This window comes from Nylanderia fulva, unplaced genomic scaffold, assembly GCF_048542155.1.
Source record: "Nylanderia fulva isolate GAGA-0341 unplaced genomic scaffold, ASM4854215v1 Scaffold692, whole genome shotgun sequence".
Taxonomy (NCBI): domain Eukaryota; kingdom Metazoa; phylum Arthropoda; class Insecta; order Hymenoptera; family Formicidae; genus Nylanderia; species Nylanderia fulva.
In genome coordinates, this window is record NW_028190799.1 from 1 (window position 1) to 53685 (window position 53685).

The 53685-nt window shown below is 37.2% G+C and overlaps 3 protein-coding genes and 3 pseudogenes across 3 annotated transcripts; 5 read left to right on the plus strand and 1 right to left on the minus strand.

Moving 5' to 3' along the window:
- The first annotated feature begins 293 nt into the window (after nt 1–293).
- On the plus strand, nt 294–1877 carry LOC146720439 (uncharacterized; annotated as a pseudogene).
- A 1113-nt stretch (nt 1878–2990) lies between these two features.
- Nucleotides 2991–8253, plus strand: LOC114935177 (4-vinylanisole receptor-like). Its single transcript, XM_085488411.1, has 8 exons — nt 2991–3102; nt 3522–3666; nt 3945–4287; nt 6007–6249; nt 6407–6520; nt 6605–6760; nt 8014–8113; nt 8222–8253. The coding sequence occupies exons 1-8, from the start codon at nt 2991–2993 to the stop codon at nt 8251–8253; spliced, it is 1245 nt and encodes a 414-aa protein (XP_085344537.1).
- A 959-nt stretch (nt 8254–9212) lies between these two features.
- LOC114941960 (uncharacterized) lies at nt 9213–14507 on the minus strand. The gene has a single exon (XM_085488412.1). It carries the CDS (start codon nt 14505–14507, stop codon nt 9213–9215), a length of 5295 nt encoding a protein of 1764 aa, XP_085344538.1.
- Nucleotides 14508–16904: 2397 nt separating this feature from the next.
- Nucleotides 16905–20681, plus strand: LOC146720440 (4-vinylanisole receptor-like; annotated as a pseudogene).
- Nucleotides 20682–22115: 1434 nt separating this feature from the next.
- On the plus strand, nt 22116–29760 carry LOC114932271 (uncharacterized; annotated as a pseudogene).
- Nucleotides 29761–30871: 1111 nt separating this feature from the next.
- Nucleotides 30872–34642, plus strand: LOC146720441 (4-vinylanisole receptor-like; the record flags this gene model as incomplete). Its single annotated transcript, XM_085488413.1, has 5 exons — nt 30872–31128; nt 31827–32169; nt 33889–34131; nt 34289–34402; nt 34487–34642. Coding segments are annotated over exons 1-5 (1113 nt in total), but the record flags the coding sequence as incomplete, so codon positions are not given.
- Between the last annotated feature and the right edge of the window lie 19043 nt (nt 34643–53685).

A 53685-nucleotide genomic window follows, 5' to 3' on the forward strand; every position in this document is an offset into this window, starting at 1 on the left:
TTGCGTTAGTTTTAATATAATGACTGTAGTTTTATAATTTATACATGTAATAAATGGTAGTTGACTGAACATCTCGAATATTCAGCTCGATAAGTTGGCCTTATATTTATCACTTTGTTTTCATTAAGCAAAATCAGATGTGGCATTATATATCTTGTCTTTCGCACATAATTTGTTGTGTGTATATTTACTTATTATTTGTAAAAGGATATCAGTTGTGTGTATATATTTATTACAAGATGTTAAATAGCAGTACTGAATAGCGCATCGAGACGAATCCAATTCGATCGTAGAACGTTCTCCGATATATTGCAAATGATGGCCGTGGACTGGCAGAATTGCGACTTGATCGAATGCTGTTTGCGCATTACGATGAATAGAGCCAGACTCTCGCATCGTGTTTCCAACTGGCTCATCGACCTTCAATTGGGTGCCGTAGTTTTGTACAGTTGCGGCATTCTTACCGGCAACGCCGGTGACGTTGAGAAGATGAATGTGTCCGCACGCGAGCACATCCTGAAGATGAAGCTATCCTTCGTGATGAACACGTTTCCCGTCTACGCGCTCGTTATAATCTTCGAGTTCTGTCATCTGTCGATTTGTCCTGCAGGATATCTTATCGTCAACTCAAATATCGTCACTCTGGTGAGTTTGTTTGCGACACTAGTCGAACTCTTTCAAATAAGATAATCGCGATTTGTTGCATTGTTCACTTATGGATCTTAGATAGTGCACATTGGCGGTTAAATCGGTGTCTTTTGCGATTGGTTGATGAAAGCCTTCTCCAAAAATATGATACTCACCGTGGACGGGATAACATTAAAAATGCTGATCATGAAGCACCAGCGGATTATTGCGTTCACGCAAAAAATCGAAAATTTTTACACATATATCGCGTTGATTTGTGTCGGATACTATTATTATATGCTGCATAGGATTTATTATTATCACCGTGAGTAAACATTTGGAAAAAATTCATCATCATCTGCTTGAAAGACAGAATCTTTTCCGGAAATTTGTTCATTTGACACCATTTTTTTCCTCGCATTTTAGTCAACCAAAAACGCAATTGATTCATCGAATATTATAATCGATGTTGCACATCTGCATAAAAATATATATAGATACAATGGATATTAAATTGCTCCGATATTGCAGTTGATTGGTACGCCTGGTGGTTTTTCCGTCCTGGTCAGATCCATATTATACTACTTCGTGATGAATCTCGAAGCATTTATATATTGCTTCGCCGGTGAATACTTGAGTACCAAGGTTAGCTTAGAATCGCAGCGGTGTTCACAAAAATCCGCAATCCATCTCTTGTTTCTTTTCTAGAGCAGAATAATCGGAGATGCGGCCTATAATTCTCTTTGGTACGATGTCATGCCTAAACAGAGTCGGACTGTACATCTCGTGATCCTGAGATCACAGAAACATTTGAGTATAACGATTGGAAAAGTCATGGATCTCTCCTTAGAACGTTTTACCAGCGTAAGTTTCTCCATTTCTTTATCTTCCTTTTTTTTCTTCATTTTGTATCATTAATTTTTGGCTTTTGTACTAAATTCTTTTCACGTCTTTAAATTATATAATAAAAAATTTTAATTTGAAATCATATAAAACGAAACTGTGCTATTTGTCAAATACTAAAATATAATATAATATATTAGAAAGAAAAGAATTTAATTTTTTAATGTAAACATTGTGTTATGATTTTGTTAAAATGACCATTTTATTAGTGCTTAAAATTACATACTCATAATATATTATATTAGTAACAATTAATATTATAGATAATGAAGGCATCGGCATCATATATATCTATATTAATGGCAATGTATGGAGCAATAAGTTTTATGTCGATCGGAATATTGTGATAGTATCATTCTTCATGGTATAATATTTGATGGAAGTTGTAACACAACAATATATGATACATTAATACAATAAAATTTAGCAAAAATAGTATTTAATTTATTATTATTATTATTATTATTATTACATTAATTTACATACAATTGTGTGCACTTATTTTTAATGTAATATAATATAATTTACTTCACACACGTACATTAATTTTTTATTTTTGTGCAAAAAATATTGTAGTAATAAATACATGAAGCACGCACCAACGTAAAACGTTTACATAACGAAAACTATTTCTTACATTATTATACGTTGCTTCAGAGATTCTCGTAATATTTAAACAACGTTATATAAATATCTTTGAAAAAAAGTTAAATATCAATCAAGAATATTTATCAATTCTTTGTAAAAATCTTTGAAAAAAATTAATACGTAAATTCTCCTTTGTCTTGTGATATTCTTTAGTGTTTGTATTACACTTGTTTTTGCGAAACACACGTATTTGGCGTTGAAATAAAACTTTTCACTTTATTTGTCTCCTTTGTCTTTCTTTTCAGTTTTCACATTTTCTACACGATTATTGTGCACAAACTTATATCCCTGCGTTTCATCCGAAAGTACGCGACTAACATTTTCCAGTACTCATTATAACATACACGTGAAGTATTTCCTTCGACATTCAGACAACAAAATCTTGAAAAGGAAAACTTCCGTGTTTTTTTCTTTTCCTCGAAAAATTCTCTCATTTCTAGAATTACAAACTTTTTTCACGGTCACTGACCACAGTTTAACGTCAGGTGTAGACTTGCATGCGATACTATCCGCTGCTGCTTGAATTTTTAAAGAACACGACGCACTTTTATTAAGTTAGAACTAGAGATCGGCCCGGAACCCTGGAAACTTTTTTTTATCGACACACGAAATATTTAATGGTAATCGCTCGAGAGAGAGTATTATCGTCCGATGCATACTGCCTTCCGAGTTTTCAATCTGTAAAAAGATTCAGTATCGTGCATATTACACACGTTTCTCATAATGTAAAATTATGGTCTTGGAAGAAGAATCGGTGTATCAGGATTAAAAAAAATTTAATTGAAACAAGTGATATATAATAAAACAGAAACATGAAAATAGACAACACGCTTAGTAAATCGATGGAAATTGTTCTTCGAATTTTTGGCATTTGGCCGAATTCGTCGTACATTCTGTTAAGCAGATTATTTTGGATAATTGCAATCATAACGGAACAAGTTTTCGAATATCGATGGATCGTTACACATTTCTATTCTGCCGAGTCTTTCGAAGTGATGAAAAATTTAAGTGAAACAATGGCCTACACGATATTCTTATTAAACTCGGTACTTTTTGGGTTAAACAGCGGTGAGATATATAATATAATATATGTGATGGTAAATATAATATTGACCAAAAAATTTTTTTTTTAATTTGTTAGATTGTCCTTTTTCTAATATATTAATATTTTGTAAATTTGATTTTAACTTTTATCGCTTAAAATTTTTTAACAAAGTAAACTATTTAGTAAATTATAAATAATATAATAAAGCTAAATATGTAAAGAAAATAGAATTGATTATTAAAAAGAGAATTAAGTGAATCTTTTCTTTGTCATTGCTTTATACGTCGAAAACCATCCGTCATGATGGAACAAGTTCTTGAATATCGATGGGTCGTTACACATTTCTATTCTGTAGAGTCTTTCGAAGTGATGAAAATTTTAAGTGAAACAATGACATACACGATAATGTTAATTAAACTCATTACTTTTTGGGTTAAACAGCGGTGAGCTATAATAATATATGTGATGATACTATCAACCAAAAAAAATTTTTTTTCAATTGTTAAATTGCCATTCTTCTAATATATTAATATTTTGTAAATTTGATTTTAACTTTCGTTGCTTAAAATTTTGCATCAATGTAAACTATTTAGTAAATTATAAATAATATAATAAAGTTAAATATGTAAAGAAAATAGATTAATATAATTGATTATTAGAAAAAAATTTAAATTAAGTGAATTTTTTTGTCATTGCTTTATACATCGAAAACCATCCGTAGAACATTTATCAAAATATTAACGATGATGGCAACCGATTTTGAAAACCGTATTATCGATGAAGTTAGTATGATCACGACGACATACTATGCAAATCTATCTCGACGTTTGAATAATGGGACAATTGTTATTTATACGGTGGCTATATTGCTTAACTGTAGCAACATTTTCGCGAATGACGAGAAAGCTTCCAATACTTCCACGAAACCGCTCATTTTGGCAATGGATTTACCATTTGATTTTAATCAAACATTGGTATATTGGCTTATCATAATTATTCAATTTTTTCACTTAATATTGTCTACCTATGCGCATGGCATGTTAAATACCTTACTAATAAATTTGGTGAGTTTCATTGTTGTCATAATAAATTTATTATTATATTTTTTTATATTATAATATTTATTTTTATATTATAATATATATATATATATATATATATGTATGTTAATAGTATATTTTTAACTGTGATCAATTAATAGTAATATATAAAATGATTTATAAATGCACGGCGATATTTCAAAATATAAATTTCTTACATTAAAATAAATAAGAGATATTTAAACATATGTAAGTAGAAGTAAACATATGTAAGTGTACGATAATTTCTAAGTTATGCAAGATTTAAAAAAATATTCAATTTTATTGCAATTAAACAATTTCTTTTTAGATTGATAGGAACAAGATAAATATACTATGGCCGCTAAAATCTCCTAATTTTAATTTATTAGATATTTATTTTTAAAATTATTTAAAATATAGTATATAACGACACTAGTAAATGTTCATGGCGTGCAAGAAAAAATACGAAATAGATTCACAACAATTTGTCTGATATATTCCGCGAATGATCAAATATTAATATCATGTAACTTATGTTGTGAAGCAAATTATTTAAATATTTCTTGTTTAATCTTTTAACTTAGAAACAGTGGTATGTATAACAAAATACAATGTATTATAATCAAATAATATTTCTAACTTATGTGTTATTATATGTATTTACTTCTTATATTGAAATATTGAAATATTGCCGAGCATATTTAAATCCTGTGTATTTTTCTCCCGACTGCTGCCAACCGTAGGTTGGCGAAAAGAGAGGAAGTATGCGTTTCATCGAGCCCGGATCGGTCGTGACCTTAATTCTCGATAACTACTGCATAGTTTTATATCAACTTTGGAACATAAGTTTCTTATTAATCAAGGAAGGTTTAAAGCGTATTATTATCGTTATTTATTCTATTAATAAAAAGTGAAAAATGAGTATTATTTCGTCAATACGGTCTCTCATTGGCTGCTGTGTGAACCTAAGAGGAAAAATGATTCACCAATGAGATTCGTTGTAGTATCCGGATAGGGAATGTTGGTGACATTGGTATATACATCTCGAAGTAATAATGACGGGACTGATAGGATAGGTTAGCTGTCACCTGTTGCGTGTTATTGTCAACAACAATATTAAGTGAAGTGTATTATTATGGATATATCTCAAGAAGATATAAATAAAGGAGTAAGTTTCTTCTTTTATATTTATTGTTTTTTTCTTTATTTAGAATATTGTTAATTATTATTTATTTATTGTTTCTTTATTTATATGTAGGAAGAAGATACTCGCTTGGAGATATCTGAAGAAGAAAACATTATTAATAATAGAAAACGAGTAAGTCTTGTTATTAATAATTAATAAAAATATATAATATAATTAATAATATAATTAATCTGTTGTAGTCATAACATGGCTATATGAATTTATATTTGTCTGCGTAGCCACTTATTTGCTATTAAATTTGCTACGTAGCCACATTGCTATAAATATCCACATATATAATTGTATAAATGTATATAGTTATTTTTTCTCTTATTTTTTATCCTGTATATACATAAGTATAAGAATAATTTGTTGATAAATTTTGTTTAATATACATATATCCATTCAGAAATTTGCTTTTCAAAAATTTCAAAAGATATTGTATAAACATATTTTGCTAATTTAATTCCATTATTAAAATATTTTTTAGCGATTTCCAAGTGTTGCAATTAAAAAAAAACTATATTATATTTTAGATACTGCACGCAGGCGGTCAAATCGATATTCTTCGCAAGTGGTTGACGGAAATGTTTCCAACGGAAGAAAAATTATCCGAGAAAAGCGGTTTAAATCCCTTGATGATACAGAAAGTGATCAAGAAACATCAACAAGTCATCACCTTTTCAGAAAAGATCGAAGAAATGTACACAAATATCGCGCTGGTGCTGTTTGTGTCAGATACTTTAATTATCTGTTGTTTGGGTTATACACTCGTTATGGTAAGTAGCGTCTCAACTTTTTGCGGCAGCACAATTTTTGCGAAGAAAAAGAGCGCTTGTAAAAATAAATTTAGAGAGTAAACAGTGTTAATTATTTTAAATTATTCATCTTTCTATTGCTTTTTTATTGCCATTAAGTCTTTTCTTAATATTCCAGTTAATTGGAACGCCTGATGGTATAAAAATTATAATGAGAATAATTTTATTTTACGTCGTTTCAAATATGGAGGCGTTTACGTTTTGTTTCGCTGGAGAATATCTTACTAATAAGGTTAAATTTTGAAATAAATATTACGTTTAGACATTGGATATATTATTTGTCTTTGAAAATCTTATAATTTTTCGTTTAAAATAGACCAGCAGCATCGGAGATGCTGTGTATAATTCTTGCTGGTACGATGCAAATTCTAGAGACAGTCGATTTGTTGTGTTTATGATAATGAGATCACAGAAGCAATTAACTATTACAATTGGGAAAGTGTTGGATTTGTCTATGGAACGGTTCTGTAGTGTAAGTTTATTCTACATTACATATTTATATTATTAAAGGTATGTAATACATACTTTTTATAACACCAGCTTTCATTCTTTTATAGAACGATAAAAAAAGTTATTTTTTTATAAGATATAAATATTTTTTTATTTTTTATGATTAATTAATTTTTTGTAATACATACAGTGTTTCCCAAAATCTCAAAAATTGCAACGCATGCATAAAAATTATTTTTGCAATATATACGTCCACCACACTGCATGTTTCGCACAAGATTGATTCCTATCACTGACCGTAGACTCTGCGCGACGGTGTCACTAACTCCGGGCCCAACGAAAACATCTCTTTCTTTCTAGTTTTTGCATTAGACGTATGTACATTCAACACGTCCATCACGTTGCGCGTCGTTGCGCTCAACTAATTCTCGTTCGAGACTCATTGTCACATAATCAGTCTTGCGCAAGCCGTGCAGCGTAGCGGGCGTACGGAATCTAGCGGGAGTGTGAATATTTTGATCGAAAGATTCTTGTAGAAAATTATATTTTTTTGTTTTTCATTGTCTGTTAAAGATTTTGTTGCGAACGCGCGGCTTGAACCGTGGTCCGACGCGAAGCTGCGGCGAACGAGCATGCTCGGCCTTTTTAGGGCCGCGTCTCGCGCGCCGCCTCTCAAATCCTTCACCCGTTTTTTTTTTTTTTTTATTGGAAAGAAATCATAGGAATCTCATGAGAGATGTGATGGATGGACAATAGGATAATTGTTGAGTGGACTGTATCTTAATAGGGTGATCGCGCACCCATGTGTGCGCTGAGATTGATGATTTACGTAGGAAGCCGAATTGAAAAGAAGTCTTGAAGTTGATGAACAAAAACAGATCAATTTATTATTTCACATGTCAGAAAGTCACCTGGACTTGACACAAACAAATCAAAGAAAAAAAGAACAAAAACTCGATATGAGAATCGAAAGCGTTTGCTGTACACGTTTCGAAGCTCGCGATCACAAAAGAAAAAACTGTTTGTTCGATATCGACACCAATGTTTTTTGTCGCAAGAGAAAACAATGTCTTATTTGAAAGTCACGATCGCGAATCGTACAACAACAAATTTGTCCTCTTGTGGACGACCGTTATAATTTATCGAACACGCGCACATATGATTTGACGCGACTTAATAATTGTCTTCAATTATGTGACATTCAATCCTCCAGCAGGATCCGAATATTCGTAATGTTCGATCACGTGCATTTATATGCAATTAACTATCACACAGAATCCTCCAGAAGGATTCGAATATTCGCAGGAGTCGATCACGTGTACGCAGCGTGCACAATACGACGGCGAGTTCGTCGCGACGGCGTACTACGACAATTGTGAGAGAGAGCGCGGGAGAGAGAGAGAGAGAGAGAGAGAGAGAGAGAGAGAGAACGAGCGAGAGAGAGAATGCACGACATGCATTCACCGATACGCGAATATCGCAGTGAATCCTCCAGCAGGATCCGAATACTCGTAATGTTCGATCACGTGCACGTAGCATGCACGAGACAATGGCGAATTCGTCGCGAGAACGTGTATGTTGCGTCGCGAACGAGATCCGATTACCCGTTAACTCTTCACTCTCGATATGTCACACAATACCGCGCAAATCTGTTCGTATTTGTCGCGATAATACATTCACGCACTTATTACACGGTAACGCGAATTCTTTGGTCTGACTTGCGACCAACGCCGGCTCTCTCTCCGCGACGACTGTCCCCGACGGAATGCTACCCTCATCGATCACGCTATCGACCGCCTGATCGCGAGGGGTACACGCGGAACGCGCTAATTGGCCGAAAATTTGCTTCCGCGGCGCTTCCCGCGGTGCGTGCCGCGAGGTGCTGCCGTGTTAGGCCCGCGGCAATTGCTTTCACTTAAATTCTCGACTGTTCGTGAATTTTCGTTCGATCGAGCGCGGCAAATTTTTCTGAATCCTAAACATACCGCCCGCCTCGAAATTTGAATTTCGAAACTACTCGATCTCGCGGTATACGTTACACAAGGATGCATCGTTCACTCCCGTGTGAGTGAGGTTTGCTAAATGAAAACTAATTGCGTGTGATTGTTCGTCACGATTGATCCCATGCAATATATAAGATACTGAGATGTAACTTCTGATTACGCTCAGATCGCACTAAAGTGAAATTGTAGACCTGAAACGGCTGACAATATTGACTTAAAGTTGACTTCTAAAGATCACTGTTGTTATCGCGGACGGATTTTAACATTTAACGCAGATCGCGTAAACAACAGTGTCCGCTATTCGTACTAATTCGCACGACCTTAAACTTAGGATTGCAAGCGCCGCCCGCCTTGGCGACTTTACTTGCACGCTTTGACTTAACTAATGAACATAAACTTGACTTACTGGCTACATAAATTATAACGTAATTAGGATTAGAATCGTATAATTAACTTACACTAGAATTATCGCTAATTGCTTGACACTCGAGGTTGATCCTCGATGGAATCGTCAGAATCAACGTCGATTGGAAGCACACATAACTTAGTTATGGGACGCTTATATTCCGAGTTCGCTGTTTTGACGGAAACTACTCGAATTAATCCGTCAGAGCCTGGTTGACAGTGGATTACGCGTCCGAGTTCCCATTTGCAAGGAGGAAGAAGAGGATTTTGAATCAGAACCATGGAACCGATATGGATAAGTGACTTTGCCTTTCGCCACTTAGTTCGCTGTTGAAGCGTGTTAATATAGTCGGCGTGCCAATGCTTCCAAAAACGCTCCGTGATCTGTCGCAACAACTGCCACCGTGACAGTCTGTTTTCATTGATTTGCAGAACAGAAGGTTCTGGATTGATTGTGATTGCCGATCCAATCAAAAAGTGACCCGGAGTGAGCACTTCAAAATCGTCAATCGAATCAGTCAATGGGCACAGGGGCCTTGAATTTAAGCATGCTTCAACTTTACAAAGCACGGTAGTAAGTTCCTCGAAAGTGAGGGTGTGATTTCCTAATATCCTACGAAGGTGGTATTTAACGCTTTTGACCCCTGCCTCCCACAATCCACCGAAGTGTGGAGCATGGGGAGGGATAAAACTCCATGTGATGTTATCTGACACGATAAAGTTGAGAAAGTTAACATCGCTTTGAGCGTCTCGATACGCTTGCGACAACTCCTTGTCTGCTCCTGCGAACGTAGTACCATTGTCCGAGTACATGACCTCTGGTAATCCACGTCGCGCACAAAATCTTTGAAAAGCGTTAAGAAAGGCAGCAGTCGAGTAATCACTAACCAGTTCGAGATGAATAGCGCGTGTGGCTAAACAAATAAAGAGTGCTATATAGGCCTTTCGCGAGGTAATTCCTCGGCCGGCTGAAGCACGTGTAAAGACTGGTCCGGCGTAGTCGACACCGCTATGTAGAAACGCTCGAGAGGGCGCCGAAACACGACTTGTAGGTAGATGGCCCATCAGCTGACTAGCTACTTGAGCCTTTTCTCTTGTACACGGAACACATTTATAAATAACCGACTTTACTAGACTTCTTGCTCTCAAAATCCAAAACTCTTGTCTAAGTTTTGAAAGAGTGGATTGAAGACCGGCATGGAGAGATACAACATGCGTATAACGGATGATCATGGTAGTGATCGTATGGTTGGCTAATAAGATTGGATGCTTGGACTGGAAAGATAATGACGAGTGTTCTAATCGCCCCCCAACGCGAATTAGACCGTCAGAATCCAGGAACGGATTTAATGAGAGAATTGGACTGTGAGTAGGCAACGGTTTGTTTGACTTTAAATTATGGAGCTCGTTTTCGAATAGTTCTAACTGAATGAAGTTCAGCCAGAAGTTTCGTGCTTCGTTGAATTCAACTGTAGTAAGAGCGTGATATTGAGACTTGTTGTTCGATCCTATTGTGTGTTTCTTTCTACACTTCCTTATGAAACGGTAAATGTAGGCGGTAATACGTATCAATTTTGGCCACCATGAATATCGAGTAGTGAGATTCCACGGTTCATTAGCGTTCACTTGATGCACTTGACACGGTTTTTCTTCTAACTGTGTTTCGTCTATCGGCGTTATTGTGAATGTGGGCCAATCATCCTGTTTAAGACTCAACCATGAAGGTCCGCGCCACCAAATGTCGAAGGCGCTTAATTCTGTGCCAAGTAAACCGCGAGATGCACAGTCAGCGGGATTTTCATGTGTACTGACATGATGCCAAATGCCATCAGATACTCGTGTTTGAATCTCTGTTACGCGATGCGAGACGAAAGTTTTCCAATGAGATGGGTGCTTGTTTAACCAAGCAAGCACAATACTCGAATCTGTCCAACAATGGACTGGCATTTTCGTGAAATGAAGAGATTTTCTGATGAATTCAATTAGGCGCGCTAATAAGACCGCAGCTGACAATTCTAATCGAGGAATTGTCAGCGGTTTGATAGGCGCGACTTTGGATCGCCCAGCGAGGAGCGAAACAGTTGTATGACCGGATAATGTTGTGACTCTCAAAAAAACTACTGCGGCGTAAGCTACTTGGGAAGCATCCGCGAAACCGTGTAACTCGATGCTCTTGGTATCTGAATCGCATCCAATCCAGCGACTAAGTTTTATGCTTTTGATGTAAGGAAGTGATTTATAAATCACGCTCCATTGTAAAAGGAGATCTTCTGATAGATTGTCGTCCCAGCCTACTTTGTGTCGCCATAATTTCTGCATAAAAACTTTCGCTTTGAGAACCACGGGTGTGACCCATCCAAGTGGATCGAATATTCTGGCTATGGTAGAGAGAATCGTTCGTTTTGTAGAAGGGAGAGTCTGTGGTAATTCAATTTGAAACTGGAAACAATCGTGCGTCGGATTCCAAAAAATACCGAGAACCTTCAGATTGTTGTCAGTCTCGAATAATTTAAGCTGTGCGAGCCCGTGATGATCCGATGAAATATCTGAGAGCAACTCCGGTTTGTTACTCGCCCATTTGCGAAGATCGAATCCACCGCGTTTCAACAATTTGCAAACTTGATCTCGAGTCTGTTTAAGGAGAGGCATATCTTCGGCCCCAAACAGCACGTCGTCCACATAGACGTTCTCGCTTAAAACCGCAGATGCTAGTGGAAACGAGCTTCCTTCATCATCGTTTAACTGATTAATGACTCGAAGAGCTAAAAACGGTGCGGAAGCCGTACCGTATGTTACCGTAAGGAGTTGATGTTCTTGAATATTCGAATTTTCATCTATCCATAGGATGCGTTGATAATCTCTATCTCGCGAGTCGACCAATATTTGTCTATACATTTTCGTTATGTCTGCGGAGTAAACGTATTTGTGCTGTCGCCAACGTAATAAAACCGATTGCAGATCTAACTGTAGTTTAGGCCCAGTAAACATGTGAGAATTGAGCGAGGTACCGTTAGAGGTTGTGCATGAGGCGTCAAATACGACTCTCAACCGAGTTGTCGAACTAGTCTCTCGAATGACCGGATGATGAGGGATGTACACGACTTGTGAATTTACTGAATCCACCGGTGCGATTACTTTCATATGATTCAACTGTGCGTATTCGCTCATGAATTCAGCATACTCCTGCTTAATCGCAGGTTGATTATTAATTCTCCGAAGTAACGACGAAAGCCGACGCGCGGCTATTTCGCGAGATTCACCGATTTCGATGGGTGGGCCGTTTCGAAACGGCAGACGCACGATATATCTCCCATCCGATGTTCTCGAATGCGTTTGTTTGAAATGTTCTTCGCATTGTTCGTCATCTGGGGACATTTCAATTGATTGAGGTGTTTCTTCTGCCTCCCAGAATTTAGACAATTGATTTTCGAGAGAACAACAATGAGCGACAACACTGTAACGTTGATTTAACTGAGCTGATTGCACGACGCGACTCGCATCCTCAACAGGCGGAATTACGAGAGTTGAAGTTACCACATGAGAGGGTTGTGTCACGTGATTCGGGATAGAGGTTGTTCCGGATAGGATCCATCCGAAATGCGATTCAATTGCACCTGGTTGACCGAGCGGTCCGTTACGTACGTGAACGAGTACGTGATTATATAAATCGGATCCTATTATGAGATCAATCGGTGTTGATCCGGTAGGATCATCGTCAGCCAATTCCAGATTGGAAATATGTTTCCAATCTTGCGATTGCGAAGCGTTTCTGGGAGCATACCTCGTTAATGCCTTCATAATATAGGCAACCGTTGTGAACCTTGGTTTCGATTTTTTGCGAGGAGTGATGTGAATCAGAGCCGCAGATCGGCATGTACCGGTGTCAGCGCAGCTTATTCCCGACGTTGAAGTAAGCGTTCGTATACGCTTGAGACGTAATATTTGAGCAACGCGCTCCGTCACAAACGTGAGCTCTGATCCACCGTCAATCAAGGCTCTGACAACCAATGAGCGTCCAGAAGGCGCCTGCAAATTCACCTTTGCAGTAGATAAGACAACAGGAGTCGGCGCAGTTGTCATTGTAACTGATGAGAGTGCCGTAACGTTAGGCACGTTGTCGATGACGTCATTCGCGTTTGACGTATTGTTCGCATTTGTAACTTGTTGCAATGAGTCCGAATCGAGATGAATCATAGAATGATGTCGTTTATTACATGTTCGACATGTGAAATTACTTTGACAATTGATCGACATGTGTTTATCACTCAAACAATTAAAACATCGTCGAAATTTCTTAACCAATTCGCGTCGCTGAATCGGACTCTTTGCTACAAATTGCGGACATTTTGAGAGAATGTGCGATTGCTTGCACATTGAACACACTATATTAAATGACGCAGTCGCTGTTGCGCTAGTCACTTTCGCATGTGACTTGGTCTTGTCGTTATCGCGAGGGTGAAGTTCCTCTAACGCGAGAGCACGCGACGAAATAAATTTTAATACTTCTTTGTATGTTGGCGGATTTTCGATATCGCTCGTTTTTAACTTCCACGCACGGCGCGTGGCGGGATCGAACTTCTGAGAGAGAAAATAAACTAACATGTCGCTGACTATATCGTCCGGCGAACGATTAAGACGTTGCAATGTTGAGATCGCTTGTTCGGCTTTATCGCGTAAGGCGTGAAGCTCGACAGCTGACTCACGAGTCATTTTCGGAAGATTATACAAATTCGAAATGTGAGTCTCAATTAATCGGCGCTTATTTTCAAAACGCGCTGTTAATGCTTTCCACGCAACCGAGAAGTTATCCGCGGTGACTTTAATACCTGATATCGCATCGCGAGCTGAGCCTGTTAAACTTGACACTAAAAAATGCATGCGACTGAAGTTCGATAATTCGCGATTGTCTATAATAAGCGATTGAAACCGATCGCGAAAAGTCTCCCACTCCTCAATCTTACCGGTGAACGGCGGCAATTTGATGGGAGGAAGATGTTTGACCGATAATGACGCAGAGTCTGTATGCGCGAACGAAGCGTTGAAAGAGGTTTCACGACTTACGACTGGAACCAGCTCCTCCAAGCACTCGTTCATGTAGTCCATAGCTGCCTGATAGAGGTCCTCGTGGAAGGCGAAGGTCTCCTTTTTGAAGTAGTGAATTGAAACTTGCTTCTCGTCAGGAACAAGCTGCAGCAGTGTCGCGTGATTGCGTACACATTGTGTCCACGTGTCTTGTAAGCTCGTCATTCGCGAGCGAATTTTGGCGGCCGTCAGATTTGACCGACCGATCTTCTTAAAATTGTCGAGAGCTCGAGCAACTGAATAGCAAGCAGTTTGTTGATTTGCGAGAGCTTCTTCCATTTTGACACTGAATTTAATCAACTGAGGTTTCAACGACACTGAATTTAATCAAATTAGTCTTTTACGAATCGAGCTGTCACTCTCTTTGAATGCACTGATAGCGTTTGATGATGTCCGATTTTGAATGTACTTGCAATGTCACTGTGTTTTTTACTTGAGTTTTTTCACTTTTCAATTCGTCACCAATCTCAAATCCGGCTCGAAGGACCAAATGTTGCGAACGCGCGGCTTGAACCGTGGTCCGACGCGAAGCTGCGGCGAACGAGCATGCTCGGCCTTTTTAGGGCCGCGTCTCGCGCGCCGCCTCTCAAATCCTTCACCCGTTTTTTTTTTTTTATTGGAAAGAAATCATAGGAATCTCATGAGAGATGTGATGGATGGACAATAGGATAATTGTTGAGTGGACTGTATCTTAATAGGGTGATCGCGCACCCATGTGTGCGCTGAGATTGATGATTTACGTAGGAAGCCGAATTGAAAAGAAGTCTTGAAGTTGATGAACAAAAACAGATCAATTTATTATTTCACATGTCAGAAAGTCACCTGGACTTGACACAAACAAATCAAAGAAAAAAAGAACAAAAACTCGATATGAGAATCGAAAGCGTTTGCTGTACACGTTTCGAAGCTCGCGATCACAAAAGAAAAAACTGTTTGTTCGATATCGACACCAATGTTTTTTGTCGCAAGAGAAAACAATGTCTTATTTGAAAGTCACGATCGCGAATCGTACAACAACAAATTTGTCCTCTTGTGGACGACCGTTATAATTTATCGAACACGCGCACATATGATTTGACGCGACTTAATAATTGTCTTCAATTATGTGACATTCAATCCTCCAGCAGGATCCGAATATTCGTAATGTTCGATCACGTGCATTTATATGCAATTAACTATCACACAGAATCCTCCAGAAGGATTCGAATATTCGCAGGAGTCGATCACGTGTACGCAGCGTGCACAATACGACGGCGAGTTCGTCGCGACGGCGTACTACGACAATTGTGAGAGAGAGCGCGGGAGAGAGAGAGAGAGAGAGAGAGAGAGAGAGAGAGAACGAGCGAGAGAGAGAATGCACGACATGCATTCACCGATACGCGAATATCGCAGTGAATCCTCCAGCAGGATCCGAATACTCGTAATGTTCGATCACGTGCACGTAGCATGCACGAGACAATGGCGAATTCGTCGCGAGAACGTGTATGTTGCGTCGCGAACGAGATCCGATTACCCGTTAACTCTTCACTCTCGATATGTCACACAATACCGCGCAAATCTGTTCGTATTTGTCGCGATAATACATTCACGCACTTATTACACGGTAACGCGAATTCTTTGGTCTGACTTGCGACCAACGCCGGCTCTCTCTCCGCGACGACTGTCCCCGACGGAATGCTACCCTCATCGATCACGCTATCGACCGCCTGATCGCGAGGGGTACACGCGGAACGCGCTAATTGGCCGAAAATTTGCTTCCGCGGCGCTTCCCGCGGTGCGTGCCGCGAGGTGCTGCCGTGTTAGGCCCGCGGCAATTGCTTTCACTTAAATTCTCGACTGTTCGTGAATTTTCGTTCGATCGAGCGCGGCAAATTTTTCTGAATCCTAAACAGATTTAAATATTGAATTTTTATGCATTGCATAATTTATTAATATATTTTTATGCACGCATTGCAATAATAATTATTATTCATGCGTTACAATTTTGAGATTTTATATTATCAAAGAATAATATAACTGTTTCGTGCGCATATATATATTTAGTTAGATTAAACGAAATGAGAAAATGAACATATGTATATACAGTGATTACGTAAAAAATTATTATGCACATACATATATCTTATATTTTATAAATATAATTTTCTATATTGTTTTTTTTTTCTTAACTAATAAACTAATTAACTAATAAATTAATTATCACATCACAATAAATTAATAATCATATCACATAAAATATATTTATTTTTTAAAATATTGTAACGGTTCACCTTTCCCGACGCCGCGGATCGGCTCGCCGGTTCCAGGATTCGGGAGGAAGGGGGAGATTCAGACTCGCTTATTCCTTATTAACAATACTTTGGTTTATTCAAAAAGAAACAAGTAAACAAAATGATTGTTGGCATAAAGCCTAAATAGAGAAACTTATTGACTACTCGGTATAAACGAAATGTTTGTTGGCATAAAGCCCTAAATAGAGAAACTTATTGACTACTCGGTATAAACAAAATAAGGAGGCGTATAGCCTGTAGCGGTGTCCGGAAAAGATTTACAAATACCACAGGTCATGATGGAACAAGTTACTTGAACTATGATGGGTGTTTACACATTCTATTAGTAGAGTCTTTCGAAGGGATGAAAAATTGTAAGTGAAACAAATGACAAGGTGAAACCCCAATGACATACACGATAATGTTAATTAAACTCATTACTTTTTGGGTTAAACAGCGGTGAGCTATAATAATATATGTGATGATACTATCAACCAAAAAAAAATTGCCATTCTTCTAATATATTAATATTTTTGTAAATTTGATTTTAACTTTCGTTGCTTAAAATTTTGCATCAATGTAAACTATTTAGTAAATTATAAATAATATAATAAAGTTAAATATGTAAAGAAAATAGATTATATAATTGATTATTAGAAAAAAATTTAAATTAAGTGAATTTTTTTTGTCATTGCTTTATACATCGAAAACCATCCGTAGAACATTTATCAAAATATTAACGATGATGGCAACCGATTTGGAAAACCGTACTACCGATGAAGTTAGTATGATCACGATGACATACTATGCAAATCTATCTCGACGTTTGAATAATGGGACAATCGTCATTTATACGATGTCTATATTGTTTAACTGTAGCAATCTTTTCGCGAATGATGAGAAAGCTTCTAATTCTTCCACGAAACCGCTCATTTTGACCATGGATTTACCATTTGATCTTAACCAAACATTGATATATTGGCTTATCATAATTATTCAATTTTTCACTTAATGTTGTCTGCTAATGTGCATGGCATGTTAAATACCTTACTAATAAATTTGGTGAGTTTCATTGTTTTCATAATAAATTTATTATTATTTTTTCTATTTTATTATTATACAATAATTATATATACATATATATATATATATATATATATATATATATATATATATATTATTAGTATATTATTAACTGTGATTATTTAATAATAATATATAAAAGATTTATAAATGCACGGCCATATATGTTTCAAAATATAAATTTCTTACATTAAAATAAATAAGAGATATTTAAACATGAGTAGAAGATATACGATAATTTCTGAGTTCTGCAAGATTTAAAAAAGATTCAATTTTATTCTCCTATTGCAATTAAACAATTTCTTTTCAGATTGATAGGAACGAGATAAATATATTACGGCCGCTAAAATCTCCTAATTCTAATTTATTAGATATTTATTTTTGAAATTATTTAAAATATAGTGTATAACAACACTAATAATAATAAATGTTTATGGCGTGCAAGAAAAGATACAAAATAGATTCACAACAATTTGTCTGATACATTTCAGCGAATTATTAAATATTAATATCATGTAACTTATGTTGAGCAAATTATTTAAATATTTCTTTTAATCTTTTAACTCAGAAACTGTGGTATGTATAATGAAATACAATATCACGTAATAATCAAATAATATTTTTAACTTGTGTTAGTATGTATTTACTTCCTATATTGAAATATTGAAGTATTACCGAGCATATTTAAATCTTATGTATTTTTTATCCTGTATATGCATTAGTATAAAAATAATTTGTTGATAAATTTTGTTAAATATACATATATTTATTCAAAAATTTCAAAAGATTGTATAAACATATTTCGCCAATTTAATTTCAACATTAAAATATTTTTAGCGATTTCCAAGCGTGAAGATTAAAAAAGCTATATTTTAGATACTGCACGCAGGCGGTCAAATAGATATTCTTTGTAAGTGGTTGACGGAAATGTTTCCAACGGAAGAAAAGTTATCCGAGAAAAGAAGTTTAAATCCCTTGATGATACAGAAAGTAATCAAGAAACATCATCAACAAGTCATCATCTTTTCAGAGAAGATCGAAGAAATGTACACAAATATCGCGCTGGTGCTGTTCGTGTCGGATACTTTAATTATCTGTTGTTTGGGTTATACACTCGTCATGGTAAGTAGCGTCTCAATTTTTTTTTGCGACAGGACAATTTTTACGAAGAAAAAGAGCGCTTGTAAAAATAAATTTAGAGAGTAAACAGTGTTAATTATTTTAAATTATTCATCTTTCTATTGCTTTCTTATTGCCATTAGGTCTTTTCTTAATATTCCAGTCAGTTGGAACGCCTGATGGTATAAAAATTATAATGAGAATAATTTTATTTTACGTCGTTTCAAATATGGAGGCGTTTACGTTTTGTTTCGCTGGAGAATATCTAACTAATAAGGTTAAATTTTGAAACAAATATTACTACGTTTAGAAATGTATATATTATTTGTCTTTGAAAATCTTATAATTTTTCGTTTAAAATAGACCAGCAGCATCGGAGATGCTGTGTATAATTCTTGCTGGTACGAAGCAAATTCTAAAGACAGTCGGTTTATTGTGTTTATGATAATGAGATCACAGAAGCAATTAACTATTACAATTGGGAAAGTGTTGGATTTGTCTATGGAACGGTTCTGTAGTGTAAGTTTATTCTACATTACATATTTATATTATTAAAGGTATGTAATACATACTTTTTATAACGCCAGCTTTCATTCTTTTATAGAACGATAAAAAAAGTTATTTTTTTATAAGATATAAATATTTTTTTATTTTTTATGATTAATTAATTTTTTGTAATACATACAGTGTTTCCCAAAATCTCAAAAATTGCAACGCATGCATAAAAATTATTTTTGCAATTAATACGTCTATCATGCTGCATACGTCGCACAAGGCTGATCTTTACCATTGATCGTAGACGTAGACTCTGTGCGACCAACTCCGGGCCTAACTATATTTTTTGTTTTTATATTCTCTGTTAAAGATTTAAATATTGAATTTTTATGCGTTGCATAATTAATTAATATATTTTTATGCACGCATTACAATAATAGTTATTATGCATGCGTTGCGATTTTATTATCAAAAAATAATCCAACTTCGCGCGCTTAATTATATTTAGTTAAATTAAACGAAATGAGAAAATGAACATATGTACATATATACAGTGACTACTTAAAAAATTATTATGCATACATATATCTTTTATTTTATAAATATAATTTTCTATATTGTTTTCTTTGTTTCTTAACTGATAAACTAATAAATTAATAATCATATTACATAAAATATATTTATTTTTTAAATATTTTATACATTTTAAAGACTTTAGTCAAAAACAGATAGGTAGGGTAAAGGTACCGATTATGAGATAGGTTCTAAATATGAGATAGCGTCTTAGTAACGACACCGTAATATAATAAATTTACATAAGATAAAGATGATTTTGTTTGTAATGTAAACACATTTATTTAAAAAATGTAAATTATAGAAAGTATATAAAAATATATATTTGGACCCTGCTGCAAATATACCTGAACTTTGTGAAGTAGAAGAAGATCTGCAATGTCCAGCAATAAAAAATAACAAAGATGATACAAACATTAAATTGATTGAAACACTTAAAAGAACAGATATTATAAAAAAAAACAATTATTATTTAAAGATAATTTAATCGATAATATGGATTATAATATAATTGAAATTTCAAATGCTAAAAATAATGAACAACTTCAACATATTGCTCCAAATATATATATAATTTATTTACAAAATATAAAATAGATATATTATAATATGTCTATTTTAAGCATATATTATACGATATATTATACAAAGATTCTCGATTGGACGGTGGTTGTGCACGCTGCGTCGCTGAAACTCGCCTAATATTTATATAATATATCGTATAAAATAGACATAATATATCTATTTTATATTTTGTAAATAAATTATATATATATACCTATTATATTTATTAAATATTAATATTTTTTTATTGCAAGATGCATACATATATATATTCTCATAATAAATGATATTATTACAGATTATAAAAGCTTCAGCCTCGTACATATCGGTTTTGACTGCAATGTATTGAAGCAAGTCTTATAGATCAAATTTCTAATAAACAAAATATACTGATTGTTGATTAGTGATTAAAGAAAGATTTACACATAAAAAATTTTTAAAAACACAAACTGTTTTGCGATATTATTACACCATTTCTCTTTTCACGTGTGTTGCAAGCACTCGTATATATACACGCGTACACGCGTATTTGTCGAGTAAGAATAAATATGGGGTTGTCTGGATGTAAATCAATAATCCGTATTTCATGTTCATTAAATGAGGTCGATATATATTCTTTTTTTTTTCCACGAAAAAATTTCACTCGAACATAATACACTTTCCGCGCTCGCATTTTGCATTTTTAAATTAATAATTCGCATATACAATAATTTGCCGCCATATTGCGTCACAATATCGAGAGAAAGAGGAAACCGAGCGTGCGGAAACAAATGTTGTAAATTTTCCTCTTTTTTGACCATTATCGAGATGTAACTGTGATGTATACAGTTACAATCGTATTTATATCGCTCGATAGCAAATAGAATATTTAATGATCATCCGATCTCGATCAATTGCGTACCATGCGATTTCGTAATAAAATTCTCATCCTTAACTATCTGCTTTGCAATACAATTTCCATCGAAAGAAAACGATATGTTCGCCGGTATTTTTATGAGCAACAAAAAGGTTTATTTCTTACAAACATGACGACTACAAGCTTTTCTATGTATTTTCCAGAGCTTGTTCTTTGGATGTTTAATTTTTAGTCTATCGTGCAGATTCTTCAGGTACGCAACATTTAATCATCGTAGACATCTTTCAGTATGCTTATGTCGTATTGCATAGACGATCTGGTGAACTTGATGGACAATCTAAACTTTACTTTGATCTACAATCTATTACTCCAAAATGATTGTCCTCTAAATCAATCAATAATAAGAAAGTTAATAATTAATTAATCGTGATCGTGATTATCGCGGTACAAACACGTACCTAATCTTGGGTCGCTCCCCGTCCAAACAAACTTCCACGTTTTTATATTTCTTCCTTCATAACGCTCCCTCGGCAGTGAAACTTTTCAACTATGCGCGTTTATCACGCAGGTCATGGAAGCTGTAAACTCGCCCCAATTGCAGGCATTGTTGCATGTTTAATTCGCAGTTGCATCGTTTTTGAAACTTGACTCAAAAAAGGGAGGGTAAAAAATATGCTATCCTCCTTATAGTATTTTTCAGATTCACGCGACATGTGACTGTCGCACCTGATAGCTATTCGAGTTTGTCAAAGTTTGCGATACGCACGTGACAATACAGAATATTTAACGAGTTATCCGATTGGTGAACGTTTATTTTCATTTTTTTCGTTCAGTGACCGTTTCGATTCCCCACTTCTCTAAATTTCTTTCCGTAAAGTTACCTGACGATTCGCACATGCTTAAAGCGTCGTTTTATTTATGGTGAACATGGAGATAAGCACGGTTAGTCGCGCGGTAAAAATTGGTCTTCATGCTTGTGGTATCTGGCCATATCTACCGTCTACCGTATTGTAATCAATTACTTTGGACTGTATCGTTGAACACGATTTAGATCTTTCAGTATCGCTACGTGATGATACACTATTATACCGATAGTTTCTCCAATTTTATGGTTGGAGTAAGCAGCGCTATGACGTACAGCCTTCTGTTAATCAAACTCGTCATTTTATGGGTCAATTAGCGGTAAGACATTACGTCAACATTTTTAAACAATTTTAATTTTTATTAAATGTATTAATTAATTTAATTTTTATAAAAAAATATTAGATATATACATGTGTGAAAACGTTCGAATATGATGTCAAAATTCATCTCAATTATTTCGTAAATTCATTAAGCAAATTAATACAATTGTCGCTCGTATATTGAAAACAAAGTGATAAATATAAGGCCAACTTATCGAGCTGAATATTCGAGATGTTCAGTCAACTACCATTTATTACATGTATAAATTATAAAACTACAGTCATTATATTAAAACTAACGCAAATTACAATCATTCTATAAACGTTTCGACCGCACGCGGTCTTCTTCAGTATAATTATTGAAATATAAATTCTTACAATTCACATAATATCGAAATTTAATTATAGTTATTCAGAATCAAGAGTTTTTGAGTAATTAACGCGTGTTTCAATCCGTCCTGTCCAACAATGTTCGCCTCGATATGATCCCTGATTTTGTTCAGATCTCGGATAGTTTCATCGTTAATATGCGAGAAATTAACCCGTTCCGTAGGCGCTGCGATTTATAAAAAATTACCGATCAACGCATGTCCAAATTATAATATGTATCCCCTACAATTGGTAGTATGCTTACCTATCATCGTTCTTCTTGATAATTTTGCTACTTATTAACAGTTATTAAGGATGACACATAACAAACCAACAATACAGAAAGACAGCTCATTTTAAACTCTACTTGATCGGAGAGCGTGCGTGTTTATATATGATCTAATATCTATGTTTTACTCGTTAATGTCCTATTTGTCCTATTATTATTTCTTGTTCGCTAATATATCCAAAATATCAAAATACGACTCGCTAAGTAACTCAGTATCTTTGTTTAAATTTAGTCCATTTTTTTGTTCCTTGATATGTAGCATCTCAGAAATGAGTCTTTTATAATAATTATTTTCGTTGTCCATGATCTTAACATTGTCCCAATTAAAAGTATGATGTTCATTTATTATGTGTTCAGAAATTACTGAATGTTTCGTTGAGTCCAACCTAATATTATTTTTATGTTCTTTTATTCGCGTCTGCAATTGCCTCTTTGTTTGGCCTACATAAGATGCATTACAATTATTGCAACTGATCTTATAAACCACATTCGAATTGCATGGATGTTTAGTTTTATCTTTCTGCGCTTTAATAATATTGTCCAGTTTGTTGAGACATCTATACCCTACCATACAATTTTTATTTTTTACCGAGGAAACAATCATTTCTGAGATCCCATCTATATACGGAATGACAAAGAATTTTTTATTGACCGAGTCATTTCTTATACTTTTTGTTCTTTCTATGTTGGCCTGTCTCTCTATAATGCTCCCCTTAGATATGATGTGTTCTATCCGATGATTAATTTTGTTAAAAATCAGATCAAGAGGGTAACCATTGCTTCTGAGTATATTAATAATTAACTCCAAATTTTTATTAAAAAATAGTGGATGTGATAGCAATAGACATCTGTCTACAAGGTTATATATTATTCCTATTTTGTGGCATAGTGGGTGGTTTGAATAAAATGATAACGTCCTTCCTGAGAAGGTTTCTTTTTGATACCAGTCTATATATATTTTGTTATTAATAATTTTAAGTGATAAATCTAAGAAATTCAAGCTATGGTTAACCTCTTGTTCGACCGTGAATTTAAGTCTTTCATGATAGTTGTTAAAATTATTCACAATCTGAGTCATATTAGTCATAGAGGTGGCCACTATTATGTCATCCACATAACGAAAATAAAACAAACATTCCAAATTCAACGCTTTGAGAACTGTATCCTCAAGATCTTGCATAACCAGGTCTGCAATAATTGGTGATAACGGTGACCCCATAGGGGTCCCAAACGTCTGTTTATAAATTATGTCATCAAATGTAAAATATGTAGAAGTCAATATGAATTTTATACCCCCCAAAAATTCGTTTTTCGGTATTTTAGTATTTATTCCAATGTGATCCCATCTATCGTTAATACCGTCAATCGCAAGATCCAGAGGAACGTTCGTAAACAAAGACACCACATCCAAGGAAAACATCCTATCATTATCATCAATCTTTTTACCAGACAATATGCTGTACAAATCAAAACTATTATTAATATGACTTTTCGCTTTGGGTAGACTAGTTCGTAAGGTGTTTTGTAAAAACGAAGCCAGCGAGTATAGAGCTGTATCAACCGATGAAACTATGATTCTAACTGGATAGTTTTCCTTATGGATTTTCGGTAATCCATACGCTTTTGGAAGGAGAGAATCACTACAACGTAATTTATAATATTCGTTTTTTGAAATATAATCTTCCTTAAGCCATCTCTTCAACAAATCATTCAAATCGTTCTCTATTTTTTTGCACGGATTTTTTTTAACAATAGTGTAAGTGTTGACATCTTTTAAAACGTTTTCCATTTTGTTAATATAATGAGATCTTTCCATTGCCACCGTAGCATTACCCTTGTGTTTTTCCTACACATTTAGAAGGTTTTTGCCGCATTAAATTTAACGTTTTTCATCACAGATCGATCAGAAGACTAGATAGTATGTTGTACAAATTCAAAACAAATGCGATGAGCATTGAAATCTTTGATTTGCATAGACAGGTAGAGTCATTACAAAATAGGATTTTTCATCTCACCAGCGGGTTATTTAATCGTTTACCTGTACTCGCGTGGAATAGAATTTTCGAACATCATAACATTGCTTTTAAAAATTGCCACAACAGATTGGTTACTGCACACGAAAAGAAATTCAATTGGCTTAAGAGAAAACAACACTATAAGTATATCAACAGCATCAAACCTATAGATATACATTGTTCTTTACATTTTGAAACTTCACAACCGACGAAAATATCACAAAATTCTCTCAGGGCAATCACTAATGATGCCAAGGAGATCAATATACACATAGAAGCCAATAAATTTCTCAATGATACAATTAACCCTTTGGAAAATACTAATAAAAAATGGTTTGTTAATCTTTCCAACACAGACATTCCGCCTAACGTTTCTAATCTGTTGCAAATGGGTGATAAATTCTGTCTTCCGAATATTAGTAAAAAAACAGCGATACATGAATTCATCAAGGACATAGAGAGTAATAGCAAACGAAATAATATTAATAATCTCACAACAATCAGAAATATCGCGGTTCCAAAATTTGCACAACTTCTGAACACGAAGGATAAAAATGACGTAAGTCAACAAAAATTACTTGGTGCACACAGAGATTTAATAAAATTTTGTAAAGACAATCCGAATGTTCTATTCACACGCGCGGACAAGGGTAATGCTACGGTGGCAATGGAAAGATCTCATTATATTAACAAAATGGAAAACGTTTTAAAAGATGTCAACACTTACACTATTGTTAAAAAAAATCCGTGCAAAAAAATAGAGAACGATTTGAATGATTTGTTGAAGAGATGGCTTAAGGAAGATTATATTTCAAAAAACGAATATTATAAATTACGTTGTAGTGATTCTCTCCTTCCAAAAGCGTATGGATTACCGAAAATCCATAAGGAAAACTATCCAGTTAGAATCATAGTTTCATCGGTTGATACAGCTCTATACTCGCTGGCTTCGTTTTTACAAAACACCTTACGAACTAGTCTACCCAAAGCGAAAAGTCATATTAATAATAGTTTTGATTTGTACAGCATATTGTCTGGTAAAAAGATTGATGATAATGATAGAATGTTTTCCTTGGATGTGGTGTCTTTGTTTACGAACGTTCCTCTGGATCTTGCGATTGACGGTATTAACGATAGATGGGATCACATTGGAATAAATACTAAAATACCGAAAAACGAATTTTTGGGGGGTATAAAATTCATATTGACTTCTACATATTTTACATTTGATGACATAATTTATAAACAGACGTTTGGGACCCCTATGGGGTCACCGTTATCACCAATTATTGCAGACCTGGTTATGCAAGATCTTGAGGATACAGTTCTCAAAGCGTTGAATTTGGAATGTTTGTTTTATTTTCGTTATGTGGATGACATAATAGTGGCCACCTCTATGACTAATATGACTCAGATTGTGAATAATTTTAACAACTATCATGAAAGACTTAAATTCACGGTCGAACAAGAGGTTAACCATAGCTTGAATTTCTTAGATTTATCACTTAAAATTATTAATAACAAAATATATATAGACTGGTATCAAAAAGAAACCTTCTCAGGAAGGACGTTATCATTTTATTCAAACCACCCACTATGCCACAAAATAGGAATAATATATAACCTTGTAGACAGATGTCTATTGCTATCACATCCACTATTTTTTAATAAAAATTTGGAGTTAATTATTAATATACTCAGAAGCAATGGTTACCCTCTTGATCTGATTTTTAACAAAATTAATCATCGGATAGAACACATCATATCTAAGGGGAGCATTATAGAGAGACAGGCCAACATAGAAAGAACAAAAAGTATAAGAAATGACTCGGTCAATAAAAAATTCTTTGTCATTCCGTATATAGATGGGATCTCAGAAATGATTGTTTCCTCGGTAAAAAATAAAAATTGTATGGTAGGGTATAGATGTCTCAACAAACTGGACAATATTATTAAAGCGCAGAAAGATAAAACTAAACATCCATGCAATTCGAATGTGGTTTATAAGATCAGTTGCAATAATTGTAATGCATCTTATGTAGGCCAAACAAAGAGGCAATTGCAGACGCGAATAAAAGAACATAAAAATAATATTAGGTTGGACTCAACGAAACATTCAGTAATTTCTGAACACATAATAAATGAACATCATACTTTTAATTGGGACAATGTTAAGATCATGGACAACGAAAATAATTATTATAAAAGACTCATTTCTGAGATGCTACATATCAAGGAACAAAAAAATGGACTAAATTTAAACAAAGATACTGAGTTACTTAGCGAGTCGTATTTTGATATTTTGGATATATTAGCGAACAAGAAATAATAATAGGACAAATAGGACATTAACGAGTAAAACATAGATATTAGATCATATATAAACACGCACGCTCTCCGATCAAGTAGAGTTTAAAATGAGCTGTCTTTCTGTATTGTTGGTTTGTTATGTGTCATCCTTAATAACTGTTAATAAGTAGCAAAATTATCAAGAAGAACGATGATAGGTAAGCATACTACCAATTGTAGGGGATACATATTATAATTTGGACATGCGTTGATCGGTAATTTTTTATAAATCGCAGCGCCTACGGAACGGGTTAATTTCTCGCATATTAACGATGAAACTATCCGAGATCTGAACAAAATCAGGGATCATATCGAGGCGAACATTGTTGGACAGGACGGATTGAAACACGCGTTAATTACTCAAAAACTCTTGATTCTGAATAACTATAATTAAATTTCGATATTATGTGAATTGTAAGAATTTATATTTCAATAATTATACTGAAGAAGACCGCGTGCGGTCGAAACGTTTATAGAATGATTGTAATTTGCGTTAGTTTTAATATAATGACTGTAGTTTTATAATTTATACATGTAATAAATGGTAGTTGACTGAACATCTCGAATATTCAGCTCGATAAGTTGGCCTTATATTTATCACTTTGTTTTCATTAAGCAAAATCAGATGTGGCATTATATATCTTGTCTTTCGCACATAATTTGTTGTGTGTATATTTACTTATTATTTGTAAAAGGATATCAGTTGTGTGTATATATTTATTACAAGATGTTAAATAGCAGTACTGAATAGCGCATCGAGACGAATCCAATTCGATCGTAGAACGTTCTCCGATATATTGCAAATGATGGCCGTGGACTGGCAGAATTGCGACTTGATCGAATGCTGTTTGCGCATTACGATGAATAGAGCCAGACTCTCGCATCGTGTTTCCAACTGGCTCATCGACCTTCAATTGGGTGCCGTAGTTTTGTACAGTTGCGGCATTCTTACCGGCAACGCCGGTGACGTTGAGAAGATGAATGTGTCCGCACGCGAGCACATCCTGAAGATGAAGCTATCCTTCGTGATGAACACGTTTCCCGTCTACGCGCTCGTTATAATCTTCGAGTTCTGTCATCTGTCGATTTGTCCTGCAGGATATCTTATCGTCAACTCAAATATCGTCACTCTGGTGAGTTTGTTTGCGACACTAGTCGAACTCTTTCAAAATAAGATAATCGCGATTTGTTGCATTGTTCACTTATGGATCTTAGATAGTGCACATTGGCGGTTAAATCGGTGTCTTTTGCGATTGGTTGATGAAAGCCTTCTCCAAAAATATGATACTCACCGTGGACGGGATAACATTAAAAATGCTGATCATGAAGCACCAGCGGATTATTGCGTTCACGCAAAAAATCGAAAATTTTTACACATATATCGCGTTGATTTGTGTCGGATACTATTATTATATGCTGCATAGGATTTATTATTATCACCGTGAGTAAACATTTGGAAAAAATTCATCATCATCTGCTTGAAAGACAGAATCTTTTCCGGAAATTTGTTCATTTGACACCATTTTTTTCCTCGCATTTTAGTCAACCAAAAACGCAATTGATTCATCGAATATTATAATCGATGTTGCACATCTGCATAAAAATATATATAGATACAATGGATATTAAATTGCTCCGATATTGCAGTTGATTGGTACGCCTGGTGGTTTTTCCGTCCTGGTCAGATCCATATTATACTACTTCGTGATGAATCTCGAAGCATTTATATATTGCTTCGCCGGTGAATACTTGAGTACCAAGGTTAGCTTAGAATCGCAGCGGTGTTCACAAAAATCCGCAATCCATCTCTTGTTTCTTTTCTAGAGCAGAATAATCGGAGATGCGGCCTATAATTCTCTTTGGTACGATGTCATGCCTAAACAGAGTCGGACTGTACATCTCGTGATCCTGAGATCACAGAAACATTTGAGTATAACGATTGGAAAAGTCATGGATCTCTCCTTAGAACGTTTTACCAGCGTAAGTTTCTCCATTTCTTTATCTTCCTTTTTTTTCTTCATTTTGTATCATTAATTTTTGGCTTTTGTACTAAATTCTATTCACGTCTTTAAATTATATAATAAAAAATTTTAATTTGAAATCATATAAAACGAAACTGTGCTATTTGTCAAATACTAAAATATAATATAATATATTAGAAAGAAAAGAATTTAATTTTTTAATGTAAACATTGTGTTATGATTTTGTTAAAATGACCATTTTATTAGTGCTTAAAATTACATACTCATAATATATTATATTAGTAACAATTAATATTATAGATAATGAAGGCATCGGCATCATATATATCTATATTAATGGCAATGTATGGAGCAATAAGTTTTATGTCGATCGGAATATTGTGATAGTATCATTCTTCATGGTATAATATTTGATGGAAGTTGTAACACAACAATATATGATACATTAATACAATAAAATTTAGCAAAAATAGTATTTAATTTATTATTATTATTATTATTATTATTACATTAATTTACATACAATTGTGTGCACTTATTTTTAATGTAATATAATATAATTTACTTCACACACGTACATTAATTTTTTATTTTTGTGCAAAAAATATTGTAGTAATAAATACATGAAGCACGCACCAACGTAAAACGTTTACATAACGAAAACTATTTCTTACATTATTATACGTTGCTTCAGAGATTCTCGTAATATTTAAACAACGTTATATAAATATCTTTGAAAAAAGTTAAATATCAATCAAGAATATTTATCAATTCTTTGTAAAAATCTTTGAAAAAAATTAATACGTAAATTCTCCTTTGTCTTGTGATATTCTTTAGTGTTTGTATTACACTTGTTTTTGCGAAACACACGTATTTGGCGTTGAAATAAAACTTTTCACTTTATTTGTCTCCTTTGTCTTTCTTTTCAGTTTTCACATTTTCTACACGATTATTGTGCACAAACTTATATCCCTGCGTTTCATCCGAAAGTACGCGACTAACATTTTCCAGTACTCATTATAACATACACGTGAAGTATTTCCTTCGACATTCAGACAACAAAATCTTGAAAAGGAAAACTTCCGTGTTTTTTCTTTTCCTCGAAAAATTCTCTCATTTCTAGAATTACAAACTTTTTTCACGGTCACTGACCACAGTTTAACGTCAGGTGTAGACTTGCATGCGATACTATCCGCTGCTGCTTGAATTTTTAAAGAACACGACGCACTTTTATTAAGTTAGAACTAGAGATCGGCCCGGAACCCTGGAAACTTTTTTTTATCGACACACGAAATATTTAATGGTAATCGCTCGAGAGAGAGTATTATCGTCCGATGCATACTGCCTTCCGAGTTTTCAATCTGTAAAAAGATTCAGTATCGTGCATATTACACACGTTTCTCATAATGTAAAATTATGGTCTTGGAAGAAGAATCGGTGTATCAGGATTAAAAAAAATTTAATTGAAACAAGTGATATATAATAAAACAGAAACATGAAAATAGACAACACGCTTAGTAAATCGATGGAAATTGTTCTTCGAATTTTTGGCATTTGGCCGAATTCGTCGTACATTCTGTTAAGCAGATTATTTTGGATAATTGCAATCATAACGGAACAAGTTTTCGAATATCGATGGATCGTTACACATTTCTATTCTGCCGAGTCTTTCGAAGTGATGAAAAATTTAAGTGAAACAATGGCCTACACGATATTCTTAATTAAACTCGGTACTTTTTGGGTTAAACAGCGGTGAGATATATAATATAATATATGTGATGGTAAATATAATATTGACCAAAAAATTTTTTTTTTAATTTGTTAGATTGTCCTTTTTCTAATATATTAATATTTTGTAAATTTGATTTTAACTTTTATCGCTTAAAATTTTTTAACAAAGTAAACTATTTAGTAAATTATAAATAATATAATAAAGCTAAATATGTAAAGAAAATAGAATTGATTATTAAAAAGAGAATTAAGTGAATCTTTTCTTTGTCATTGCTTTATACGTCGAAAACCATCCGTCATGATGGAACAAGTTCTTGAATATCGATGGGTCGTTACACATTTCTATTCTGTAGAGTCTTTCGAAGTGATGAAAATTTTAAGTGAAACAATGACATACACGATAATGTTAATTAAACTCATTACTTTTTGGGTTAAACAGCGGTGAGCTATAATAATATATGTGATGATACTATCAACCAAAAAAAATTTTTTTTCAATTGTTAAATTGCCATTCTTCTAATATATTAATATTTTGTAAATTTGATTTTAACTTTCGTTGCTTAAAATTTTGCATCAATGTAAACTATTTAGTAAATTATAAATAATATAATAAAGTTAAATATGTAAAGAAAATAGATTAATATAATTGATTATTAGAAAAAAATTTAAATTAAGTGAATTTTTTTGTCATTGCTTTATACATCGAAAACCATCCGTAGAACATTTATCAAAATATTAACGATGATGGCAACCGATTTTGAAAACCGTATTATCGATGAAGTTAGTATGATCACGACGACATACTATGCAAATCTATCTCGACGTTTGAATAATGGGACAATTGTTATTTATACGGTGGCTATATTGCTTAACTGTAGCAACATTTTCGCGAATGACGAGAAAGCTTCCAATACTTCCACGAAACCGCTCATTTTGGCAATGGATTTACCATTTGATTTTAATCAAACATTGGTATATTGGCTTATCATAATTATTCAATTTTTTCACTTAATATTGTCTACCTATGCGCATGGCATGTTAAATACCTTACTAATAAATTTGGTGAGTTTCATTGTTGTCATAATAAATTTATTATTATATTTTTTTATATTATAATATTTATTTTTATATTATAATATATATATATATATATATATATGTATGTTAATAGTATATTTTTAACTGTGATCAATTAATAGTAATATATAAAATGATTTATAAATGCACGGCGATATTTCAAAATATAAATTTCTTACATTAAAATAAATAAGAGATATTTAAACATATGTAAGTAGAAGTAAACATATGTAAGTGTACGATAATTTCTAAGTTATGCAAGATTTAAAAAAATATTCAATTTTATTGCAATTAAACAATTTCTTTTTAGATTGATAGGAACAAGATAAATATACTATGGCCGCTAAAATCTCCTAATTTTAATTTATTAGATATTTATTTTTAAAATTATTTAAAATATAGTATATAACGACACTAGTAAATGTTCATGGCGTGCAAGAAAAAATACGAAATAGATTCACAACAATTTGTCTGATATATTCCGCGAATGATCAAATATTAATATCATGTAACTTATGTTGTGAAGCAAATTATTTAAATATTTCTTGTTTAATCTTTTAACTTAGAAACAGTGGTATGTATAACAAAATACAATGTATTATAATCAAATAATATTTCTAACTTATGTGTTATTATATGTATTTACTTCTTATATTGAAATATTGAAATATTGCCGAGCATATTTAAATCCTGTGTATTTTTCTCCCGACTGCTGCCAACCGTAGGTTGGCGAAAAGAGAGGAAGTATGCGTTTCATCGAGCCCGGATCGGTCGTGACCTTAATTCTCGATAACTACTGCATAGTTTTATATCAACTTTGGAACATAAGTTTCTTATTAATCAAGGAAGGTTTAAAGCGTATTATTATCGTTATTTATTCTATTAATAAAAAGTGAAAAATGAGTATTATTTCGTCAATACGGTCTCTCATTGGCTGCTGTGTGAACCTAAGAGGAAAAATGATTCACCAATGAGATTCGTTGTAGTATCCGGATAGGGAATGTTGGTGACATTGGTATATACATCTCGAAGTAATAATGACGGGACTGATAGGATAGGTTAGCTGTCACCTGTTGCGTGTTATTGTCAACAACAATATTAAGTGAAGTGTATTATTATGGATATATCTCAAGAAGATATAAATAAAGGAGTAAGTTTCTTCTTTTATATTTATTGTTTTTTTCTTTATTTAGAATATTGTTAATTATTATTTATTTATTGTTTCTTTATTTATATGTAGGAAGAAGATACTCGCTTGGAGATATCTGAAGAAGAAAACATTATTAATAATAGAAAACGAGTAAGTCTTGTTATTAATAATTAATAAAAATATATAATATAATTAATAATATAATTAATCTGTTGTAGTCATAACATGGCTATATGAATTTATATTTGTCTGCGTAGCCACTTATTTGCTATTAAATTTGCTACGTAGCCACATTGCTATAAATATCCACATATATAATTGTATAAATGTATATAGTTATTTTTTCTCTTATTTTTTATCCTGTATATACATAAGTATAAGAATAATTTGTTGATAAATTTTGTTTAATATACATATATCCATTCAGAAATTTGCTTTTCAAAAATTTCAAAAGATATTGTATAAACATATTTTGCTAATTTAATTCCATTATTAAAATATTTTTTAGCGATTTCCAAGTGTTGCAATTAAAAAAAAACTATATTATATTTTAGATACTGCACGCAGGCGGTCAAATCGATATTCTTCGCAAGTGGTTGACGGAAATGTTTCCAACGGAAGAAAAATTATCCGAGAAAAGCGGTTTAAATCCCTTGATGATACAGAAAGTGATCAAGAAACATCAACAAGTCATCACCTTTTCAGAAAAGATCGAAGAAATGTACACAAATATCGCGCTGGTGCTGTTTGTGTCAGATACTTTAATTATCTGTTGTTTGGGTTATACACTCGTTATGGTAAGTAGCGTCTCAACTTTTTGCGGCAGCACAATTTTTGCGAAGAAAAAGAGCGCTTGTAAAAATAAATTTAGAGAGTAAACAGTGTTAATTATTTTAAATTATTCATCTTTCTATTGCTTTTTTATTGCCATTAAGTCTTTTCTTAATATTCCAGTTAATTGGAACGCCTGATGGTATAAAAATTATAATGAGAATAATTTTATTTTACGTCGTTTCAAATATGGAGGCGTTTACGTTTTGTTTCGCTGGAGAATATCTTACTAATAAGGTTAAATTTTGAAATAAATATTACGTTTAGACATTGGATATATTATTTGTCTTTGAAAATCTTATAATTTTTCGTTTAAAATAGACCAGCAGCATCGGAGATGCTGTGTATAATTCTTGCTGGTACGATGCAAATTCTAGAGACAGTCGATTTGTTGTGTTTATGATAATGAGATCACAGAAGCAATTAACTATTACAATTGGGAAAGTGTTGGATTTGTCTATGGAACGGTTCTGTAGTGTAAGTTTATTCTACATTACATATTTATATTATTAAAGGTATGTAATACATACTTTTTATAACACCAGCTTTCATTCTTTTATAGAACGATAAAAAAAGTTATTTTTTTATAAGATATAAATATTTTTTTATTTTTTATGATTAATTAATTTTTTGTAATACATACAGTGTTTCCCAAAATCTCAAAAATTGCAACGCATGCATAAAAATTATTTTTGCAATATATACGTCCACCACACTGCATGTTTCGCACAAGATTGATTCCTATCACTGACCGTAGACTCTGCGCGACGGTGTCACTAACTCCGGGCCCAACGAAAACATCTCTTTCTTTCTAGTTTTTGCATTAGACGTATGTACATTCAACACGTCCATCACGTTGCGCGTCGTTGCGCTCAACTAATTCTCGTTCGAGACTCATTGTCACATAATCAGTCTTGCGCAAGCCGTGCAGCGTAGCGGGCGTACGGAATCTAGCGGGAGTGTGAATATTTTGATCGAAAGATTCTTGTAGAAAATTATATTTTTTTGTTTTTCATTGTCTGTTAAAGATTTTGTTGCGAACGCGCGGCTTGAACCGTGGTCCGACGCGAAGCTGCGGCGAACGAGCATGCTCGGCCTTTTTAGGGCCGCGTCTCGCGCGCCGCCTCTCAAATCCTTCACCCGTTTTTTTTTTTTTTTATTGGAAAGAAATCATAGGAATCTCATGAGAGATGTGATGGATGGACAATAGGATAATTGTTGAGTGGACTGTATCTTAATAGGGTGATCGCGCACCCATGTGTGCGCTGAGATTGATGATTTACGTAGGAAGCCGAATTGAAAAGAAGTCTTGAAGTGATGAACAAAAACAGATCAATTTATTATTTCACATGTCAGAAAGTCACCTGGACTTGACACAAACAAATCAAAGAAAAAAAGAACAAAAACTCGATATGAGAATCGAAAGCGTTTGCTGTACACGTTTCGAAGCTCGCGATCACAAAGAAAAAACTGTTTGTTCGATATCGACACCAATGTTTTTTGTCGCAAGAGAAAACAATGTCTTATTTGAAAGTCACGATCGCGAATCGTACAACAACAAATTTGTCCTCTTGTGGACGACCGTTATAATTTATCGAACACGCGCACATATGATTTGACGCGACTTAATAATTGTCTTCAATTATGTGACATTCAATCCTCCAGCAGGATCCGAATATTCGTAATGTTCGATCACGTGCATTTATATGCAATTAACTATCACACAGAATCCTCCAGAAGGATTCGAATATTCGCAGGAGTCGATCACGTGTACGCAGCGTGCACAATACGACGGCGAGTTCGTCGCGACGGCCCGTACTACGACAATTGTGAGAGAGAGCGCGGGAGAGAGAGAGAGAGAGAGAGAGAGAGAGAGAGAGAACGAGCGAGAGAGAGAATGCACGACATGCATTCACCGATACGCGAATATCGCAGTGAATCCTCCAGCAGGATCCGAATACTCGTAATGTTCGATCACGTGCACGTAGCATGCACGAGACAATGGCGAATTCGTCGCGAGAACGTGTATGTTGCGTCGCGAACGAGATCCGATTACCCGTTAACTCTTCACTCTCGATATGTCACACAATACCGCGCAAATCTGTTCGTATTTGTCGCGATAATACATTCACGCACTTATTACACGGTAACGCGAATTCTTTGGTCTGACTTGCGACCAACGCCGGCTCTCTCTCCGCGACGACTGTCCCCGACGGAATGCTACCCTCATCGATCACGCTATCGACCGCCTGATCGCGAGGGGTACACGCGGAACGCGCTAATTGGCCGAAAATTTGCTTCCGCGGCGCTTCCCGCGGTGCGTGGCCGCGAGGTGCTGCCGTGTTAGGCCCGCGGCAATTGCTTTCACTTAAATTCTCGACTGTTCGTGAATTTTCGTTCGATCGAGCGCGGCAAATTTTTCTGAATCCTAAACATACCGCCCGCCTCGAAATTTGAATTTCGAAACTACTCGATCTCGCGGTATACCTTACACAAGGATGCATCGTTCACTCCCGTGTGAGTGAGGTTTGCTAAATGAAAACTAATTGCGTGTGATTGTTCGTCACGATTGATCCCATGCAATATATAAGATACTGAGATGTAACTTCTGATTACGCTCAGATCGCACTAAAGTGAAATTGTAGACCTGAAACGGCTGACAATATGACTTAAAGTTGACTTCTAAAGATCACTGTTGTTATCGCGGACGGATTTTAACATTTAACGCAGATCGCGTAAACAACAGTATCCGCTGTTCGTACTAATTCGCACGACCTTAAACTTAGGATTGCAAGCGCCGCCCGCCTTGGCGACTTTACTTGCACGCTTTGACTTAACTAATGAACATAAACTTGACTTACTGGCTACATAAATTATAACGTAATAGGATTAGAATCGTATAATTAACTTACACTAGAATTATCGCTAATTGCTTGACACTCGAGGTTGATCCTCGATGGAATCGTCAGAATCAACGTCGATTGGAAGCACACATACTTAGTTATGGACGCTTATATTCCGAGTTCGCTGTTTTGACGGAAACTACTCGAATTAATCCGTCAGAGCCTGGTTGACAGTGGATTACGCGTCCGAGTTCCCATTTGCAAGGAGGAAGAAGAGGATTTTGAATCAGAACCATGGAACCGATATGGATAAGTGACTTTGCCTTTCGCCACTTAGTTCGCTGTTGAAGCGTGTTAATATAGTCGGCGTGCCAATGCTTCCAAAAACGCTCCGTGATCTGTCGCAACAACTGCCACCGTGACAGGTCTGTTTTCATTGATTTGCAGAACAGAAGGTTCTGGATTGATTGTGGATTGCCGATCCAATCAAAAAAGTGACCCGGAGTGAGCACTTCAAAATCGTCAATCGAATCAGTCAATGGGCACAGGGGCCTTGAATTTAAGCATGCTTCAACTTTACAAAGCACGGTAGTAAGTTCCTCGAAAGTGAGGGTGTGATTTCCTAATATCCTACGAAGGTGGTATTTAACGCTTTTGACCCCTGCCTCCCACAATCCACCGAAGTGTGGAGCATGGGGAGGGATAAAACTCCATGTGATGTTATCTGACACGATAAGTTGAGAAAGTTAACATCGCTTTGAGCGTCTCGATACGCTTGCGACAACTCCTTGTCTGCTCCTGCGAACGTAGTACCATTGTCCGAGTACATGACCTCTGGTAATCCACGTCGCGCACAAAAATCTTTGAAAAAGCGTTAAGAAAGGCAGCAGTCGAGTATCACTAACCAGTTCGAGATGAATAGCGCGTGTGGCTAAACAAATAAAGAGTGCTATATAGGCCTTTCGCGAGGTAATTCCTCGGCCGGCTGAAGCACGTGTAAAGACTTGGTCCGGCGTAGTGAAAAAACCGTATTAAAACGTCGAAGGGGCCAAACACGATTTTAGGTAGATGGCCCACCGGGGACTAGATTTGGCCTTTTTCTTGTAAGAACCTTTAAAAAAATAACCGATTTCAGATTTTCCCTTAAAACCAAAAACTCTTTCTAATTTTGAAAGGGGTTTGAAAAAACCGGCGGGAGAGATACAACATGGTTTAACGGATACAGGTGTGATGTATGGTTGCTAAAAAATTTTGGTGTTGGGGAAAAAGAAATGACGGGGTTTTAATCGCCCCCCCCAACGCAATTTAAAAGGGCAAACCCAGGAACGGTTTAAATGAGAAATTACGTGAGTGGGAAGGTTTTTTATTTAAAAAATTTGGAGCCTTTTCAATTCTAAGAAAAAGTTCACCCAAAAGTTTCGTGTTCGTTAATTAAATGTATAAGACGTGATTTAAACTTTTTTGCCTAGGGTGTGTTTCTTTACATTCCTTAAAAAAGGAAAATTGGGGGTTAATACGTCTTTTTTGGCCACCATGAAATCGGTATGAACCACGGTTCATTACGTTATTTGATGCACTTGCCGGTTTTTTTCAACTGTTTTGGGGTTATGGGCGTTATTGTAATGTGGGCCAATCTCCTTTTAAGATAACCGAAGGTCCGCGACCAAATGCAAGGCGTTTTTTTCTGTCCCAATAAACCGAGTCCTCACGGGATTTTATTTTTACTCATGATGCCAAATGCCATCAAACTGTTTTTAAATCTCTTTTACGCGGCGAGACAAATTTTTAAAATGAATGGGGCTTTTTAACCAGAAGCACAATACTCGAATTCCCCAACAATGATGGCTTTCGTAAAAAAAGAGATTTTGAAAAATTCAATTAGGCGCGCTAAAAAGCCCGAGTGACAATTCTAAAAAAAGGGTTTGAGGGGTTTGTAGGCGCGTTTTGGGATGGCCCAGCAGGAAAAAACAGTTGTTGCCCGGGAAAATTTTTGTGACTCTCAAAAAAAACTGCGGCGAAAGTTTGGGAAGCCCCGAAAAACCGGAACCCGATGTTTTTGGTACAAAATCGCTCCATCCAGCAAATTTTTTTGTTTTGTGAAGGAAGGATTTTAATCCCCCCCCATTGTAAAGGAGTTTTCTGAAGATTGTCGTCCCAGCCTACTTTTTCGCCAAATTTCTGCATAAAAATTTCTTTTGGAAAAAACCAGGGTGTGCCCATCCATGGATCAAAATTTTTGGGCTATGGTAAAGAACTTTTTTTTTTGTAAAGGGGAGTCGTGGAAATTTTTTTAAAAACGGAAACAATGGCTCGGTTTCCAAAAAATCCCGAGAACCTTTTTTGTTGCAGCTCAAAATTTAATGTGCGAGCCCTGTGACGATGAATATCGGAGAGAACCCGGTTTTTTCCCGCCCTTTGGAAGATCAACCACCGGTTTAAAAAATTGAAATTGATCTCGAGTTTTTTAAAAGGCATATCTTGGGCCCCCCAAAACGCCGTCGCCACAGACGTTTCGTTAAAAACCCCAGGCTAGGGGAAAACGGCTTCCTTTATCGTTTAACTGATTAAAGATCGAAAGAAAAAAAAGGGCGGAAGCCGTACCGTATGTTCCGTAGGAGTTGAGTTCTTGAAAATTCGATTTTCATCTATCCTAGGTGCTTTTTTAAACTCTATTCGCGAGTCGCCAATATTTTCAACTTTTCGTTATGTTGGGAGTAAAAGTATTTTTTCTGTCGCCAAATAAAAAACCATTCAGTTAACTGTAGTTTGGCCCAGCGGTCCTTTTTCGTCGTGAACGAGTACGTGATTATATAACCCGGATCCTATTTGGATAAATCGGTGTTGATGGGGGAGATATCGAAAACCCAATTCCCGATTGGAATATGTTTCCAATTTTGGGGCATTGCGAAGGTTTTTTGGGAGCTACCCTCTTTAAATTGCCTTCATAATATGGGAAAAAGTTAAACCCCTTGGTTTTTTGATTTTTTGGGGAGGAGTAAATGTGTCAGAGCCGCAGATCGGCATGTACCGGTGCAGCGCAGCTTTTTCCGACTTGAAGTAGCGTTGTAAAGCTTGAGACGAATATTTGAGAAACGCCTCCGCCCAAAAGTGGCTTGATCCCCCCTCAAAAAAAGGGTTTTAAAACCAAAAAAGCGTCCAGAAGGCGCCTGCAAATTCACCTTTGCAGTAGATAAAACCCCGGAAAGTCGGGCGGGGTGTCATTGTAATGATGGGGTTGGCCGGAAAGTTGGGGCCTTGTCGATGCTTTTTTTGGTTTTTACGATTTTTCCATTTTTTTATTTTTTGAAAAGAGTCCAAAACGAGATAATCATAGAGTTTTTGTTTTTACATTTTTACATGTAAAATTTATTTTTACTTATCACTTTTTTATCATCAAAAAATTAAAAAAATCGTCGAAATTTTTTAAAACCCTTCGCGTCGCTAAACGGGCTCTTTGTCCCCAAATTTCGGATTTTTTTAGAAAAAGTGCGTGCTTGCACTTGAACCACTATATTAAAAAGGGGAAGTCGCTGTTGCCCCTAGTCACTTTGCATGTGATTTGGGGCCTTGTCGTTTCGGGGGGGGGAAAAGTTCCCCAAAAAGCGAGGAAACGCACGAAAAAAATTTTTAAAAATTTTTTGGGATGTTGGCGGATTTTCGAATCGCCTTTTTTTAAAATTTTCCAAACGCACGGCGCGTGGCGGGATCGAATTCTGAAGAGAAAATAAACAAAAAGTCCTAAATAATCGTCCCGGCGAACGATTAAGACGTGAAATTTTGAAAAGCTTGTTGGGGTTACGCGTAAGGGTAAAGGGTCGACGGGCCCCCACGAGTCTTTTTTGGAAATTATAAAATTTTAAAAAGTGAGTCTAAATTAAAAACGGGGTTTTTTAAAAACCCGCGCTTTTAATGTTTTTCCCCCAAACCCCAAAAATTTCCCGGTGATTTTAAATACTGAATGCATCGCGGGGCTGAGCCTTTAAACTTGACACTAAAAATGCATGCGACGAAGTTCGAAATTTTTGCTTGTTATAAAAGCAAAATTTAAACCAAACGCGAAAGTCTCCCACCCCCCAAAACTACCGGTGAACGGGGGGGAATTTGAGGGAAAAGGGAAAATTTTTAAACCCCATAAGACGAGATCTGAAGGGCCCAACGAAGCGTTGAAAAGGGGTTTTTACGATTTCCCAACTGGAACCACTCCCCCCAACACTCGTTATGTAGTCCTATGCCTGTAGGTCCCCGTGGAAGGCGAAGGTCTTTTTTTTTTAAGTTTTAAAATTTAAAATTTTTTCTCGTCGGGAAAAAAAGCTGAGCGTGTCGCGTGATTTTGGGGGAAAATTGTGTCCCCCTTCTTGTAAGCTCTCCCTTTGCGAGCGAATTTTTTGGGGGCCGTCAGATTTTACCGAAACCCTCTTCTTAAAAAATTTTTGAGAGCTCGGCAACCCGAAAAAGGAAACAGTTTTTTGAAAATTTTCGAGAGCTTTTTTCCATTTTGGGCACTTAAAAATTTTTCAATGAGGTTTCAACCCACACTGAATTTAATCAATTAAATCTTTTAAAGAACGAGCTGGGGCACCTCCCTTTAATGCATGATAGCGTTTAGATTCCCTTTTTAAAGTACTTGCAAAGTCACGTGTTTTTAAATTTAGTTTTTTTACTTTCCAAAATTTTTTTACCCAAAAACCCAAACCGGTCGAAGGACCAAATGTTGGGGGAACGCGCGGCTTTTAAAACCCCCGGGCCGACGGAAACTGGGCGAAAGAGGGATGCTCGGCCTTTTTTTTGGGCCCGTCTCGCGCGCGCCTTAAACCTTCACCCGTTTTTTTTTTTTTATTGGGGAAAAAAAACATAGGGGAAATTTTTTTGAGATGTGATGGGGGACAAAAAGGGTAAAATTTTTTAGTGGCGTATCTTTAAGGGGGATCGGGGCACCCCCCCTTTTGCGGTGGATTGATGATTTAGTAGGAAGCCGAAAATTTTTAAAAAGTCTAAATTTGAAAAAAAAACAATCAATTTTTTTTTTTCACATGTCAGAAGTCCCCGGACTTGACACAAAAAAAAAAAAAAGAAAAAAAACTCGATTTTTAAAACGAAAGCGTTTGCTGTACAACCTTTTGAAACTCGCGTCAAAAAGAAAAAAAAGTTTTTCGATATCGAAAACCATGTTTTTTTTTGCAAGAGAAAACATGTTTTTTTTAAAACAGGGTGGAACGGCAAAAACAAAATTTTTCCCTTGTGGGGACCGTTATAATTTAAACCCAACCCCGCACAAAGATTTGACCGATTATAATTTTCTTCAAAATTTGTGACTTTTTTTCCCCCCAAAGGGTCCAATATTTGTAATTTCGATCACGTGCATTTTAATGCAATTAACTATCACCAGAATCCCCCAAAGGGTTCGAAAATTCCCAGGAATTTGAAACACGTGTCCCCCGCGTGCCAATACGACGGCGAGTTGTCGCGAAAGGGTTAAACGACAATTTTGGGGAGAGGGCGGGAAAGAGAAGAGAGAGGAGAGAGAGAGAGAGAAACGAGCGAGAGAGAGAATGCACGACATGCATTCCCCCGAGCCAATTTGCATGAATCCTCCAGCAGGATCCCCCCAATTTTTAGTTCATCACGTGCACGTGCCACGAGACAATGGGGAAAATTGGGCGCGAGAACGTGGGGTTTTTTTGGGCGGGGAAAAGATCCGTTACCCTTTTAAACCCCTTCCCTCCGATATGTCCAAAAACCGGGGGCAAATCTTTGATTTGTGGGGATAATACATTAGGGACTTATTACACTAAAGGAATTTTTTTTTCTGACTTGGGGGACCAAAAAGCCCTCTCTTTTTCCCCGCGCGACGTCCCCCCACGGATGCTAAAAACCCCATCGATCACGGGTTTACCGCCTGATCGCGAGGGGGACAAAGGGAACGCGCTAATTGGCCGAAAATTTGCTTCCGGGGGCCTTTCCCCCCGGGGGGGTGCCGCGAGGTCTGCCGTGTTTGGCCCCCCGGGCCCTTTCTTTTACCCTTAAAAATTTTTGACTGTTCGTGGGGAAATTTTTGTTTGACGAGCGCGGCAAAAATTTTTTTGAATCCAAAAAAAATTTTAAAAAAATTTAATTTTTTGGGATTTCATAATTTATTTTAAATATTTTTATGAGATTGGGAATAATAATTATTATTTTTGCGTTCAATTTTGGATTTTATATTTTCAAAAAAAAAACCCGGTTTTGTGCCAAAATATAATTTTAGTTAGATTAAAAAAAAAAGAGAAATGAAAATTTAATACAGTATTACGTAAAAAAATTTTTATGCCTACTTATTTATATTTTAAAATAATTTTTTTATTTGTTTTTTTTTTTTTTAAATAAAAATAATTTAAATAAAAATTAATTATCACTCACAATAAATTAATAAACATACACTAAAAATATTTATTTTTAAAAAAATTTTTTAAAGTTCACCTTTTTTCCCCCCCCCCGGTCGGTCGCCGGGTTTCCCGGATTCGGGAGGAAGGGGGGGATTAGATCGCCCTTTCCTTTTTAAAAAAATACTTTGGTTTATTCAAAAAAAAACAATAAAAAATGATGTTGGCATAAAGGGCCAAAAAAAAGAACTTTTTGACTCCGGGGAAAAACGAAATTTTTGTTGGAAAAACCCCAAATAGAGAAATTATTGAAACTCGGAAAAACAAAAAAAAGGGGGGCTATACCTTTTTAGCGGTCCCGGGGGAAAAATTTTTAAAAATTCCCCCCGGGATAATTTTGAAAAGGGGGGACGGAGGCGTATGCCTATGGCAGGAAAAACCCGGGGGCCGGGGAAAAACCCCGGGGAATGACAAAACCCCGTCCCCCGGTGTATGCGGAAAGGGGCCCAAAAAAAAGGGGAAACCCCCCCGAAAACGAAAAACCCGTTCCCCGGGGGGTAGCAAAAGAGACCGGCCCGGAAAAACCCGGGGTACAAGGGGGAAAAAACCTTTTTCCCGGGGTGTGCGGGGAAAACCCCGGGAAACCGGGAAAAACCCCCGTAAGACGAAAAACCCGCACCCGGCTGTAGCAGGAAAAAACCAAAAACCCGGGGAAAACCCCGGGGAAAAAACGAGAACCCTTTGGGCCCCGGGGGGTAGCAAAAGAACCGGAAAACCCGGGGAACCCCCCAAAAAAAAGAAAAACCCTTCCCCCGGGGTGTAGCGGGGAAAAAAACCAAAAACCCGGGGAAACCCCGGGAAAAGCCGAAAACCGTCACCCGGGGTTAGGGAAAAACCCGGGGAAAACCCGGGGAAAACCCCGGGGTAAAAAAGAAAACCCCCTTGCCCGATACTAAAGGTAGGGGGCCCCAAAACCCGGGAAAACCCCGGGGTAACAACGGGAAACCCTTTTTCCCGGGGGAGGGGTCCGGGAAAAGGAAATGGTCCGGCTCATCCTGACCGGGGTTATATACCCTCCCGGCGGTTCCCCCACTCTACCTCGGGGGGTGGTTGGGGGGAAGCCGGCGTCGTAGTTTGGGGGGGCCCTGGGGGTTGTTGGGGCCCCCCGGGGGGAGGTGCCCTGATCATTTTTTTTTTGGCTTAGGGCCCCTTTGGGGGCCATAACCCCCAAGTGGGGGGCGGAATCGGCCCGCGAGGCGTTTTAAAAAGGTACCCTTTCCCCCCACCCCCCCCCCTTCCCCTGGATCGCCCGTTGGGGCCCAAACGGTCGAACCGTATCATCCCCGCCCGTTTGGAAATGGCTCGGAACTTCCGAGTGGCTTGGGGGGAGGGGGCCCGGAATCAGGGGGGCGGCCCCTTTCCCCCCCGATTTTTCCTCCCCTCTTCCTCGGATGCCGGTTTGAGGTCCTGCACATGGGGTGTGGCGGTGCCATCGTCCTGGGCGTCCTTGAGGTCAAAAATTGGGGGGGGAACGATCCCCCGGACAGTCATGGGGGCTGTATTCGGGGCCAGCTTGGGGGGTTGAGCGTTGGCCTTTGGGTGGGCAGGGGGGGGGTCCTTTTCCCAGACGCTTTTCCCCCCGCTGGGGTCGCCAGCTCGTCGCCGAGGTTGTACGGGGGTTTTCCCTTGGGCCCCGGGAAAACCCGGGGGGAGTGGATTGGCCCCCTTGTGGGGGTCCCCCAAAGGGGGCTGGGGGTGTTTGGGGCCGGTCGGGGGGGGTTTTCCCGGTCGATCCCCTGGATGGGGGCGGGCGAGCCTGGGGGCCCGGGAGGTTTTGGGGGCCCGGGGTGTACCCCGGGGGCTTCATTTGGGCGGGTTGATGGCGAACTGTAAGGCGGGGTTCGCCGTCCCATTTTTGTGCCGCCGGCCTACGGGACTGGCGGGGGGGTTGTTTTTTAAAACCCTACGTTCCCTCGCTCACCGGTTGCATTGGGGGAGTTTTCACGGGGGGGGTCCGTGTTGTACCCGTAGGAAGGGTAAAAAGGCCCCTTTAAAGGTTGCGCGACGAACTTGGGCCCGTTATCGATCCAGGGCACCGGAAAACCCGGCCGGAAACCCGCGGTGGGGGGTGCTGGGGTCGGGTCGGCGGGGGCTTTTTTAACGGACCATTCACCACTTACTGAACCGGGCTTTTTGGTTAATAGCCGGTAGGCGCGGTGGATCGAGGCAGGGGCCCCATCGGGGTTTTCGGGGGGGCTTGCCCCCTGTGGGCGGACAGAGGTGGCCTCATCCCCCACCGGTCGTTTTTTATGCCTTGGGCGCACAATTGCGCCCCTGGCCCCTAACGGGCCAAATTTTCCCCAAACATCCCGGGGGCCAAAAATAGCTTTGGGGCCCCCAAAACCAATTTTTTGGAAAAAGGGCCCAGGGGGCCCCCGGGGGCCGGGGGCGTCGTCTTTTTGCTAAAACAGGGGGGGGGGTTTTTGGGCTGTAGGGGAAAGCACTGCTTCCAAATTTCTCTTCCGGGGGGTGTTTCCCGGAAGTCAGATCGTGGAGTAAAATCCCGTACTCTTTTACCCGGGTTTTTAGTCCGGGTATCGGTGGATTTTTTCCCCCATTCGGCTAGTTTAGGGGGGTCCCCCCGGTTTTTTGGCCGGGTCCCGCCAAAGCTTCCGGGGCGGGGGAGGCACTGCCATGGTTAAGGGCCCCCGGCCGGTACTGGATTCGAAATCATTTTTTTTTAATTCAAAAAATCCAGGGGGGCTAGTCGGGCCCGGGGGGGCCCTGTGTTTGAAAACCCCTTTAAAAAGGTTGGTGGTGGGGCAAAACGGTGAATCGGTACCCCTTTGGGAAAACCCGCACCCGGGGGTACCCCCCCCCCCCGACAGCCAAGCACTCTAGTTGGGGGGCGCTATAATTCTTTTTCGGTGCGTTAGGGGGCCCCCGGGTGGCGTACGCGAAACCCCCTCTCCTTGGGCCGGGTTTTGGGGGTTTAAAAGGGCCCCCCCAAACCCCTGGGCGCTGGCGTCGGTTTTTTAAGAAATGGTCGCGAAAAAATTTTGGGCAGGCGAGGACAGGTGCGGGGGTTTTAAAAACCCGTTTTAGTTTCCGGAACGGGTTTTTTTTTCTTTTTTCCCCGGTCCCGCGCTTTTTTTTAGGGATGAGTGAGAGGGGCGGCAAAAGGGGGGGAAGTCAGCGAAAGAAACGGCTCCTGACGCTACCCCCCCAGAAATTGCCAACCCTGCGGGGGGGTCGTGGGGGGCCAATCGGTATGGCTCCACTTTTTTGGTCCGCCCCGGGTTCCGTGCCGATCGAACGTGTCCGAGGGTTTCCAAAAACTTGGCCGGAAAATGACACTTTTCGGGGGTTTGGGGGGGGAGTCGGGCGCCCGGAGGGGGGGAAGACTTGGGGCCCAAAGGGGCCCGGTGCTCCTCAAATAGGGGCCCAAAACACCCAATAAGGGGGTTTTTCTAACCGGGGGCCTACATTCAGGGGCCCCCTTAATCCCAATCACCCAAACCAAACCCGGGGCATCAGCCCTTCCCGGGACCCCCAAAAGGGGGGTTTTTTTGGGGGGCCCCCTTTTCCCGGGGGTTTTGGGGACTTGCCCCAAAACCCGCTGCTGGTCCAACGGGGAAAAAAAATTGGGGTTTGTACTTATCCCAAAGGGGGGGGCAATGTGAGGCACGGGTATGCATCTTCTCGGAGGCCCCTTTTTAAACGGCGGAAGTCTATACAAAATCGGGGGGGTTTCCCGGTTTTTTTTTTGGCCCCCCTAAACGGGGGGCTCCCCGGGGGCTGGTGGGGGCTCAGACCCCTTTGGCTTTTCCCCCCTTTTTTGGGGTTGGTCGTCACGGCTTGCATGGCCCCGGGGGAGGGGCCCATATCGTTGTTTAAATGGGGGGGCCCCGGTTTTAGCCAATTTGGTGGTGGCTTGTGGTCGGGCCCCGGCCGATTCGAACTTTGGAAATTCGATTTAAAGGCCCGTAGGGCCCTTTTTGCCTCGTGGATTTTCCCCCGGGATAGGCTGTCGCATTTTCCCCCTTTTTTTTTTTGTTTCCCCGGGGGCGGTTGGGGGGGGGGCGCAGCTCGACTCCTAATTTTGCCCCGAGGGCATGCCCATTAGTACGGGGTTGTTGTTGTGGGATACGGAAAGCGGTTTTTGGGGGGACATTTTCCTGAACCCTGACCCGTTGCTTCGTGGTCTCGGCAAAGGGGACTTGCGTCCCCCCGGGGCCCGGGGGATCTGGGCTGCCTTGAATTGGGCTAAGGGGGGGTTGATTCGGGGGGGCCCCCTTCCCCGCGTTTACGAAAGAATTTCTGACCGGAATCAGGGGGGCCCCCCCAAAAGTTTCCGGCATCGGATCCCCGGGGCGGTCCGGGTTGATTTTAGCCGAGCGGGTGGACGACGGCCGAACGTCTCCGGCCCCCCCCCTTTTTCCCCCGGGGGGGGGGCGTCCCCGGGGAGGGGGCCCCCCCCCTTGCCCCAAAATTTGAGAGATTTTCTTCGGAGGGGTCCTTTGGGGGGTTTAGGGTGTATGTCCTTCCCTTTTCTTGCCCCCGCAACATTCCTCCCCCTGTAGACGCGGAAAAAACAACCGGGGTGTGGGTTTTTTCGGCACGTCCCCCTTCGGGCGTTCCCGTCTTCGGCGGGCGGCCCCTTCGTATTCCCGGGGGGTCGGATGCTCAACCCCCCGGGGGAGCACGTCCGCCCAGGATGTAAAAATTGGGGACCCGGTCCAGTTTTCGTAGAGCGTTCCAGTTGGTTTTAGGGGTTAAAAACCCCCGGGGGCGCCGATCATGGGCAGGACCTCGTGGGGGGTCTTTTTGGAAAAGGGTCTTTAGGGGTTGTTTACGTCCCTGGATCGTCCTTTTCATCTGTTCTCAAAACCCCCTTGGAGGTATTTCTGGGGGGGCTTGGCGAAAATCGGCCCAGCGGCTATGGGATCGCGGTGTTTGGGGGAACCACAGCAGGGGGCTCCCCCTAAAAGTTCGGGTACCCCCAAAACGCATCTGGGCGTCGGTGTACCGAGCCCGGCACAGCTCTTCCCTACGCTCCCAGAATGCCAGGGGGGCCTTGCCCCCCAAGTGGCACCCCCATTTTTCGGGGGTGGTCCATATCCCGGGTGGGGTTTTTAAAAGGGGTCGGGGGGTATTCTTGTCTTTGGTTGGGCTTTTCCCCGGGGGGCCCCCTTTGACGTTGATAGTGGGCACAGGGAGATTTTTTTTAAAAAAACGCGGGGTTTTGCCCCACAAATCGGCGGGGGGTCGGCGGAACCCCCTTTTAAAGTTCCTTGGTTCGATTCCGTGTCTTTGGCCAAGGGGGAAAAACTTCGGATTTTTTTAATTATTTACCCCGGGCATTTGGGGGGGCTTTTAAACGAGTGGGATTCCCCCCCGGGGGGGCCCTGTTCCGGGGGCCCAAAGTAAAGGGCCCCCTTTTTCCCGACGCCGCGGATCGGTCGCCGGTTCCAGGGTTCGGAGGGGGGGGTTTTTAGACTCGCTTTTCCTTTTAACAATACTTTGGGGTTTTTCAAAAAGAAAAAAGTAAACAAATGATTTTTTGGGATAAACCTAATAAAAAACTTATTTACTACTCGGTATAAACGAAAGTTTTTTGATAAAGCCCTAATAGAAAAAAATTATTGATCCCGGGATAAAAAAAATAAGGAGGGTATGCCTGGGGGGGTGCCCGGGGAAAAAGATTTAAATTTAAACCCCCGGGGAAAAAATTAAGATAGGGGGGAAAGGGGGGGTTAGCCTATGGGGGAAAAAACCCGGGAAACCCGGGGGAAACCCCGGGGCGAAAAAGAGGGGAAAAAAACCCCTACCCCCTTTATAGCGGGAAAAAGGGGCCCGGGGAAACCCGGGGAAAACCCCCGGGGGGTTAACAACGAAAAAACCTTTTCCCGGGGTGTAGCGGAAAAGCCCGGGGGAAAACCCGGAAAAACCCCGGGGTAAAAAAGAAAACCCTTCCGGGGGGTTTGCGGGAAAAACCCGGGAAAAACCCCGGAAAAACCCGGGGGCTAAAACGAAAACCCGTACCCCCGTGTGCGGGAAAAGGCCCGGGGAAACCCGGGGGGAAACCCCGGGCAAAAAACCCCAAAACCCCCTTGCCCGGGGTGAAAGGCAGAAGAGACCAAAACCCGGGGGAAAACCCCGGGGTAACAAGGGAAAAAACCCGTTCCCCGGGGGTTTTAGCGGGGAAAAACCCGGGAAAACCGGGAAACCCGGGAAAAGACGAAAAACCCCTCCCCTTTGTATACGGAAAACCCCAAACCCCGGAAAAAACCCGGGGAAACAAAAAAAACCCTTTTCCCCCTTTTTCTAAAGGTAGAGGCCAAAAACCCAAAAAAACCCCCGGGGTAACAAGAAAGGGCCCTTTGGGCCCCGGGTAGGAGGTCCAAAAGGGGGTGGGGCCGGCTCACCCCTCGACCGGCTATTCCCCCTGCCGGGGGGTTCCCCCCCCTCAAACCCCCCCGGGGCTTTTTGGGGGTAACCCGGCGTCGTAGTGGGGGGGCCCTCTGGGGGTTGTAGTGGGGCGCCCCTGGGTAGGGTGACCCCTTTTCATTTAAATGTTTTTGGGGCTTAGGGGCCCCTTTAGGGCCTGCCTCAAGTGGGGGGCGGTGATCGGCCCGCAGGCGTTAGTAAGGGGACGCCGTTAAAAAATTTTTTTAATGGGCTTTAAAAATTCGTTAAAAAAAGATAGGTATTTTTTTAAAAAATTTTAAAATTTTTTATTGCGATTTGCATACATTATATTTCTCATAATAAAAAATTTATTCAGATTTAAAGCTTCACTTTACTATCGGTTTAAACTGCGATGTATTAAAGAAAATTTAAAATAAAAAATTTTCAAATAACATAAAAAAAACTGATTGTTGATTATTTGATTAAAAAAGATTTACACATGAAAAAATTTTTTAAAATACAAAAATGTTTTTGCGTTTTTATTACACCATATTCTTTCACGTGTTTTTGCAAGCATTCGTATATTGAGCGGGGGCCCGCTTTTTTCTCGAAAGAAAATAGGGGGTTGTCTAGAGGTAAATCAAAAACCCGTTTCAATGTTTTTAAAAAGGGGGAAAAAATCCCGGTTGATATATTTCTTTTTTTTTTTGTGGAAAATTTCACTCAAAATAAAAATTTTTTCCCGGGGCGCTCCCCATCTTGCATTTTTAAACTAATATTTGCCTATAAAATATTCGCCGCCATTTTGCGTACAATAGGGAGAAAAGAGAAACCGGGGGGGGGAAAAACAAATGTTGAAAATTTTCCCCCTTTTTTTTAAATTTTATCGAGATGTAACTGTATTTACTTTTAAAATCGTATTTAAATGCTCGATGCAATAAAATATTTAATGATCTCCGATCTCGATCAATTGCGTACCATGCATTCGTAATAAATTTCACCTTAACTACGCTTTCAATAAAAATTTTTCCCATGAAAGAAAAACATTTCCCCGGGGGGTTTTTTTAGCAAAAAAAGTTTATTCTTAAAAATGACGATACAAGCTTTTTATTATCTTTCAGAACTTTTTTTTTGGATTTTAATTTTTTAGTTGTCGGCGATTCTTAGGTATGCAACATTTAATCTCGTAAGACCTTTCAGTATGCTTGTCGTATTGCAGACGATCTGGTGGTTTTTATTTGGCAATCTAAATTTTTTCTTTGGTTAAAAATCTATTATCCAAAAATTTTTTAAATCAATATTGGTAAAAATTTTAAATTTAAAATTTTGATTGGGGAAAATCGCCCTTTAAGGGTTTTCAAAAATTTATTAAAAATAATTTTTTAAAAAGCGCATTTAAAAAATTTTTCCTTTAAATTTTCTACTGTTATAAATTTTTTTTATCTTATCAAAATTGATTAAAATTTTAAAATTTTTTTAAAAAATTTTTAGTTTAAAAAAAGATATATTTTAAAAGTTTTATAGTAAATTAAAAAAATTTTAAAGTTTTAGTTTTTTAAAATAATGTTGCAAATTTAAAATAAAAAAAATTAGGGGGGTAAATTTGACTTTTTAAAAATTTAAAAAAGGGGTCTAAAAGGGTTTTATTCAAAACGAAAAAAATTTTTTAAATTTTTAAATTTTTTTTAATAAAAAAAAAAAATTAAAATTTTTGGGAAATTTAAAAAAAGAAAAAAAAAAAAATTTCTTTAAAAAGACTTTTCAACTTAAAAATTTTAAAAAAAAATTTTTTAAATTTAATAGGGGTTTTAAGGTTTTTAAAAGGCCTTTTTTGTTAAAAAATTTTAATTTAAAATTTTTAAAAAATTTTAAAACATTTTTAAAAAGGGGGGCCCAACGCGAAAACCTTTTTTTTTAAAAAACTTTTTTTTTTTTGTTTTTTTTAAAAAAATTTAAAAAAAAAAAATTTTTTTTGAAAAGGGCCAAAAAAAAAAAATTTAAAAGGAAAAAAACGGGGCCCAAAGAAAATTTTTTTAAAAATTTAAATAAAATTTTTAACCCAAAAAAGGAAATTTTTTTAACCATGTTCCCCCTTTTTTTCCCCAAAAGGGTTTTCCCTGTTAAAATTTTGGGGGTTTTGAAAGGTATTTAATTTAAAAAAAATTTATTTTTTTGGTAAAGCAAATTTACGGATTGGTTTTTCCCCTTTTTAATGTAAAAAAATTTTTAAATTTTTTGCGTTTTAATTATTTAAAACTTTTAAATTTTTTTTGGGGATTTTATAAGATCAATTTTTTTAGAAAAAATGCCCCCTTTTTCTATTTTTTTTTTCCCTTTTTTTCTACATTTAGATTTAGAACCGCCCATCGGCCTATGGTTTTCAAATCCTTTTTGGGGCAAAAATTTTTTTTGAAAAAAAGGCGAACGATATCGTTTTGCATTGGGTTGGAATACCAAAAAAGGGGGTTTTCAAATATGATCGGGAAATGATTATAATTGTCGTTAAAATTTAATTGCGTAAGTTTTCTCACTTTTTAAACCCTTTACTTTGTGCCAATTTTTTTCTTTTCTATCCCATAATCACTTATTCTCGTATTTTTAATGGAACATCATTAAATTTTTATAAATCTATATGGAATATAATAATTATTTTATAAAATTTATATCTCGTTTTTATAAATCTTTTCGAATTTCATAGTATTGAAATTTATTTTCATGCTTTTAATCATCTTTTGTCTACTCCAGGATTATCGTTAGGACAAAAAAAATAAATTTGTTAGAAAAAAAAATCTATAATTAACATATAAAGTTAATTAAAAGCATTATTTATGCTTTTTAGTTAACAAAAAATTTTTTATGTCGATTATTTTGTATGCCAATTTTTATCGGGATTTATTTTTATAAAAATTTTTTCACACTCGCGTTTATTCTTTCTATTTTACTTTTTTTTCCTTTTTAAAGGCATATCTTTATCATCGGGCCCGTCCCTATTTTGCGTACATCTCGATAATCCCCGACTTTATAATAAAGTGTAAATTTTATCTATATTCCCATTTATTATTTCTTTCATCCATCTTTATCAAAATTTCTTTATTTTTTCCCTTTTTTTAAACCCTTTTTCCCAAAATTTAAATTTTTTTCTCTCATGTTTCTTCTACATAGTTTCTGTATGTCTTCTTTAATCTTTTTTTCCCCCTGTTATTCACGGATTTGGGATGCCATTCTGACTATTTCAATATTTCATCAGATATTTTAACCCCTTTTTTTTTAAAAGTCGGGATTCTCCATTGTACCTCAACTTTTTCATCTTCTTAATCCCTTTTATCTCCACTTTTTTTTTCCCTTTTTTTTTTTTAACCCCCTTTTAATTCGTGTTTTTTTTCCCTTTTTCCCTTTTTTTCGCTTCTTCTTCCAAACTGCTTTATCATATTTTTCTCACAGATCATCACTTTTCCGATAGGGGAATTTATTTTTTAATTAAAAATTAAATTAAAGATATCTAAAAAATTTAAAAATTTTTTATAAAAAATTTTTAATTTTTTTTTTAATAAAAAAATTTGATAAGTCATACCTATCTTTTTGGGAAATTTAAATCAATATTAAAGCGAAACTGGGATTTTTTTTTTAAATTAAATTGGTAATTTAAAAAAAAATTTTTTTATCGAAGAAAAAAACACTTTTTGAATAAGATAAAAAAATTTTTTATATTAAAATTTTTAAAAAATAAAAAAAACGATATAATATATTTTTTTTAATAAAATAATAAAAAATTCTAACTCCCTTCCCTTTAAAAAAAAAGATTCATGTCTTTTCATCCCAAATCGGGTTCAAAGAAAAGGCAGTCCCTAATTTTTTTTTTAATACAATTGGATTTTCGAAAAAAAAAAGGGGTTTTTGGGCCCCTTTT

Excerpts from the sequence above, each read along its gene's own strand:
- LOC114935177 (XM_085488411.1), top strand. The coding sequence starts at position 2,991 with ATGAAAATAGACAACACGCTTAGTAAATCGATGGAAATTGTTCTTCGA. Across the intron at positions 6,521-6,604 it reads GAGAATATCTTACTAATAAG|ACCAGCAGCATCGGAGATGC; the intron begins GTTAAATTTTGA and ends CGTTTAAAATAG. Across the intron at positions 6,761-8,013 it reads CTATGGAACGGTTCTGTAGT|AATCCTCCAGAAGGATTCGA; the intron begins GTAAGTTTATTC and ends ACTATCACACAG.
- LOC114941960 (XM_085488412.1), bottom strand. The coding sequence starts at position 14,507 with ATGGAAGAAGCTCTCGCAAATCAACAAACTGCTTGCTATTCAGTTGCT.